Here is a 62,551-nt window from a genome sequence, read left to right as displayed (position 1 = left end):
ATTTATAAGGATAATATCAAGGCATACCATGATCAAAAGATAACCCATAAACAATTTATGGTAGGACAGAAAGTATTACTTTATGACCCTACACTAAGAATCTTTGCAGGTAAGCTCCGAACTAAATGATTAGGGCCTCTTCTTATCACTCACGTATTTCTGCATGGTGCAGTCGAAGTCAAAAGTGAAGAATCCGGAAAAATTTTCAAGGTCAATGGACAATGATTTAAGCCCTTTTACGAAAATTTTCAAGTCTACATGGTCAAGGAATTAGTCCTCAAAGAGCTGGTTGAATAAATTCCCAAGTCGTCGAGCTAACGACGTTAAATAAAAACGCTATTTGGGAGGCAACCCAAATTTATTTTAATTTTTGAATTTAAATTTAATTTAGAATGATAATAAAATAAATAATAACAAGATTATTATTTAATCTATTTACTGTATTATTTCCCAAAGAATGTGAATGATGGATTCAATTTTTTGAAAATTGGATACCGATCATGGCATGGACACATTGTGCTAAGTGCTACTATTTATTTTCTGCACAAACCAACACCAAAAACCCAAACCCAAACAAAAAAAAAAAAAACACAAACCTAACCCGAATACATTTTTCCTAAAAATAAACCAAACATACCTAACCCAAACAAAACTTAATTCTCCACAACCCAAACAAGCCTAATAAAACCCAAAAAGAAAAAGAAAGGTAAACATTGGGCCAAATAGGCCCGACAAGAAGAAAAAAAGGGGACCATTTGGAGAGGTGTCGAACTAAGTGACCGGGGTAAGGTGCTTGGTTTGTCATCCTAGTTCATGTAAAAAGGTTTGACTACTCCCAAAAATTTACTGCATGATTAATTGAGAATAATACCTTGCAAATTTTGGTTCAAACTCAATTTAGTGAAATGATTTAATTTACATGTTTTAATTTTATGGACACTTGTTGATCAAACTAGGTATTTTGAACACTTATTCATTTTTTGCCTACATTGTTTGCATTGATCATGGATGTGGAAAAGAGGCTTGATTTCTAATAAGTTATTGAATAATTTCTAATGTATGAAAGTACAATATGCTTGAGGGCAAGCATGAGTTAAGTAGGGGGATTTGATAGCTTGTTTATTTTGCATAATTTACTTGTTTAACTCGACTTATTATCGAATTAATCTTTGCTAATTAGTGCATTTTGTGTTTAAATGTTGTCAAGTATGAAATTCAGACACTTTAAATCAAAGACAAGCAAATAAGGGGATAAATTAAAGTATGGGAAATAGAAGAGTGACTGAATTGTAAATTTGGGTCATTTGAGAGGCTAGTTAGATTTTGACATTGTAAAAGCTGAAATTAGTAAATTAAATATGAAATTATTTTGTGTAGATAGTGGTAGGTGGAAAAAGCCTAAAATTAGTATGTGGATTTTATATAAATAGGTAGGGTGGTGCACTTGAAAAAACACACCTGATTTGCTTATGCAATTGAATAGGAAAAGAAATTTCTTTCTTTCTTATTGTCAGTGAAAGTGCGCAGACATTCTGCCAACTTTTGTTTCCAATTCAACTTTTGGCATAATTGTTTCCCAAGCCCTTCCCCTTCCATCTTTCTCCATTATCATAAAATCCACTTTCATAATCCACAAAATGTGATTAGTTTCATGCTTCACTAAATTCTAACTTAACTTTACGTCGATATTCTTTTCGGTCAGGAATCGTGAGATACGTATCCGTACTAAAAATCCTTTCAATCGGTATTCATTATTTTTCTAAAATATCAGGATTGACAAATTTATCCCTTAAAGTTAACTCGATTTCAAATCAAAAAGCGCGTTAGGTTGGAGTTGTGTTTGTAGACAGTTGGGGAAACAAGTCGGCTGTACTGTATTTGGATCTCTAAGAACAAATCAAGGGAGATAGTGATAGGGTTTAAACGTCCCACGCGGTTGAGGCCGTTAACCCGAGTTGGGTTCTTCAGAACGCAAGGTTGCCTGAATCTTGAATCATGAACTTATGTATCACGATTAGATAATAGGCAAGGGTTGGTTCGCAGGTCGTACTAGGGTCAACTACAAGAGGAAGAATCGGCGGTTACTACATTCTTAGTTGCTGTAACCAGCTTATTGTTTGAGGGAGAAGACTAATTTTCGAGGATCGGTTCAGAGATTGGAATTTACTGTGTCTAGGGTAAAGACTTATTATTTCTTTTATCAAAATTTAAATTTTATTTCTAATTTAATTTTTAATTCCAGTTTACTCAAGTATTTATTATTTTTGGCTCCATTATTTCGTTTCTAAATGTTTCAAAACTCCACTAATTTATTTTTTCTATTTTTGGCAGGTCATTTGGAGTTGTGGGCATGGCTTTCGCCATAACAAAAATTCTGTCCATGAGAAGAACATGAAATTTGATCTTAATCACCAATCCATGTGGACTCGACCCTACTACTCTTTACTATTTTTAGAGTACTTTTATTGTAGGAATTATTTTTATTTGGCGGTTTCGACGCCTATCAAATTTTCGGTATTGTTCGTTCGATGTTGCTGCGAGTTGGCATATAATTTGCTCGGCCATCTCGTTTGGTTTGTTGAATGAAAAAATATCCACGGTGTAAGATATGATTTCGAACTCGGGATTTGGTCGTTTACTGAGTCAAATGGCTTCACTTAGCAGTTGTTCAGCCAACTTCTCTATTTCTTGTACAAAATTTAGAGATCTCGGTTCTGATCCGGTCATAAGGTAAACAAGAAAATTAGAAAAATATCTCCAATCTCTGAAAACGGTGCCAAAATTTGATGGGCGTCGAAACCACTAAATAAAAATAATTCCTACAATAAAAGTACTCTAAACAGTAGTAAGGAGTAGTAGAGTCGAGTCCACAGGGATTGTCAATTAAGATCAAATTTCATGTTCTTCTCGTGGATAGAATTTTTGTCGTGGCGATAGTCGTGCCCACAACTCCAAATGACCTGCCAAAAAATAGATAAAATAAATTAGTGAAGTTTTGAAACGTTTAGAAATGAAATAATGAAGACAACAATAATAAATACTTAAGTAAATCAAAATTAAAAATTAAATTAGAAATAAAATTTAAATTTTGATAAGAGAAATAATAAGCCTTAGCCTTAGACACAGTGAATTTCAATCTCTGAACCGATCCTTAAAAATTAGTTTTCTCCCCTAAACAATAAATTGGTTATAGCGGCTAAGAACGTCATAACCGTCAATTCTTCCTCTCGTAGTTGACCCTGGTACGACGTGCGAACCAACCCTTTCTGATTATCTAATCGCGATACACGCGTTTGCGATTCAAGATTCTGGCAGCCTTGCGTTCTGAAGAACCCAACTCAGATTAATAGCTTCAACCGCGCGGGACATTTAAACCCGATCACTATCTCCCTTGATTTGTTCTCGGAGATCTGAATATAGCATGGCCGACTCGTTTTCCAGCTGTCTGCAAATACTACTCCAATCCAATGCACTTTTTGATTTGAAACCGAGTTAACTTTTAGGGATGAATTTGTAAATCTCAATATTTCAAAAAAATAGTGAATATTGATTGAAAGGATTTTTAGTACGGATACGTATCTCACGATTCCTGACCGAAAACAATACCGGCCTAAAGCTAAGTTAGAATTTAGTGAAACATGAAATTAATCATACTTTGTGGATTATGAAAGTGGATTTTATGATAATGGAGAAAGATAGAAGGGGAAGGGCTTGCGAAACAATTATGCCAAAACTTGAATTGGAAACAAAAGTTGGCAGAATGCTTGTACACTTTCATGCAAAATAAGAAAGAAAGAAATTTCTTTTCCTATTCAATTGCTTAAGCAAATCAGGTGTGTTTTTCAAGTGCACTACCCTACCTATTTATACAAAATCCACATACTAATTTTAGGCTTTTTTCCAGCTACCAAAATAATTTCAGATTTAATTTACTAATTTTGACTTTTACAAGGTCAAAATCTGGCTAGCCCCTCAAATGACCCAAATTTACAATTTGGTACCTCTTCTCTTTCCCATGCTTCAATTTTGCCCCTTGTTTGCTTGTCTTTAATTTAGAGTGCACAAATTTTGTTCCTAACAATATTTAAACACAAAATGCTCCAATTAGCAGGGATTAATTCGAGAATAAGTTGAGTTGAACACGTAAATTATGCAAAATGAACAAATTACCAATTTTGGATCATTTCATAATCTTTCTTCAACTAGTATTCACTAAGGGAGGGTTTGGATGGGTGGTGGTGTGGGGTGTGGGGTGCGGGGCATTTATCTTACTTTTTGTCTCACACTACAGTAACGCTACAGTATCTAATCTCACCGCCACTATTGTTTTTACACTAACTGCAGGTAAATGCACCATCCATCTAAACTCATCCTAAATTAAATTTACTACATATGTTCAAATCATTTTAATTAATATAAATGATTGCGCAAACATACTGAGCACTGATTTCTTTATATGATTTTCTTTAGAAATAAAAGCTTCATTGTTTATCATGTTACATAAAAGCTTACAAATAAGGTTATAATAACTTACGTTATCAAATAAAACTCATATTACTATAAACAATAACAATTTTTTAAAAATCCAAATTATTTTTAAAATAAATCTTTTAGATTTGTTAGGGACCCAACCACATTAAACAAAACAAAAGTTTGGAGATTTATATTATGAATTTTAGTTACACTTAGCCAATTTCTCTAAAATAAATATCATAATTAGATTCAATGGGTTGTTCAATTAAATTCATATGATAAAATTAATTGTAATAAAATGAATTTCTTAAGCTATTATAATTTTATAAATAATTTATGGCTGAAAATGTTCAACTTATAAAAGCAAAAATTCTATAACAAGGACAATTTAGTAAAATTTGTTTTAAGTAATATTTTACTAGCTCGTTTTTCAGTTGTGTCAAAAATAGTGGTTTCGGGCACAAACCGATGAGTAAGTTCAGAATATTATTATTTAATATTTACGAGTTAAATATGACTTTCAAAAGGTTTTTGATTTGGTAATTTATGTTATATAAATGATTTATTAAGTTTAAGTGGTAAGACCCTGAAGTCAAGTGGTTTTAGAAAATGAGGTATCGGGACCTCATTTCTATAAAACAAGCCGTAAATATTTTGGAGTGTTATTAGGGTTGTATTAAAGTTTCGTTAAGAAATTTTAATGTTTTGATAGTTAATTAATTAAAAGAACTAGATTGTAAAGGATGTAAAATTTGATCTATTTGAATTGAGTGATTAAATGACTTTTTGAATTAAAAAAAAGGGACTTAAATGGTAATTAAACCATTTAAGGATTTAGTGTACGGTTTTGGACAACTAAAAGCATGAAATTTGGATGATTTTTAAATAGACAAAATGGTAATTTTATAATTAAATTAAATTAAATTAAAAGAAACAAAATGCTAAATTATCATCATCTTTTTGGTTTCTTCTTCAACAATCAAATGTCCATGGAAACATTAAGCTAGGTTCGACTATAGTGATTTCCTCATGCATGATCATGATCGAGTGGAAAATCGAGGAAAATAGAAAATTACTAAATAGCCCCTATACTTTAACATTTCTACAAATTTAGCTAGGTAAGTTCGTATGAATTATAATCACTTAAATGTTGATTAGATTGAATGTTTAATTTGTTGTTCTAATGTAAATGATTAAATATATATACTGTTATTATGCAATTTATCATGTAAAGAAACGATGGAAATCCAACGACATACGATGACTATCGAGCCCTGTTTGAACCTTAGGAATATATGGGATACAAATGACATGTTATTAAGATTACCATGTTTCGGGTGCTAGCCTTGAATGCCCTACCAATGGCTGAGTTCCAGCATTTGTTGTGGATACTCATCAGCTTGTGTGAGTGGCATCGTGTAGCTATATTTTGACCGACAACTTGTGTGAGCAGACCTAGGTTACCATGTTTAGGGTGCTGGCCCTAAATGTCCTACCGATGGTTGAGGTCCGGCATTAATTACAGATATTCATCAGCTTGTGTAAACAATATCGTGTAGCTTACATTCTGACCGCCAGCTTCTATGAGCAGACCTATTTTACAGCTCGTATGAGCTACGACTATATGTTTAGCACATTTTTTGTGAGCTTTCTCGCGTATCCGATGTTATTCTAAGTGGTTCAACGGGCATGGAAAAGGAAGGAACGGTAAGCATTCAAATAACTTATATCACGAAAACTATTCAAAGGAATAAAAAGGAAATCTTGAATGAAAGTACGTCTATGTTCATGAAATTGATGATTTCAAGTGAGATTATTCATGTTTAATGACTTACCTTTTGTTAATTCAAGTGAATTATGAACTGATGCACTACCATGTGTTATTGATGATGATTAGGCTTGTGCCAAGCTATTGGTTGGATTGTATTATGTTAGTTTTAAAAATATGCATTGAAATGGTGAGTGTCCAAATGGAAATATGCTTATGTTCATGAAAGGGTGGTAAGAATCAAAGTACGTAATTTCTTTTGAATGGTTTATCATGTAGTTGATTTCAAAAGAGTTATGTTTAAATGCACTAGCTTGTGGCTATGGTTGATATTCATACTTATGTCTTACGTGTTATGCAAATGAAATAGGTGAGAATAGGTAATGAAGTGGTAAGTTCATACTAGAGATGTTATATGATGAAATAAAATGATTATTGAGTTAAAAGACTTACTTGTAAGAAAGAAATTTACTTATGTTATATGTGAGTTTACTTATGTCATGAATAAGTACACTAATTCGTGAATTGATAACGTAATTAAGCTTATGCTAAGTAATGAAATAGTAAGTAAGTAAGTAAATGAGATGGTTCATTGTTTTAAGAAAAGGTTAATGATTATGTAATTCAACTTTTAAGACCTTATTATGTTAAACAGAATGTATTCAGGATGTTAATGAACCTATTCATTTGTGAGATGATAGTTATGTAGTTTGATAAATCTTGAGGCATTGGTATAGGTTTATTCATGACTTATAAAGTCCATATTTGGAATGGAATGTTATGTTTAAAGTTTTTACAGGCTTACTAAGCATTCATTGCTTACGTAGTTATTTTCCTTAACTTTACAAATTATCGGTAGCTCGATTGGTTTAGAAGCTCGTCAGAGATCTATCACACTATCCAACAATTATATTGGTAGATTTTAATGTTTTGATCAAGGTTATAATGACATGTATAGGTGAAGTTGTGGTTCATATTAGTTGATGAGTTTGACAATTATAATTGATTGTCGTTGGTGTAACATTGGTACTTTTGATGCCTTATTAATGTGTGTCATTTTGATAATGTATTAATGTATGTTTCAATGGCTAAAATGGCAGGTGATGGATTAACCGCAACATGTTCAAGTTATGGTTTTCTTTGGAAATGTTTTGAATAGATGTGCATGAGTCAAATTTGGTATGTATACATGTTGGTTGTTGGAACCATTTCGAAATGGCTAGTTTGGTGTTGATCATCACTTATTCAATCAATAGAATAGATATAATAAATAAAAATACAAAGAAAAGAAAGGTTTGTCCTTTGATCAAAATAAGCATAAACTAAATGAGAGTTTGAAAGAATAAAAAATCTTTCGATTTATAAATAATATAACTCTTTCTTTGAATTTTTTTTTGAAGTGGTCCAAATTGTAAAGTTATTTTGATATGGCATGAATCTAATATGGTATAGTTGATGTATGTCAATTTTGATATGTTTTGGTATGTAAACTAGTTAGTTGATAAATGGTTAAATATGCACATGTTTAGATATGTTTGATGAATGTGATTGAGGTGCCTTATGGCATATTGGTTGAATGGATAATTGACCTATTGAATTGGTCTTAATATGCATGAGTTAGGTATGTTTTAAGGGTTAATTGTATGTACAAATGGCTTGTAAGGGTGTGTTTGAATTGGGTGAAAGAAATGACTTTAATTTGGCTTATTTCTATTCTACATGGCCTAAGACACGGGTGTGTGTCTCAACCGTGTGTGACACACGGCCATGCGACACACGACCATGCGACACGGCCGTGTGTCCCCTGTAGGTTTTAATGGTTTCTTTTTTAAGATTACATGGTCTGGCACACGAGCATGTGCCTTGGCAGTGTGACCCAAGTTAGAGAGTTACACGGGCACAGACACGGGCTAGATTATGGTCGTGTGTTCCTATTGCGAATGTTACACGGCCTGAGACACAGGCATGTGTCTCAGCCACATGTGAGTTACACAGCCTGGCCATACGGCCGTATGAACCCTACAGTGTGAATTTTTCTAACTTTTTTTCAAAGTTTTAAATGTTTTTGATTTAGTCCTGAATCATTTCTAAAGTGTTTCTAAGGCCTCAAGGGCTCGAATAAGGGACAATATGCATGTGTTTGAGTGGATTATGTTCTGATTTAAGAAATGATTGGAAATGAATAATTTGAGTTTTGTTTTTACGGTAATGTTTCATAACCCTATTTTGGCGACAGATACGGGTTAAGGGTGTTACAAATATTACATTCTATCAACCAAACACACGAATCTTACATTCCATCCAAATAAACCAAACAAGGTAATCTTATATTCTACCCATAATTTTACATTATTATAATCCCATTACTAAACATAATCTAAGATTTGGCGAACCAAATGCACCGTAATAGTGTTAAGATGTCATAATATAAGGTGTAATCTCATTACGATCAATTCCTTAAGTTATCTTAGATTGCAAGCGCATTCTTAAATTCTGGATAAGTTTGCCCTTTATTGTTACTATTTTAATCAATTTAGTTTTTATTCTCTAATAAAATGTAAGACTAATTAAAAACAAAAACATTTTTATAGTAAAACAATAGATGCCATACTTTCAATCATTATGTTTTGTACTCTAATAGTTTATTTATTAGTATATTAATTATTATTATAATTTTAATTATTATTATAATTATAATTATGGTTAATGATGCAATCATTTTTCATAAATTATTATGAGTATGATTTATAAATTTATTTTAGCATAATATTTTACATATTAATATATAAATGGTTGTAAAAAGTAAGAATTGTAATAATTTATCATAATTTTATGAAAATAAAGATCAAAAAATTAAAAGAACTAAACTTGTTTAAAAATAAATTCTATAATAAAGAAAATTTAGTAAGATGTGTTTATAGGTAATCTTACATTCCTTGAACCAAATGAGGTAAAGTAACAGACCACTTATAACCTTACATTTCTTGAACCAAATGGCCCTTTAATGTAAGTATCTTCATGTAAGTTCGTTAGTTCTTAAAATTATAAAGAAGCAAATTAAAATTATACCATTTAATTTTTAATCAGTGTTTAACTTTTATGATTAATATAGAAATTTTTTTGTTACCGTTAATGTTAGGCCCGAAAATATGAAGGGGTGAATTGATATTTTAAAAATCTTTGCAATTTTTTCTAAATGATGAGGAAAGGGAAGAAAAATTTAGACAATTCGATTTATAGTAGTTCGGCCCCAATTACCTACCTCCACCACCTTGGTATACCTCAACCAAGAATTTTCCAATTCTCTATACTTGAATTGTTACCTTTCAAAGAAAATATATAAGCTTTACAATCTCTATCTTTTTAATAAGGCTAAGATAGAACCTCCTTCCTAGTTTTTATGGCTTAACTAGAATCCATCTTAGTTTTTATAGCTCAACTAAAACCCTTTACAAGTTACTTACGATTTTATACCTCAAAAACATTAAGTAGTCTTTTTTAGGTACAAGAAAATATGTAAACAATAAAAGACTTTCAAAGGGGTGTGTATGTTTATAAGTGTTTATCTCTCTTAAAGAATTTAAGTAAGAATAATGAAAAGATCTAACAATAAGCAGCTAAGAGTATGTACAAGAGACAATAAAAAAAAATAAAGAATTTGATGCTTTTCTCTTGATTTCTATGCTTGGATGTTCATCTCTTTTGTCTTCAAAGTGTTCTTGACTTGAATATATACCCTTTAACTGATTTTTAGAGGTTTAGAGCTATTGAAGGGAGTTTATAGTCGTTGAGAGCATTTATTTCGTGCATTTAATAAAGCCTGCGGCAGTGTCTCAAGACACAAACCCTTTATCTTGAGATAGGAAGAACAAAAATATGGTTGTTGGAGCTAGAGGTCTCGAGACACCAATGGCTTGTCTCAAGACAATTTGCTCTTTGTCTCGAGACAATCTATCATATGTCTCGAGATGAAGCTCCCTGAAAGCTTACATTTGCTTCGATGTTGATTGATCTCAAGAGAAAAAAATATTTTGTCTCGAGACAAGGTTCCTTTGAAGCATATTTAGCTTCGATGTTGGTTTGTCTCGAGACAAACATGCTTGTGTTCAAGACAAGACTAGGAACCAAATGTGTCTTATAAACATTTTAAAGGACTTTGGGGTTCTCAAAAACTTTTGTAGAAAGTTTAAATCATTTAAAAACTCTGTTTTTGATATTGTAACACTTGAAAATATATTCAGATAAGATTGAAATAATTTATGCAAATTTAATTAAGAGATCTTATAATAAAGTTTGTTATATCAAAATAATTGAAAATCAAAGCTAATAATTAATTAAAGGAAAAGGAAAAACTCAATATTCTAAATCCATACCTAGTTTTGATATTAGGAAAAAAGATTTAGTTGCTCAACTTTCTCAAACCAATTCTTTGCTTTGTTGGCTGTGAAACTGGCATTTGGTTTGGTTATTGGTCACAGTTTCTTCATAGTATTAACTAATTTTGTTTAGTTTTTTTTATCTATGCTTTCATAGTTTTTGTTTTGTCCACTCTATTTACTTTTAAAGCAGTAATGGTTTTATTTTTAGTTTTGAGTTTTCAATCATGTTTAGTTATATATATGAGATTTACCAAGGTAAGGGTACCGCCAGATCCATTGAGAACTGCGCTCGAAGGGCCTCATCATGATAGAGCACTGTAATGTTGTTTGTAAAATTAAAACCCAAGATGATGAGGAGGAAGATAAGCCATTTAGACTTGACCTTCTGTGTGTAATTGATGTTGTGGGTTTTTTGGGACTCTCGACAGTGGTTTCTTGGTTGATATTAACTCATTATCAGGTTGGTCTAATGGTGGAAGGGCTATGATGTAATTTTCAACAATTTGATCAAAAGTGATGCATCATTGTTTGTTTTTAAATTCTTCTTTATCTTGTTTTAGGATTATTTTGTAGACGTGACATTTATGCATCAGTTTATAGTGTTTTATTTATTGTTTGCATTATGTGTTATGTCTTTGTATTATTATTCATAGTTTAGTAATTTTTTTAAATGTTATTTTGTTATGTGTAGTTGATAAATGCTAGTATTTATTGTAATACAGAAGCATATATCCGACATGTAAACGTGCAAATTGGATATAACATTTTTCATATACTACGACTATTAGTTGCTTAAGAGGTAAATCTTTGTGATCTCGATGCTTAATTTTTCTTTTAATAATCAAGTCTTAAAATTGAATTAAACATATAAGGGATGCAACGTGTCAATCTTTTTATTTATTTATTTCTAAAGTTTTACTTATTTTAAGAAAAAAGCAATTGGTGTTTATCGAGAATAAGTATGATTAATTTTATCAAATTCCATTTTTCTTAAAATACAAGATAGCTACATTACACGTATGAGTTTTTTTATTGCTTTATCAGTGATTGAATGGATGAGTATTAAGTTCTTGGCAAGTTGGTTAATATAGAAGAAGGGAAAGGTAGCCTGGCAGGAAGCAAATGCAAATGACCACATAGTTTTAAAATCCCTTTCCTTTAACGGGACGCGAGGGATCGTCAGCCAAAACCCAAAGTGCCATCAAGAAGATTAAAAAGAAAAACCAATAAGGCATGGAAGCCACAAAATGAGACAAAAAGGAGAGAATAGGACAATGATGAGTTTGATGTAATAAATGAATGCTACCTCCAAAATGAATATGTGATTGTTATACTTAAATAGACGGAAATGAGTGAGTTGAAGCAGCAACTGCTGTTGGTGCTGCTGTTTTGGGGCCGGGGGGGTTGTAATACTGATGTGGTGAGAGGCAGAGATGAGGTATAGTGTGTTGGTGGGCAATTGCGTGCAGAGGGATTCATCCCATTTATTGTACATACCCTTTTTACCTTTCTCTTTCTCTGCCACTGATTTTGATACAAAACCATATTTTGTTTTTGGAGGTAGGGTGTCGGGTGTATTCAGGGGCGAAGCCAGAATAAATTGTTAAGGGACCCGGATAAAATTTTAATTTTTTATAGTTTATATCTTTATAATTTGTAAAAGATTAAATCAAATTTTTATAATTTTAAGGGGTCAAAGTGCAATTTTACTTTTACTAATTTAAAATTTTTAAAAAATTTTAAGGGACAAAAAAGAAAATTTTCATTTTAGGGGGCGGCGCCCATGCCAACCCCTGGCTTTGCCCTTGGGTGTCTTCCTCTACTCCTTTTCTCTTCATTTATGGTAATATATCATGTCGTATATGTTACTCAAACTTTCACGATCTGAGCCTCTTTTATTTTTTATATATTTTGACTTTTTGAAAAATGTTTAGAATTCTTATTTTATAATCATATCCTAATAATAATAATAACAAGTCTGGTTTTTGTTATTGGAAGCATTATAATTTTTAGGTTTAATTATTCAATGGTCCTTATATTTTTTTTAAAATTTAAAATTTAGTCCCTATACTTTAATTTTGATACATTGCCCTATACTTTTTATTTAAAACTCTTGGTCCCTCCATCTAATTTTACCCTTAAAATTAATAGTGTCAAAGGTAAAATAATTTTCTTAATTCTCAACATTTACAGTTTCTTGTCAATTTCGTCTTTACCCTTTAAAAGCACATATTTTTTAATTAAAAATTAATTTCCTTTCATATTTTAAATAAAAACATAAAAATTAAAATATATTTTAAAAAATAAAACTCTTTAAATTTCAAAAAATAAAAATGATTTTAAAATATAAAAAATTCCAAAATTTAATGTAATCTAAAATGGACTGGACTAGCCAACCAGACCAGGAAACGACCATTGTATTAGTCTGACGAAAGGTAAAAAATGGTTGATCTACAAACTGGTACAATTTGATTGAACCGACAATTTAACTAATTTCGAACTAGTCTAATTAGTTGGTTCCCAGAACAATTGGTCTGACCAGTTCAAAGCAAATAAATTATTAAAACATTAAAAATAGAAATATTAAAACATATAAAAATCGGTCCAACTGTCAGTTCAAGTGTTCAACTAATTTTTTAGCCCGGTTCAATCTGTCTGTAGCAGTTCGTAGGTCTACCAATTTTTTACCTCTCCTTAGACCAATACCTTAGTTGGTTCTTGATTCAATCGGTCCAATTCGGTTTAGATAACATTAAATTCTAGAAATTTTTATTTTTAAAATATTTTTATTTTTGAATTTTGAATTTTAAACATATATATTTTTAAAACATTTATAATTTATAATTTATTTGTTTAAAATAAGAAAGAAAATATTTTTATTAAAAAATTTATGTACTTTTAAAAGGTATTGACCAAATTGACAAAAAATGTAAATGTTGAAGGCTAAAAAAGTTTTAAAATTTTAAAAATCAGTTGACCTGTAAATTAGTACAAACTAGTTGAATGAGGCTAAAAAAATCAGTTGAACCAGCAATTAAATTGGTTTTTATAATTTTTTTTAATAATTTATTTGCTTTGAACCAATCCAATTGGTTGTTCTGAGAACTAATTGGTCAAACCAGTTCGAAATCGATTCAAATGTCAGTTTAACCAATTTTTTAGCTCGATTCAACTAGTTCGTATTGCCTCATGAGTCACCCGATTTTTACCTCTCACTGGACCAAGAATTGATTGAGGTATCCTTAACCAGTTCCCAATTCCACTATCCGGTCCGAGCTAGTTTTGATCACATTGAATTTTGAAATTTTGTTTATATTTTCAAAATCATTTTTATTTTATTTTTAAATTTTAAATATTTTTTCATAATAAGAAATTATAAATTTTTAATTTATATTTTTATTTAAAATAAGAAAAAATCATTTTAAATTTTTTAAAAATATTTATGTAATTTTAAAGGGTAATGACCAAATTGACAAAAAACTGTAAATGTTGAGGGCTAAAAGATTATTTTACCTTTGACATTGTTAATTTTAATGAAAAAATTAAACGAAGGGACCAATATTTTAAATAAAAAAGTAGAGAGACTCAATATCTCAAAATTAAAGTACAGAGACAAAATTTAAATTTTAAAAGAGTACAATCAATTTTACCATATTTAAACTTTTTACCACCATTGTTTTTTTTTCAATCTAATATTATTTAACAGTATTCGTTCAAAAAAAATTACTATTGGGTAAAGTATAAAAATGGTCATTAAATTATTGCCCGTACTCTATTTTGGTCAAAAAACTTTTAATTTTTTTGATTTAGCCACTAAACTATTCAAAATCAATATTTTGGGTCTGAATGTTAACAACCGTTTGAATTTGACAAAAGTGCTAATGTGGGCTTTTTTATTGGTCTAATAAAAAATGTAGCGCTCTAATATTTACATATTCTATCAAATTGGTCCTAATATAAAAAATTTAACAAATTTAGCTTCTAATATTTACAAAATTTTCCATTTAATTTAAATTCTAAAAAAATCAACAAATTTAGTGTGATAACCCGAATTAGGGCCTATCGGAATAGTGGTTTCGGGACCAAAAAATCCGAGATAGAAATAATTATTTTATAATTATTTTGAGGTTTATTATATGATTGCATGATTGTGTGAAAATTTTGTGACGAAATTCTATGCATAAAGTGCTTAAGTTGAAATTAGGGACTAAATCGAATAATTTGCAAAACTTGCATTCTAGAAGTTTTTAGTATGAAATTGCTTTGGAATATTAATGAGGAGGTCTTAAATAGAATTTGACCAATTTCTAAGTTTATGGACAAAAATTGGACATGGATGGAATTTTTGAAAGTTTAGTAAGGAAGGGCATTTTGGTCATTTGGATATTAAATGAAATAAAATGGGAAAAATAACACAAAAATGATCATCTTCTCCATAAGTTGCTGCTAAATTTTGATCTCCACCATAGCTATGGTTTCAACACTTTTAAGCCTTGATTGTAAGTGATTTCTATGCCCGTTTTTAATGATTTTTATGTTTTTGAAATCCTGGTAGCTCGATTTAGCTTATGCTAGCAATAATTCAACGTAGGGTTCATATTTGGAAAAATACCCATAGGTGAAATTTGTGTATTTTGGTGTTTTATGATAGAATATGATGTTTTAAATTATGCTAGACAACTTGTGCTACTCGGTTTTAAGTGAAAACGAGTAAAAGGGCTTAATCGGTAAAAATACCTAATATTCATAAGTACATGTTAGAGTGTGAATTTGATGTTGCTATACAAGGGAAAAATGATCAGCATGTCATAAAACATAAGAATAAGGGATGAAGTTTAATTCCCGAGCCTAGGGGCAAAAGTGTAAATATGCAAAAGTTTAGGGGCAAAATGGCAATTTTTATAAAGTTCGTACTAGGGGCTGTTTTGATGAATGTATGTATTAAATAAATAAAATTTGGTATTATAGATCAAGAGAAACAAGATTCAAGTCGTGATCGAGGGAAAAATAAAGTTTACGAGGAATAGGCTCGATTGCTAATATTTTGTATCGAGGTAAGTTCATGTGTAAATAAGGTAACATAATTTTATTTTAAGTGATTTAATGATATTTTTATGATATATATTTATTATCATGAAATATTGTGCTTTGTGAATTATTATTTGGTAATATGCAAATTATGTGAACAACTTGATAAGTATGAGATGTTAGCAAGTATCGGTTTTTACATTTCGAAGAAGGTGATCAAAATGTAAAATTGAGAAGAATCCCGTTTGAACCTTGGGAATAGATTAGGGTACAAGTGACATGTCACTAGGATGGTTGAGTTCCGAACTCGTTGAGTTGAGTCCGAGTTCGTGAGATGTAACTAAGCATCCGAGCTCGTTGAGTTGAGTCTGAGTTCACTTATGGATGCGAACGCCCGAGCTCGTTGAGTTGAGTCCAAGTTCGTTTATGGGCCGGTTACATGGTAGCTTGGCTTCATAGATTTCAAAAGCTATTGAGCTTGTTCAGTTATGAGTATAGCACTTACGTGCACACTATCCGCGTATCCGAAATTATATTCCGATGTGTTCAACGGGAGAATCCTAAGAGAATATGGAGAAATACTTAAAACGAAAGTGATTCGATGATGAAAGTGTTGAAGAAGTGAAAATGGACAGGTATGAGTTTAATCCTTGGTTGAGAACTTGGTAAGACAAAATTGTGGTAAGATAGTAAGTATTCTTATGATATCAGTGTCTTAATGATGTTTATGTTGGATTGCATGATCATGTTACTTGTTATTTGCATGTGAACTTACTAAGCATTTATGCTTACTCCCTCCTTTTCATTCATTGTAGTTTTGACAAGCCGGCTTGAGAATCGGGATAGGTCGAAGGCTCGTTCACACTATCCGAAGATCTAAATTGGTAAAATGGCTTGTATATTTTGAGTGTGGCATGTATAGCAATATACTCACTTTGTGTAAATGATCATATGATATGGTTATGGTTTGGTAAGAAAAGGGTTTGTAAATGATTAGTTATTGGAATGGCTAATCAAGTTTATATATGATAACATGTATGCTTTATGTCTTAACTAAACCATGAAAATCCTTGGAAAGGTAAAATTGGCCACAAAACAAAATCAGACAGCAGCAGTGACATGAATTTGAAAAATCACTAAAAATAGTAGAAATGGAATTAAAGGATGAATAAGTTATTAAATCGAATCTTGATGAGTCCATTTTCATATGGATGGAACAAAATAGGTAAATGAGTTATATTTTATAAGATATTTAAGTTTTTGTAGAACAGGGTTAGAGTGGTCTCTGAATCCCTATTCTGAATTTAAAAATTCACCATAAATTGTAAAAAAATAATTATAAGTCATATTTTATATGTATAGATTCCTTATTGAGTCTAGTTTTACTAGAAATAAACGACATAATCATTTAAGCTCTGTACAATAGAGATATCTGATTCATAATACACAGGGGTTAGAGTAGTAGAACCCTGAAATAGGGGAGACTTTAATCAATAAACTGTACTAATTAGATTGACAAAAAATTTTATAAAAAAAATTATTAGATAGATATATGAGTCTAGTTTCAGGGAAAATTTATGGATCTTAATTTCGAGTTTCATAACTCGAGATATGAATTTTTAAGCAACTGTGACGCAGTTAGCCAGCTTGTCTAGAAATTCTAAAATAAATTGTTTAAGCTGTTTAATTAATGAATTAAGTTTAGTAACACATCATACTCGACTCCAGCGACGGTCTCGGGTACGGGGGCGTTACATTTAGGCCTTCAAATTTTAAAAAATGAAAAATTTTAATTTTAAAACTTGAAAATTTGGAAACCTCAAACATACATGCCCAAGCGGATATGATGGATCACAGAGAAAAGATCCAACAATGAAGACCTGCATATGGGAATTGTGCTTTAAAATTTAAGCATCAGCTGCAAGAGTAATGATAAACAACTTCATGAATCAATGACAAGAAAAAGAAGAAATATAATTTCCTCACACACACCCTTTTAGGCTTATTAAAGTAACCCTATCTAGAAATAACGTAAGAACCCAAAAGTGAAAGGTATCGAAAACGATGGTTTCAGAATTTCGTTCTCCAATTATTGAGTCAGTAAATATTATTAATTAAAATTTACGAGTTTATTGTAGCATTATATTGAATAATGGTTTAGTAATTTTGTTTAATTGATAGTTGATTAAGGTACAAGTGTAACGACCCTAGAGTCAATGATATCGGAAAATACGGTATCAAGACCTTGTTTCCGTGAACTGAGCCCTTAAGTATTTTATTAAATATTTACAAAGTTATTATATAGGTGAACTAAAATTTGGATAAGTAATTTTACCGAATTAGTGACTAATTATGGTACAGAGACTAAGTCGTAAAAGCGATAAAAATTAATCGTTATAGATTTTTATTTTTTAAAAGGCTAATTTAGTAATTAAATGGTGGTTACTAAACTAACTAAAAATTCGACTAAGGCAAGTGCACCTATCGAACAGTAGTATAATTATGGTGAGACCGGAAATATCGTATCGACAAGGACTAAAAGTACTAGTAATTACTATCTTTTTATTATCTAGACTAAGAATTAAAAGGGTGTTTTTAAACTAAGATTAACTATCTAATTAGCTAAGAACACGACAGAGATTAAAGTTGGAAAATACTTTTGGAAAATCGATGGAGAAGACAATACCCAAGGAAGAATCCGCCTAGACTTCTGAATTAGACGATTTATTTACTTGACTTAATCCGTAGGAATCCTTAGCTTATGTTAATATCTCTCTCGAGACTAAAAACAACTAACTGTAGGTTGATTAATCGAAATTTGTTTCAAATTAAAACCCCTATTGTCGCATTAACTCAATCTATGGACTCCCTTATTAGATTTGACTCTAACCCGGTAGATTTATGTCGTCCTATCTCTAGGATTGCATGCAACTCCGCTTAATTATGGAAGATCTACTCTTAAACAGGGACTTTTGCTCCACTGAATAAGCACATCAAAACCTGAATTAGTATCCTGAAATATTAAAGCAAGGATTAAAACTCATAATTAAGAATAAGAACAAGTATTTATCATATGATTCAAATAGTAATAAGATCTGTCTTAGGTTTCATCTTCCTTAGGTATTTAGGGAGTTTAGTTCATAACAATTAGGAAAAACATCTCAAAATTGGAAAACAGCAAAACATAAAGAAACCCAAAGAACTTCTAAGGAAATTGAATGGAGATCTTTAGGCTTGAAGTAGATCCTTCTTCCGAGCTGATTCCGTTGGCTGTCTTCGAGTATTCTCTACCTTCTACTCTCCGTGTCCCCTTTGGTCCTCTTCTCTTGTGTTTAAATAAACTTTGGAATGCCCTAGATAGCCCATAATTATCCTTTTTGATTAGAATTAAAATAGGCCTCGACAGGGACACGGCCGTGTGGCACGCCTGTGTGGTGGTGCTCAAGCCGTGTGCAATTCTGATATGGTTTAAGTCGACACGACCATTACACACGGGCGTGTGGTCTAACCGTGTGTCTAACACGGGCTTGTGGATTACCCATGTAGAAGTGTTTGGGCCGTGTCAGCATTGAAATAAACCTATTTTGTCTGTTTTTGGCTTTTTTCTCGAACTTTTCGCTTTCCTATGCTCATCTGGATATAAACAATGAAATTAAAGGATTAAGAGCATCAAATTCACTAAATCTCATGATAAATCATCCAAAAATATGCCAAGCATGTGATTAAAATATGTTACTTTCGAGGTTTATCAAATATCCCCACACTTAAGCATTTGCTTGTCCTAAAGCAAAATCCTCATCTCACAATTAAAATAAATTCTTCTCAACTTATAATTCTCATAAAAAATGTTTTAAAGTAATTCACAAGTAATCATACATTGAGAATTCAACTTAAAGAACATTAAAGTTTCAAACGATCCAAATTGAGCATCTTAATCATAAGATTATAGGTATCCCATTTTATCTAAGTGATTACCTTTAATTCCAAATCGACAAGGGTTGACATTTTCACTGAAGATACACTCAAATCACTTAAAGTGTTTAAGGTTCAATAATTAAATACTCAATAGTCAAATATGAAAAGTTATTACCATAAGCTTGAATGAAAATCAAATCTCCACCACTATAAATGAGATGATGCACAAATCAAGAGGTCTTTAATAGGGTTGTAATGGGGCTTGGGTTAAAGGTGTGGATAAAGGCTGAAAAAAAGGGTTAGAATCGAGATTAATTTAATAAATTACCAAACTTAGAAAAATAAAGCTAATTACTGAATTACAAACAAGTGCCAGAATTAAAACTATCCAAAACTAATGGAGTGAGCTTTTTCTCAAAATAATAACTTTAACTTATCCAAGCTCTTTATAACAGTATGTAATTATATGAATATAAATATACGGTTTTTTTTAAAAGAATAAGGACAATAATGGAAAGCACATAATAAGGAATAATTCAGCAACTGAAATGGACAAACATAGTTAGGTAATTAATCAAATCAAATCTCGATAAAAAGGGAGTCAATAAAAAAGGGAGAAATTCTTAACGAGTCAAAAAGGGTTAAGTTGTGGGTTATCATTAAGGGGAAAATCAAGAAACAATGATTAAGGCTCAAAGGGGTTCACTAAGGGTCAATTATATGGGTAGGCTTTTTATAGGGTAAGTGGGTTAAAACCTAAGTGCCTTTATCATCTCAGTATATCAAATCAAAGGTGTGGTCTCGACATGTATAATCGATGCAAGTTCTAGAATAACAAATCAGCATTGACTCATTCATAACCATCAATAAAAGTAAGCAAGAAAGATATATGCTCTAAACAGCTCAAAATCTCACACAAATTATGGGTTTTTGATGTCAATCCTGTAAATTCAAAACTTTAAGATATTACCTCGATTCAGGAAAACAACCTAGCAATTTTAATTCTCAAAATTGCAACTTATCATGCTTGATTCTCTATTGTCCTCAAGTTTAAATAATCAATGCATAATTACCTATGTTTTTAATTCAAAAAATATTAATAAAAATCATAAATCAATTAAAATTTATTCTAATAGTAATATGCGAAAATTATTTGAGAACAAGATATAATTTAGGGATTTTCTGTTAATCATAATATCATAGCCTCCCCACACTTGAGATGTACATCATCCCCAATGTACAAAGATAGATAATAAAAATATAAGCATAATATCATAAAAAAAGGGAAGAAGCGAAACTGCCCTGAATTTGGATGTAGTCCTTGGAATAGTGAAAGTGGGTTTATAGGCATTAGAAATGATGTGCAGTGGAACTAGGTAGAGGTGAAGGTGTTGGTAGAAGTTGGGTTCCACAATCACAGCGCCAAGCGAAGAGCTTATCATGGTAGTCGGTGTCGTGGTGGCTATGGTCGTGGTTGAGCAGGACATGGCAATCATGGATTATCTTTCCCCATAGGATTGTTTGTATATTCCTGAGTAGCACCAATCGACTGAACCTTTTGAAACTGCGATATCACCAGTAATGTTTTAGGGAGTTATATCGAAGGGGTTGTTATGGTTACTCATAAAGAAATAGCCATATAAACATGGAATTCAAAATATACTAATATAAGTCTTTTAGAACATGAAATTAAAATAAAAATAAAAACAAAAGGAAAAGAAAAAAAAAGTAAAATAAATGGACTCAAAAGTCCTTATCGGCATCTGGATGGTGAGGTGGTGGTGCTGCAGGTGAAATGTGGAAATGCTGGTCTGTTGTAGAGTCGCCTCTATACTGTCGAATCGTTGAATGCAATATTGCTCGAATCTAGTCAGGTGGTCAGAAATCTCTGTCAATGAAGCCGCTGTATGAACTAGTCTGTGACTCGGCAGTGGCTGAGAAGGTAGGTCATCATGAAATGAAAGGATATTGTCAGGAATATCCTTGGGGTCATCCTTATCGGTGGCTCGTGCTAGTCGGTATTAAGGAGGACCGAACCCACGATGATGCTTTATCATCTTCATGTGGAGCATACTGGAGATGCCCTGTGGGGACATCTGGCCAATGAGTGTGAGCGATGAGGACTGGGCCGGTGTATTCAGGAGCCCAAAGTGTCGAGCTAGATGAGTCAAGTAAGGGCCGATGCTGATGACTTCCTTTCGGTGTCGTTCGGTCTGATGGGAAAGGTAAGGGGGATGAAGTATGGGAGATCAAAAACATGCCCTTGCCTCATGCTCTATAAGAAATATGCGTCGTGAGTGTTAACGACGCTAGTGCTCTCTCGTCACCCTGTTAAGGTGTGAGCTAAAAGAGCGTGGAGATATCGTAATGCTAGAAATAGAGCCGATGCCTTGGAGCAGCTAGGGTCATGGATGCCCGTAGCAGGAATGAGGGCTACCCAACATGAGGAAGGTGCGTAATGAATGTGATGATGGAGATGGGGAAAATTATCTGCCTCCATAAATTCATCCGTATAAAGTCCCAAGGCAACTCTGAATTCTAGGACACTCAATTGACGCACTAGACCGCCAAGACAGAATTGGACTGTGCCTGGGTCATCGAACTCTGTCATAACCGTCTGTAACTAAAATGCTGAACAAAGTTCCAAAGTGAACTCTAGGTACGTCGGCTCAATAATGTCAAAGAAGCGGTCCCAAGGAGTGATAGTGAGGAGGACCCGAACTGAGTCAACTAGGTGAACCTGCTCTAATGCAGCCCAATCGATGCACCGGCCCACACCAAGGGGTCGGGCACGTGGAATCTGAAACAACTCCTCCTGAGATCCTGGTGGGAATTGGAGAAAAGGATGGCGTATCTTAGTGGTCACACTTGAGGATGTCGCTCCTAAGCCCTTTTGCTTTTTCGAAGCAGGGATGGTAGTTTTCTTGCCTTTTGTGTTTGTCATAGTATCCTGCGAAAGTAATCACATAATTCAATTAGACGAATCAACATAATAGTCAAACGAATAAGAAACAAGTATCAAGTGCAGCTTAATCAGGTAGACGAAATAAGTAGAATCTTAATACTTAGTAGAAAACTAAATAATTGGTTACTAAATAATTATATATAAAAATAAATGAGAACAGAACAAATGACCCTAAAATATATGCAGAACATTGCGAATGTCCAAAACTAACTTAAGCATAAAGTTATCAAGAAAAAGCTATAACTGAGTAAGGACCAACAATATCAGTAAAGAAATAGTAATAATAAGAATATATAAATCTAATAGAAATAAGATAGAATAGTAATAAAGAAATAATAATAATAATAATAATAATAATAATAATAATAATAATAATAGTAATAATAAAACAATTAAAATAATGTAAAGAAATTAGAGGTGCAAAAGAGGAAACCGATAGTGGTGGTCGGTGGTGGTCGTGACGGTTTATGGCTGCTAAACGGTGGGAGTCTAGTTGAGGGGATGGGTGGTTGTGTGAGTGAGGGAGGAGAGGAGGTCGTGGGCTGTGGGGGTGAACAAAGAGGGAGAAAGGGAAAGGAAGAAACAAAGAAGGGGGGAAAGGAGAGTGGGGGTGTCGGTTACAGGTGGCTTGTCGGAAAATGGTGGCCAGAGTAGGAAGGATGAATAGTGAAAGGGGGTGTGATGGGTGAATAGTGGGGTTTAAATAGGGACGGGGGAAAATTAGGGTTAGGATTTCAAATAAAAAGGGGGCTACGGTAGTGCAAGCCCCTTTTTAGACCACACGACTGTGGCCCATGATATTGTGTCTCGCTCCTAGCCCGTGTTTTTCGTGAAACTTTAAGTCATATCATCCACGGCCTGTGGCCGCCCCCATGTGTCCAGGCCGTGTAGCACACATAGCCGCATCGCATGACCATGTGCTCTCTTGTTCACTTCTCCTATGCCCTGTTTTGTAGTTAAGATTGCCCACGGCTTTTGAGCACGACTGTGGGATATGCCTGTTTTCCATTCTGACTTAAAATTTCAAAGTGTGTGCTCAGGTTCCCACATGGCCTCAGGCACGCCCTTATTTCATGACCGTGTGGGTTACACAGCCGCATCGCATGGTCATGGTGATTTATCGCATTTCGTGCCTTTTCTAATTTTTGGGAAATTGAAGTGCAGTTTCACCACGGTCTGAGACACCCCCGTATCCCATAGCCGTGTGGTTCGTACGGCGGTATTGCACGGCTGTGGCTAGTTATCGCAGCCCGTGTGTAATCCTGTCTTGGGAAAATATTTGTCCTATTTTAACATAGCCATGGACATGCCCGTGTGTCCAGGCCGTGTTCGCCACTGTTGAATGCCAATACTAAAGTTGTAATAGTTTACACGGCTCAAAGCATGCCCATGTATCCAACCCGTGGTGAGCTCACGTCCTAGGCCACGCCCGTGTGTCAGGCCTTGTGTGTCAAAAATACCTGTATTTAAACTTTGAAAAATGAATGAAAGAAAAAATAAACTTATTTAGTGGGGTTAGTGCCGGGTTGCCTCCCAAGGAGTGCTTATTTAAAGTCTAAGCTCGACTTTACCTTGTGGTATATTTAGGCAGGTTCGTGGAGTCGTAGCTCCTCTCCATTATCTTTAAAATCCTTACCATTATAAAGTTTAAGACGAAGTCCGTTTACCTTGAAAGTACCTTGGGTTGGATGACTTACCTCTACTGTGCCATATGGAAAAAACGGTTTAGACTACGAAAGGACCTGACCATCGTGATTTTATCTTCCCAGGAAACAATTTGAGCATTGAGTTGTATAGCAGGATAAGATCTCCACCTTCAAATTGCTTGTGTTGCTTTAAACGAGCATCATGGCGGCACTTCGTTGCTTCATTATGTAATCGCGAGTTCTCATACGCATTAGCTCGCCATTCATCTAACTTGTTCAGCTGCATCAATCTCTTCCCACCTACGAGATTGGGATCAAAGTTTAGGAATTTTATAGCCCAAAATGCTTTATGTTCTAGTTCAAATGGTAAATGACAACTTTTCCCATAAACAAGTCTGTAATGAGATGTTCCTATGGGGGTCTTAAAAGCAGTTCTATAGATCTATAAAGCATCATCTACTTTCATTGCCCAATCCTTTCTATTTGACTTTACAGTCTTTTTTAGTATACGTTTAAGCTCCCGGTTTGCGACTTCGACTTGTCCACTAGTTTGAGGATGGTAAGGGGTACCTGTTCTGTGGTAAATTCCATATTTCTTAAGGGTTTTATCAAATTGAGCATTACAGAAATGAGTAGCCCTATCACTGATAATTGCTCTAGGTGTTCCAAATCGAGGGAAAAGCTTCTTAAGGAACCTTACCACCACTCTAGCATTATTGGTAGGTAAAGCTTGGGCTTCCACCCATTTGGACATATAATCAACGGCTACTAAGATGTATTTATTCCCAAATGAGTTAGGGAATGGACCCATAAAATCAATACCCCATACATCAAATATTTCACATGAAAGTATGTACGTTTGAGGCATTTCGTTATGTTTAGAGATATTACCTGTTCGTTGGCATTTATCACAAGAAGTAACATACCTGTTGGCGTATTTGAATAGTGTAGGCCAATAAAAACCTAATTCGAGTATTTTATGTATGGTCCTAGTCCCACTGTAATGTCCTTCAGTCGATCCTGAGTGGCAATGTTTCAAGATTTTAATTGCTTCTGACTTTGTAACGCATCTTCTGTTGACTTGATCTTCACATATACGGAAAAGAAAAGGATCCTCCCAAAAATAGTTTTTAACATCAGTAAAGAATCGCTTCTAATCGCAGTGATTTGTAACAAGTAATAAATATTTATATTGAAAATCAAACCTAGACTAGCTATTATCACGACGAAAAAGAAAGCGCACCTATCGAACAATAGTATAGTAATGGCAAGACCGAGATGTCGTACCCAAGGGAACCAAAAGTACTAGTAATAACTATCTTTTTATTATCTAACCTAAGAATAAAAGGGTTTGTTTATTAAACTAATTATCTAAACTAATTAACTAATTTAATCAAAGTAAAGAGAAAGTTTGGAAAAAGACTTGAAGAAAAACAATTGATAAAGACGACACCCAAGGAGGAATCCACCTAGATTTCACTTGTTATTTGACTCTGAACCGGACGATTTATTCACTTGACTTGATCCGTGAGACTCCCTAACCTATGTTATTATCCTTATTCAAGACTAATATCGTCTAACCCTTAGATTGAAAAACCGAGACTTTTCTCTAATTAACACTCTAGGGTTGTATTTGCTCGATCTATGGACTCCCATATTAGGTTTCACCCTAATCCGGCAAAATCTCGTAACCCTATTTCTAGGCGCCCGATCAACTCTGCTTAATTATGCCAAATCTACTCTTAGGTAGGGTCTATTCCTCCTCTGCATAAGCACATCAAATTATGAATTAATACCCGAAATATTAACTCAAGCATTAAGAATACATAATTAAGAACAAATCAAGAACAAATCAAGTATTTATCATACAGTTTAGATAATAATAACAAGATCCATCATAAGTTTTATCCCCCTTAGGTATCTAAGGGGCTTAGTTCATAATAAAATAAAAGTACATCTCAAAAGTATAAAAATAGCAAAACATAAAGAAAACTCTAAAACCCCTGAAGGAATTCTAAGAGAGATCTTCAGTCTTGGAGTAGCTCCGGCTTTTGAGATGGATCGTCTGGCTTCCTTCAAGTAATTCCCGGCGTGTGGTTCTGTGTTCCAGAAAAGTTCTGGAGAGAGAGGCTGGCTTCTAGGTCATACTTAGGGTGTTTATGTAGGCTTTTGATTGGCTTTCTTACCCCCTAAGTATCCTTTTTCCGTGTAAAATACAACTCCTTGAAAAAGGGACAAGCCCGTATGCCACGGCCGTGTGACGTGGTTGCCAGGCCGTGTTTGATCCGTTAAATTTCCACGACCGTGTGGGCTCAATAGCCAGGCCGTGTGAGTCGTGTAAACCTTGGTCGACACCCTCGAAAGGCACGGGCGTGTGAGCTGCTCATGTGGCAAGGCTTAGGCCGTGTGGTCTTCTCGATTTGGTCTAATTTGTCCCTTTTTAGCTCATTTTTGGCTCCTTTTGACCCTTGGTGCTCTCCTGAGTACAAAACATGAAATAATCGGATTAAGAGCACCAAAATCCACAAATCTAATAGTAAACATCCATAAATATGCTAAGTAGTTGGGGTAAAAACATGTATAATTTGGCGTTTATCATCTTATTTTGCTGATATGTCAACCCTTTTGGTGTAACATTGTAGCTAAATAAATCGCAATGTCTGCAAACCAAGGTTCCTCAGAGTCAGATATAGCAAATAGTTGTTCTTCAAGGAATGAGTCATTTATCTCATGTTCATCAAGCTCCTTAAGATGTGGGTTTTCTAATCTGGATAGATGATCTGCTGCAAGATTTTTCGCTCCCTTCTTATCTTGAATTTCTAAATCGAATTCCTGCAACAATAATATCCATCTTATTAGTCGAGGTTTTGCATATGTTTTAGTAAGGAGGTATCGAAGAGCTGAATGGTCAGTGTAAACGACAACTTTAGATAATATTAAATATGGTCTAAATTTATCAAATGCAAAAACCACAGCCAACAATTCTTTCTCAGTCGTCATGTAATTTTCTTGTGCGGCTGTCAATGTCTTGCTAGCATAATAGATCGGTTGAAAATGCTTGTCTTTTCGCTGTCCAAGAACCGCACCTACTGCAAAATCACTCGCATCACATATTAGTTCAAAGGGTAAATTCCAATAAGGTGCAACTACAATTGGAGCACTAATTAATTAATCCTTAAGAGTATTAAATGCTTCTAAACATTCCTAATTGAAATGAAAAGGCATATCTTTTTCTAGTAAATTCGTTAAAGGCTTAGCAATTTTAGAAAAATCCTTGATATATCTTCTATAAAATCCAGCATGGCCTAAAAAACTTTGAATAGCCTTAACTGAACTAGGGAGAGATAATTTCTTAATAGTTTTAACTTTTGCTTTGTCAACCTCGATCCCTTTGCTAGAAATTTTGTGGTCTAACACAATCCCTTCACGAACCATGAACTTACATTTTTCCCAATTCAGTACAAGGTTCGTTTCCTCACATCTTATTAGAACTTGTTTTAAATTTTTAAGGCAAAGATGGAAGGAGTTATCGAATACCGAGAATTCATCCATCAATACCTCCATAATGTCTTCTACGAGTTCAGCAAAAATAGCCAACATGCATTGCTGAAAAGTAGCAAGGGCATTACATAATCCAAAAGGCATCCGTTGATAAGCAAACATACTGTATGGACATGTAAATGTAGTTTTATCTTGGTCCTCAGGAGCTATTGGGATTTGGAAGTAACCAGAGAGTCCATCTAGAAAACAATAATACATATGCCTAGATAATCTTTAAAACATCTGATCAATGAATGGTAAGGGAAAGTGATCTTCTCTTGTGGCATCGTTTAATTTACTATAGTCAATGCAAACTCTTCATCCCGTGACTGTTCGTGTTGGGATCAATTCATTCTTCTCATTATCCACAACAGCCATGCCTCCTTTCTTAGGGACAACCTGCGTAGGACTCACCTAAGAACTGTCAGAAATTGGATAAATAATTCCTGCATCTAGAAGTTTAATTACATCAGCTTTTACGACTTCTTTCATGTTAGGATTCAGTCGTCTTTGAGTTTGCACGCAAGGTTTATATTCATCTTCCATTAAAATTTTATGTGTGCAGAAAGAAGGACTGATCCCTCTAATGTCAAAAATCTTCCAGGCTATAGCTCTTTTATGCTCCTTCAACACTTGAAGTAACTCTTCCTTTTCGGTTGGATGTAAATTTGAAGCAATAATTACTGGTAATGTGGAGTTATTTCCAAGAAACACATATTTTAGATGATTTGGTAATTGCTTCAATTCCAATTTAGGAGGTTCTTCAACAGAGGGTTTTAATTTTAATTCCTTGTTTACCTCAATACCCTTATAGCTCTTCTATCTTAGTGAAGACTCATTAGAATTCAATTCGGCTTTTTCCTTACCTAACACAGAATCGTCGTCTTTTACCTCCTCTCCTCGAGCAATACATAGTTCTAAAGTGTCCTTATGAATGATTTCCTGTAAAGAATCTTGATTAGCATGATCAATAGAATCAATAAAATAACAGGAGTAATCTTGTTCTCTAGAAAGTCTCATGGCATCATAAATTTTAAAAATAATCTCTTCATCACCTACCTTAAGCACAAGTTTACCATCACCCACATCAATAACAACCCTAACAGTGGTTAAAAATGGGCGACCTAAAATTAAAGGCACCTCAACATCCTCATCCATGTCAAGCACAACAAAATCAACAGGGAATATTAACTTATCTACTTTTATGAGTACATCAATTCAATAGATCTATTAGCTAGTTGAATACTCATCCTAGTAGGTTTTGGTTCCCCAAGGCCAAGTTGCTTGAACATTTTGTAAGGCATCAAATTAATGCTAGCGCCTAAATCAACTAGTGCCTTTTCAACATTTAAACTACCAATTAAGCAGGGAATAGTAAAACTTCCAGGATCTTTCAGTTTGATTGGTAGTTTATTTTAGAGTATGGCCGAGCACTCCTCGTTGAGTTCTACTGTAGACAACTCTTCAAACTTTCTTTTATTTATTAAAAGCTCCTTCAAGAATTTTGCATATGTAGGCATCTGCGAGATAGCCTCAACAAAAGGTAAGTTAATATGCAAATGTTTAAAAGTTCAAGAAATTTACCAAATTGTGCATCCATGCGGACTTTCTTCAACTTTTCTGGATACGAGATTGGTGGTTTATATTCCCTCAGCACAGGTTTTTCACTTATTTCAGGTTTTGCCTCCTCATCCTCTTCCTATCAGCTTCTTGTGGCAACTTCTTTTTAGATTCAGCTAACACTTTCCCACTTCTTAGTGTAACTGCTTTCACATGCTCTTTTGGATTGGGTTCGGTGTTACTAGGCAGACTCTCTGGTGGTCTTTCTGAAATCATCTTAGCCAGCTGTCCTATTTGATTCTCGAGCCCTTGAATCGATGCTTGTTGATTTTTAAGTGTTGTTTCAGTGTTTTGAAAACTAGTTTTCGCTACTAAAATAAACTTTGTCATCATTTCTTCAAGGTTCGATTTTTTCTCTTGCTGGTAAGGTTCTTGTTGGAAGCCATGAGGGGGTGGTGGTCTCTGATTCCCTTGGCCTCCCCATGAGAAATTTGGGTGGTTCCTCCACCCTGTGTTGTAAGTGTTACTGTAAGGGTTATTTTGAGGACGAGGATTATTACTCATATAATTTATTTGCTCATTCTCCATGTTGGGGCCGTAGGGTAGGTATTCTGAATTGCTCGTTCCACCTCCACTTACATCGCACTGCATTACTAGATGTACCTGCATAGTACCAAATAAACCATCAATCTTTCTATTCAAAAGTTCTACCTGATTTGAAAGCATAGTAACCGAGTCAATGTTAAAAATGTCTGCTGCTTTTGTCGGCTTTGTCCTCATGACTTGCCACTGATAATTATTCAGTGACATCTCTTCTATGAACTCATAAGCCTCTTTAAGTGTCTTATTATTGATGGTTCCACCAGTAGCTGTATCGATCATTTGTCTAGGTGAGGGATTCAAACCGTTGTGGAAAGTTTGAACCTGTAGCCAAAGAGGTAACCCATGGTGAAGGCACCTTCTCAATAAATCCTTGTATCTCTCCTATGCATCATAAAGTGTTTCTAAATCCATCTGCACAAAAGAAGAAATATCATTCTTCAACTTTGTCATTTTAACCGGCGAAAAATATTTAAGCAAATTTTTTTTGGTCATTTGTTCCCAAATAGTGATTGACCCTCGTGGTAATGAATTCAACCACAATTTAACCTTATTCCATAATGAAAAGGGAAATAACTGAAGAAGAATGGCATCGTCAAAAATTCCATTGATCTTAAAGGTGTCGCAGAATTCCAGAAAATTTGCTAAATGAGTGTTTGGATCCTCGTCCTGCAAACCATCAAACTGAATAAACTGTTGTATCATTTGAATCGTGTTAGGTTTCAGTTCAAAATTATTTGCAGCAACAATAGGTCTAACTATACTCAATTCAGTTCCTGCTATATTGGGCTTAGCATAGTCGTACATAGCACGAGGAGTAGGATTCTGATTTACTGGATTTGCGGCAACCACAGGAGGCAGCAGATTATTTTAATTTTCAGCCATCTCCTCGGTGTTATTGGTATCGTCCTCGTGCTCTTCCTCTATATGTCGTAGACTTCGCCTTATCTCTCTATGATTTCTATGAGTTGTGCTTTCAATTTCGCTGTCAAAAAGTAAAGGTCCTAACGGGTTTCTTCTAGTCATAAACTATAAAAACATGCTACAAACAAATAAAAGAAAAATTAGTAATTAAAATAAAAACAAAATTAAATTGTAATAAAAATAAAAATAGCTAAAGTAATAAAAATTAAGTGCTCCCAATATCTTAGTCCCTGGCAACGGTGCCAAAAACTTGATGGTCGCTAAACTAACTAAAAATTCGACTAAGGCAAACGCACCTATCGAACAGTAGTATAGTTATGGTGAGACCGGAAATATCGTATCCACAAGGACTAAAAGTACTAGTAATTACTATCTTTTTATTATCAAGCCTAAGAATTAAAAGGATGTTTTTAAGCTAAGGTTAACTATCTAATTAGCTAAGAACACGACAGAGATTAAAGTTGGAAAATATTTTTGGAAAATCGATGGAGAAGACAATACCTAAGGAAGAATCCGCCTAGACTTCACTTATTACTTCTGAATTAGATGATTTATTCGCTTGACTTAATCCGTAAGAATCCTTAGCTTATGTTAATATCTCTCTCGAGATTAAAAATAACTGACTCTAGGTTGATTAATCGAAATCTGTTTCTAATTAAAACCTCTATTGTCGCATTAACTCGATCTATGGACTCCCTTATTAGATTTGACTCTAACCGGGCAGATTTATGTCATCCTATCTCTAGGATTGCATGCAACTCCACTTAATTATGGAAGACCTACTCTTAAACAGGGACTTTTGCTCCATTGAATAAGCACATCAAAACTTGAATTAATATCCTGGAATATTAAAGCAAGGATTAAAACTCATAATTAAGAATAAGAACAAGTATTTATCATATAATTAAAATAGTAATAAGATCTATCTTAGGTTTCATCTCCCTTAGGTATTTAGGGAGTATAGTTCATAACAATTAGGAAAAAAATCTCAAAATTGGGAAAACAGCAAAATATAAAGAAACCTAAAAAACTTTTAAGGGAATTGAATGGAGATCTTCAGGCTTGAAGTAGATCTTGCTTCTGAGCTGATTCCATTGGCTGTCTTCGAGTATTCTCTGCCTTTGACTCTCCGTGTCCCCTTTGATCCTCTTCTCTTGTGTTTAAATAGACTTTGGAATGCCCAAGATAGCCCAAAATTAGCCTTTTTCGAGTAGAATTAAAATAGGCCTCGACAGGGACAAGGCCGTGTGGCACGTCCGTGTGGTGGTGCTCAAGCCGTGTGCAATTCTAATATGGTTTTAAGTCGACATAGCCATTACACACGGGCGTGTGGTCTGACCGTGTGTCTAACACGGACGTGTGGATTACTCGTGTGGAAGTGTCTGGGCCGTGTGCAGTACTAAATTAAACCTATTTTTTCCGTTTTTGGCCTTTTTCTCGCACTTTTCTCTTTCCTATGCTCATCCGGATATAAAACATGAAATTAAAGGAGTAGGAGCATCAAATTCACTAAATCTTATGATAAATCATCCAAAAATATGCCAAGCATGGGATTAAAATATGTTACTGTCGAAACCATTTTCAAATCGAGTTTTGGAAAATGGGAATCGATTTAAAAAAACGAAAACGGGAGTCGCCACCAATCTTTTTAGGTGTGATTGGATCACCTTTAAAACATTTTGTTTTAAAATCATTAGTTTTGGTCCACGAAATAAAAGAACGGGTTCGAGAGTCGGTTATGTACGAGGAAGGATTAGCACCCTCGTAACGGCAAAAAATTGGTACCTAATTGATTATCAAATGTCTTTAATGTCGAAAATTTAAAAATTTTAAGATGTAATCCTTTTTTAAAATATTTTGATTTTTGAAAATTTGGGTTCACTTGTATCAAAGTATTGATACTAAGTTAGCCTTTTTAGAAATCCATATCTCGAAACGACAAAATGCTACATCCAGTAAGTTAGGACATATCGCTTTGCAGTTCCAAGACAGTCGCTTACATTTTGAAAACCTTTAAAAACTTAGAAGGGTACTTGACTATTCAAACTTAACGAGAAAAGTCGCAACCCAGTAAGTTAGGGTACTACTTTTTCGAAATTTCCAAACACCAAGCATTGCCTTTATTTTTTTTTTTGAAAACTTTGGGGCCTTATTTTTTTTAAAAAGATGCGTGAGGAATTGTATTGCACTATAAATCATACATAGTAACATATTATTGTAGTAAATAAATAATACGTGCATTTAAACAAAATGATGGCAAAGATATAAAGAATGTGCATTAGATTCATACATATAAAATAGTAAATATTAATAATATGCATACAAAGATATATATAGCATGTATTGAGAATGAATAAACAAAATATACAAACATACAAGGTAATAATTAAATAATGCACGATATATATAAGAAAGCAATAATTAAATAATGTATGACATACAAAAGAGCAATATAATATCATTGTATATGTTCATGAAATGTAATATCAAATAATAAATATAAAATAACGCATGATATATGCAATATTAAAAATGGAATAAATTATTGTCAACAAAGTATACACATAACACAAATAAAGACCTAAATTTTAATAATAATTTTAAAATAGTATTTGCTATATAATATATAAAATATAATAACAAAATATTTATAAGAGAATAATAATTATATAAAAATATATAAAATAAAAGTAGGTGAAAGGATTTATAAAATAATACATAACATAAAACATCATTTTAAAATAAAATAATACATAATTAATAATTTAATATATATAATATGAGTTTAAAATGTAATTTAATAATAATTTACAAATTTTAAATAATATATATACAATATAAACATAAATAATATAATTGGTAATATGTAATATACATAACATATATATAAAAATAATAAGTAATATAAAAATAATACATAATAAATATTGTATAATAAAATATATGGGAAATAATATAATAACTATAGCATAAAATAATGAAAGTTTATATGTAAAAATAATATGTAAAAATAAATATATAATATATGAAAAATATAATAATACATATAAAAATAATAATTTTGAGAAAATTAATATATAAATTATAATACATATAAAATAACACTTATAAAATAATCTTATAGAAGTAAAATTAAAATAAAACAAATAATAAAATATATATAGAGAGAGTAATAAAATAAATATAGGACTAAATTTGGAGTTTAGCAAAATTACGGGCAAATTTTGAAAGGAATAAAAACTGAAATAAGGCCCTACTTAAAACGCGCGCAAAATGAGAGGGACTCACTGAGCAAATTGCCCTATTTTCCAAAACGACGACGTTTTCCAGAATACAATTTAATAGCCATCGGGACTAAATTAAAATTAAAATAAAATAATAGGCCAAATCATAAATAGAGTAAAGCTTAATTGTAAACACAAAAAGGGAAGAAGGATCGATTGGGTAATTAACCCAATTCTCAAAAATGCGCGGATCCTTCCCGGGTAATCGGGTCAACGCGCGGATCCTACTTGTTTAAAACGACACCGTATGATCTAGGCTATATAAGCTACTTTTAAAGCTTAAAAACCATTTTTGTTACTCTGTTTTAAAAAACTAAAAAAAACTCTGCAAAGAGGAAGGGAAAGGTTCTCCGGCTTTGGCCTCCGGCCACCGGGCCGTATTCGTCCACGCGCCTCACGTGCTGCTATTCGCGGTGGTCTGAAGGTTTAAAAACCTTCGTCCTTCCACAGGTAACCTTTTTCCCTTTAGCTCCTTACTTGTATATGTTGGAATAATTCATATATGTTTAAAATAAAGCATGAGATGCGATTAAATCACCTGTTGAGACTGTTGGTAGTTTGGATAACTGTGGGTATTTTTTATTCCGTAAAAAAGAAGGGCCTTTACACTGTTTTGATTCGGGCTTTTATAGCGACTGTTACCATTACAAATTTGGTATGAAAATCTGTCCTGTTTCTTGCCTTGTTTTGCTGTCTTTGTTTCCTTTTGTTTGCAGGTAATCCACGAGAATCTCGCTCAATCACTGGAGTCTGCGCGCTGATGGAGCCAACGCCGGATTTTGGCATGTCTTGCGCGTTGATGGTGCCAACGCCGGATTTTGGCGTGTCTTGCGCGTCGATGGTGGCGCGATGTAACACCCCAAACCCGAGACCATTGCCGGTGTCGGACCCGAGGGGTTAACAAGCCAAGTTCACATGTTTTGCCCACCAATTTGACATTTCCTGTCAGGCTGGAAAACTGCGTCACTGTCACCTTAAAAATCATATCTCGAGTTTCAAAACTCGGAAACTGGTTTCGTAAATTTTCCCTAAATTTAGACTCATATATCCATCCATGGATTTATTTCTAGGATTTTTGGTCGGGCCAATTGGTACATTTTATTAGTTAAAGTTACCCATGTTACAGGGATCGACTGCTCTGACCTTCGCGCGGTATAACTTGAATATCTCTCTGTACAGGGCTTTAATGCTGGTGTCGTTTGTTTCTAATGAAACTAGACTCAAAATGGAATCTGTACATATAAGGTATATCTCCTAATTCTTTTTGTATAATTTATAGTGAATTTTTAAAGTTGCGACAGGGAACCCAGAAACCATTCTGGCCCTGTCTCACAATAGCTTTAATATCTCTTAACCTGTAACTCCTATGACCATTTCGTTTCTTCCATATGAAAATAGACTCATCAAGGTTCATTTACATAGCTTATTCACTATTTAATTCCATTCCTATGAATTTTGGTGATTTTTCACATTCATGCCACTGCAGCTGGCAGCATCTGTTTTAAGATAGGACTTACCTATTTGGTAGTCTCCATGAATCAACTAGTCTTGCCATACATAGGTTCATATATGATCATTTTAACCATGCAAATGGCTGATCATATGACCAACATTCCCATTTCCAAGCCATAGCCACATCATGACACCAAATATATACATACAACCCACAATTTGTCTAAGTTCATGCTTCCTTTTCGAGCCATTTTCGCATGGCCGTACATACTTACATTACAACATATTTAACAAACAAGAGGTAGTCCTATACATGCCATCTCAAGTTCAATCAAAAATTTATACCAAAATGGAGGCTTGATAGTGTGAATGACTTGACTTCAACGATCCCAAATCCAATTGCTTGACGAAATCTAAAAAAAGCGAGAGCCAAAGCAACGGGTAAGCATTCTTATGCTTAGTAAGTCTCAAGGAATATAATCAACTCTAATTACAGCAATACATTCACATAGCCAAATGCATCATTTCATTAATACACATTCTTACTTCACACTTCATCATTATATGATTTCACAAAATATCAATCAATTCAATAACTGAAATTTATTAGTCGATTGAGCGAATGTTGCTCAAACATGTCGACTTTCCAATGCACATATAACGTACCTTATCCTTTGGGCTTTTCGAGTGTACTAATTGAATTCATTACAGCAACCAACACTCACCTCCAGCCCAAGATTCTTGAATATAACCGGATATAATCACGTGCATAAATGCCTTGGTCTTAGCCCGGATAGAATGTTTCATACGAATGCCTTGGTCTTAGCCGGATGTAGCCACTAGCACAATTGCCTTCGGTCTTAACCCGGATATAATCTCCAGCATAATTGTCTTCGGATTTAGCCGGATATCATTCAATTTCCATGAACACATACATCAATTATCATTGGACATACATAATTCATTTTCGTTACTAAGGCTCAAACGCAATTATAGTCGCAAGCATATTCGCCTTCGGGACTTAGCCGGGTAGAATTCAAATACTCATGCATACATAATCAATAATCAATACACATCCATACTTTATTTCACACAATTCAAGTAGGGTCACTTCTTGAGGACTTACCTCGGATGTTGTCGAACGGCTTTTTCGGCTATTCGATCACTTTCTCCTTCCCTTGTCCGATTGTGGCCTCTAAGCTCTTGAGCTAATTCAAACAAATTCAATTTATTAAAACCTCATTGTGCTAGCTTTTGGCCGAATATGACAAGGAGTTTAAATGGTCATATGGCCACCCTTTAGCTTGAATACACAATGGTCATGCACATTTTATACTACATCAAGCAATTCAATACAATTTATTCGAGCATCAAGGAAATGCTAAGGCCTTCAATAGGCTACCCAAGGCCAAATATTCATGTACATGTTGAGGTCAATTTTGCACTTAATACCTCACAAAAACAGCATGCAATTTACTAATTAATGCTTTGCACATTGTGGCCCAAAACTTATAATATAGCATCAAGCACCTACATGTGTGCTAGGTCAATTGTGCTTGCAATTTCACAAGCATTCTTCCACATCTTCTTCTTTAAACCAATATATTCATCACTTAGTTCATAACCAAAACATAATGTGCAATCATATATATGCATATATGAGCATGGCCGAATTTTCAAGGTGTCCATAGCCATCCAAAACACAAATTTTAACTAACATGCAAGAAGCATGAATCATGCTCAAGAATGCATCATGGCGAATATGACAATCATGCTCCTTTTCAACTTCAATCATGATAAAACAAAGAGAAAACTCAAAATCTTACTCATGAGTAGAAAATCCATCATTGCATGCATCATCATCAAGCTTCACACTTAGCATGCAATGGCTTTATCACCATAACAACTTTGGCCAAATACCATTTCCATGGCATAACAAAGATTTGAGCCATGGCTAACATGCACATCAAGTTAGCAACCAAGACATGCATGAAACTCCTAACACAACCTCATACATACCTTAATCTTGATGCAAACTTAGCCAAATCTCCTTCTAGATCTCTTCCAAACCAAGCATGAAGCAAAAATCCTCCCCCTTTTTCCTTAGCATTTTCGGCCAAGAAGTGAAAATGGATGAGCAAAATTTTTCTTTTCTTTCCTTAGGACATTCGGCCAAGAGCTATGGTGAAAGATGAACATTTTTTTTCCTTTTTTTTCCATACTCTTATTTTATTATTTCTAACATGCACCACTAGCAAAACATGTTTAAGACATGTTTTCTTTTGCCCATATTCATCACCATGGCCGCCACTATAGTCAAATTTGGGGAATTTGACATGCAAGGACAACATTTCTAGTGTGCATCAATAGGCCACTTCCACATTTGCCTATCTCAATTCTAAATTTTCTCACACAAGTCCTTTCTAGTGAAATTCACCTTTATAACACTAAATCAATCATCAAAAAATGTCATACATGAATACTCACATATAATAGGCATCGAAATAAATTTTAAATTATTGTTATGCCTCGGTTTTGTGGTCCCGAAACCACATTCCGGCTAGGGTCTATTTTGGGCTGTCACACGCGATGTATGCTTGGTGGCGACGATTGAGATGGCCACATCGTTTGAAGTGCCCGAAGCCTCTAGAAACTCCTTGCGGCGCGAGGAGAGGGCTAGGGTTTCTAACCCTAGCTGAATGCTTCTAATTTTTGGGCCTCTGAGAATTTGGGTCAATTGGGCCATTTTAATTTTGGGCTAGGTAGTTTAATTGAGTCTTGGTCTGTAATGTAACGGGTTGGGTTGTAACAGTAGGCTTGCTAGTTTTTAACATTTGTAAAAGGACTATAAAGACTTTTGTTTTATTATTTTGGATATATTGGACTATGCCTTGGCTTCCAATGGGCCAGGCAAAATTGAGGTATTACAGCTGCCCCTCTTTGCTCATTGCTGTATAACAAGAATAGAGTAAAGATATAAAAGAACCAATTTTGCCCGGGCTCGCCAAGTTTTTGATTTCTTCGATCTGCTCATCGCCGGTTATAGAGATGCAAAATCTGCTTCTTCAATTCGTTTCTTGATAATACAAAGATGCTAAGTTAATCTTAGATTTGCTTCAGTGCGAATACGTGAAAGCCAAATATACTTATGTCTTCGATTTGTTCCTTGTGAGTATGAGGATGCCAAACCATTTTGAGTTTGCTCCCTGTTGAAGTGGAGATGCCTGACTTCGATTTGTTCTCTGACAATACAGAGACGACAAATCATCTTAGATTTGCTTTCGTAAACATGTGAAAGCCAAATCAGCTATGTCTTTGATTTGCTCCTTGTAAGCACAAGGATGGTAAACCATCTGGAGTCTGTTGGAGAACATCTGAGAGTCAAATCTACTATGTGCTTGACTTGTTTCTTGTAAACACAAGAATGTCAAATCATCTTGGATCTGGCTTCAGTATAAACATCTGAAGGTTAGATCTGCCATGTGTCTGAGAACATCTGAGAGTCAAATCTGCTATGTCCTCGATTTGTTCCTTGTAAACACAAGAATACCAAATCATCTTGGATCTGCTTCAATATAAACATCTGAAGTTTAGATCTGCTATATCTGAGAACGTCTGAGAGTCAAATCTGTTATGTCCTCGATTTGTTCCTTGTAAACATAAGAATACCAAATCATCTTGGATCTGCTTCAGTATAATCATCTAAAGTTTGGATCTGCTATATTTGAGAACATCTGAGAGTTAGATCTGCTATGTCCTCGATTTGTTTCTTGTAAACACAAGAATACCAAATCATCTTGGATTTGTTTCAGTATAAACATTTGAAAGCTAGATCTGCTATATTGCGGCTTATTACCCTGCTGTTTAGAGGACTAAAGCACGCTGTCTTTGATAACCTATAGAATGATTATGCCTGATCGAAGTGAGTCGAATGTTCCTAATTAAATGTGTTATGATGCAAAATGCTGTGAATATGACCCCTATCCTAAGCGTCACCATTCAAAATTTCATTCTTGCTCAGCCCGTAGATCTTCTTCCAATACTATAATCTACTGAGGATGTTTGTAAGAATTGAATCATTGGCTTTGTCTATTTTCCTTTTGGACTGGAAAAAAGGAATTCCTCAAGTTCTTTCATCCCTTACTTACGTGAATTTCTCGAACAATTGTCCTGTTTTAGTTTCTGGTGTTATTTAGAACTTTCAGAGTAATACGCAAAACTTCATTTGTGAACATATTTAGTTCATCTATCATTATTTCAATGCAACATACTTAAAGAATAGTGAAAGACGAATAAATTTTAAGAATAAATAGATTTGAATGAATTATCAAAAGGATACAAAAGGGAAATTAGCCATGAAAGCTTATCTTTAAGAAGAAATAGAATCTAAAGATAGCACATGAAAGAGAAGTTAGATGCCTTAGATGTCACTGCTTGAGTCCTTATACATCAACTTCATGAAGGCATGTGTTTAGAAGATTCAAAGTATTCTGTCGATGCCCCAGTATGCGACATTCTTCGCTCTTCGTTGAATAGCAAGATTACCGTATACCTTTCAATATTTGAGCTGCCCTTTCGGGTTTTCAACTAAAAACCCCTTTGGTCACAAGGCGCCCTTTGCGGGTTTTCACCTTAGCCTCTCCATTTTTTTTTGAAACATCTCAAGGCGCCCTTTGCGGGTTTTCACCTTGGACTCTCCCTTCTTAGACAAAGTATCTTTTAACTGAGTCTGAATTCACTGGATTGGGTAAACTTTTCCCATCCATTTCCATTAAGATCAATGCACCACCGAAGAAAGCTTTCTTCACGACATACGGCCCTTCCCAATTCGGCATCCATTTTCCCCTAAGGAAGAATCTTTTTCAGCACAAGGTCTCCCTCATGAAACTCCCTTGGTCGAACTTTCTTGTCATAAGCCCGCATCATTCGCTTCTGATACATCGACCATGACGAATGGCTCTTAGCCTTTTTCTTCAATCAAGTTCAATGATCATATCGGATCGAACCCATTCAGCTTCATCTAACTTTTCCTCCATCAAAATTCGAAGAGAAGGTATTTCTACTTCAATAGGTAACACTGCTTCCATCCTATAAACTAGCGAGAACGGAGTTGCCCCAGTAGAAGTTCTGACAAATGTCCGATAGGCGAGGAGTGCAAACGGTAATTTCTCATGCCAGTCCTTATAAGTCTCAGTCATCTTTCCCACTATTTTCTTAATGTTCTTATTGGCATCTTCCACTGCCCCATTCATTTTTGGACGATAGGGTGAAGAGTTGTGATGCTTGATCTTGAACTGGTCACAAACCTCTGCTATCATTTTGTTGTTCAAATTCAATGCATTATCGGATATGATCCTCTCAGGCATTCCATACCGACAAATGATCTCCTTATACAAAAATTGGCTTACAGCTGACTTAATAACATTTGCGTAAGAAGCAACCTCTACCCATTTTGTAAAGTAGTCAATCACCACGAAGATGAACTGATGTCCATTTGAAGCTTTCAGTGAGATTGGTCCGATGACATCCATGCCCTACATGGAAAATGGCCATGGAGAAGTCATGACATGTAAAGGTGAAGGCGGTACATGAATTGTGTCCCTATAAATCTGACACTTATGGCATTTTTTGGCATAGTTGATGCAGTCTCCTTCCATAGTGGCCCAGTAATAACCAAACCTCATGATTTGCCTTGCCATCGTGAACCCGTTTGCATGGGTACTACATATACCTTCATGAACCTCTTCTAGAATTAGCCTGGCTTCCACAACATTGACACATCTCAAAAGTATTTGGCCTTTCCTTCTCTTGTACAGGACATTCCCCTCCAAGACTTAGTCACAAGCTATCCTTCTCAAAGTTCGTTTATCATTTTCGGTTGTCTGTTCTAGATATTTACGATATCTTACATATCGCAATATATCCTGATACCAAGGATTATCATCCTTTTCTTCCTCTTGAAGGTTACAACAGCTAGCTGGAGTTTTATAGACACTCATTTGAATTGGTCTCATCTCTTCCTCTTTATTTGCCTTAATCATTGAGGCCAAAGTTGCTAGAGCATCTGCCATCTGATTTTCGTCTCGCGGGAGATAATTAAAGGTGATATTCTCAAACTCCTCAAGCAACCCCAAAACTACCTTTCGATAATTGATCAATTCAGGGTCACTTGTCTCCCATTTACCTCTAAGCTGATGAATTACCAACGCCGGATCTCCATATACTTCTAGGGCTCTTATACCTCGCTCTATGGCTGCTTGAAGTCCCATGATGCATGCTTCATACTCAGCCATATTATTTGTGCAATCAAAGTCTAACCTACACGTGAATGGGTAATGATCGCCATTAGGGGATACCAAGACTGCCCCAATTCCATTCCCAACTGTATTAGAAGCCCCATCAAAATTGAGCTTCCGTAGAGAATTTTCAGTCATTGCTATACACATTAATTCCTCATTTTTGAAAATCAAAGTTCAATGGCTCATAATCCTCTAGAGCTCGACTAGCCAAGAAATCAGCTACCGCACTTCCTTTTATAGCCTTCTGACTTACGTAGACTATATCAAACTCTGAAAGCAAAATTTGCCATCTCGCCAATCTTCCATTTAAAGCCGTTGACTCATCATGTATTTCAATGGATCCAATTTTGAGATGAGCCAAGTGGTATGGTATAACATGTATTGTCTTAATATTCGGGTGGTCCAGATTAGCGCACAACGCAACTTTTCAATTGGTGAATATCTCATTTCATAGTCAGTGAATTTTTTACTGAGATAATAAATTGCCTTCTCCCTTTTCCCCGACTCGTCATGTTGGCCAAGCACACATCCCATAGAGTTACTGAACACTGATAAATACAGTATTAATGGTTTATCCGGGCTAGGTGGAGATAACACTGGAGCATTCAACAAATACTGCTTGACTTTCTCAAAAGCATTCTGGCATTCTTCATCCCAAGTACCTTAATTGTGCTTTCTGAAGAGGTGAAAAATAGGATCACATTTCTCAGTCAATTGTGAAATGAACCGAGCGATGTAATTTAACCTTCCTAGGAATCCTTGAACTTCCTTCTGAGTACGTGGCAGAGGCAACTCTTGTATGGTTTTGACCTTGTTTGAGTCAACTTTAATTCCTTTTTTACTGACTACAAAGCCTAATAACTTTCCCGATCTGACCCCAAAGGCGCATTTTGCTGGATTGAGCTTTAACTGAAATTTTCTCAATCTTAAAAACAATATTCTTAAGACCTTAATGTGTTCTTTTTCTTTTCGCGACTTGGCGATCATATCATCAACGTATACCTCGATATCCTTATGCATTATGTCGTGGAATAAGTTTACCATAGCTCGTTGGTATGTTGCCCCTGCGTTCTTTAATCCAAATGGCATTACTTTGTAGTAAAAGGTGCCCCATAAGGTTATGAAGGTAGTCTTATCCATGTCTTCTGGATGCATCTTTATCTGATTGTATCCTGAGAAACCATCCATGAAAGAGAACAACAAATATCCTGCTGTGTTGTCTACTAAAGTGTCAATGTGTAGCAAAGGAAAATTATCCTTTGGGCTTGCTTTGTTCAGATCTCTGTAATCAACACACATTCGTACCTTCCCATCCTTTTTAGGAACGGGCACAATGTTAGCTACCCATTCGGAGTACTTCACTTCTTGCAAGAATCCTGCGTCAAACTGCTTCTTGACTTCATCCTTTATTTTCAGAACAATATCTGGACGCATTCTCCGTAACTTCTGTTGGACTGGTTTGCAATCTTGTCTTATCGGAAGACGATGTACTACAATGTCAGTACTCAATCCAGGCATATCTTGATATGACCAGGCGAAGATATCCTTGAACTCTCTAAGCAACTCAACCAGACCATGCCTTGTGTCCTGGCCAATTAGGGTTCCGATTTTCAACTCCTTCCCTTCCTCTAGGGCTATATTCTCTATTGCCTCTTTCTCATGTGGCATGATTTGTTTCTCCTCCTACTTAACTATTATTAACAGATCGAGAGATACATCACAATCTTGAGCATTTTCAAAATCCTGAGGTTCCTCTAAACACATGTCCTGCTCGCTAGAGAAATTAGGAGCTGTAGTATCAGCGCTCATATCATTGATATCTAGGGACCTGTGGGGGTATGAAAGAATATACAAAGAATGAATGATTCGAAGAATGATTGTTTATGTGCTATGAATAAAAGAATAAGAATTGCTAGAATCTGAAGGAATATTGGTTGATAAAAATGAAACCATACTCGTTTAAATTGATAAAAGTTATGTTTTATTTAAATAATTATTTATGAACATAAGCCTATTTCACAAATATAATCTTACTACTCCTAGGCCCTAGAGTAACAGACATGTTTTGGGAATTACTCTGAAAAATTCCTAAAGACTACAGGAAGGTCTTCCACAGTCTAATTATTCAGAGAGCTCCCCGACTCGTAAGGGCGAATACCCTCGAGGCTTCCTTGCTCCGATCCCTCATTGTGTACAGCATTAACTTGATGACTTTCCTTTATCAGTAGTCCTCCTGATTTAAAGGATTTGGATATAGGTGGGAATGTCATCGGTTCCTACTCGACATCTCTTCCATTCAAACGCGCCTTTCTTCTCGCTTGGTGCTTCTCTATTTCCTGTCTCTTGTGCTTGTGGTCTGGCTTGAAGCCCAAGCCAAAGCGGTCTTTTTTCTCAATCAGTTTTGGGATTTGAACCCCTCCTTGCAACTGTCTTCCTAGCCCTTTTCCCAGCAATGCTCCTTTCCCCATCATCATTTGTAGGGCTATCCTCGTGGCTCCAGACATTTTGGGTACCTGTACTTCGCTTCCTTCCAAAATGAAGGTGGCATTAATGAATTCTAAAGAGTGGAAAGAACATTCAATGGTCTCTTCATTTGCCTCAACATAAGGGGCCTTGCTGGTAACCGCCGCTATGATGTCCTCTTCCGCATTGATGGTTATTAAGCGACCATCTTTCACTAACTTCAATTTTTGGTGCAATGAAGAGGGCACCGCTCCTGCCGAGTGTATCCATGGTCTCCCCAATAAACAATTGTAGGAGGGCTTAATATCCATCACTAGGAAATCAACTTTATACGTATTCGGCCCAATCTCCAGAGGGATGTCAATTCTTCCCATTACTTTTCTTTCAGTTCCATCAAAGGCTCTTACCAAATTATGACACGTTTTCATATGCGAACTGTCAATGGGCAATCTGTTCAAGGTGGATAGTGGCGGGACGTTCAAAACAGACCCATTATCCACGAGTACACTTGGAAGTGTATATCTTTTGCACCGAGTAGTGATGTGTAGGGCTTTGGTTGACCCTATGCCCCCAGGTGGAATTTCATCATCATTAAAATAAATGAAATTGTCAGCACTGATGTTGTTTACCAACCGGTCCAACTTATTGACAAATATGTCGTGGGTGACATATGTCTCGTTAGGTACCTTCAACAATGCCTCCCGATGCACCTCAAAACTTAGAAGCAAGGCTAATACTGATATGCGCGCTGGTTACTTACGCAACTGCTCGACCATACTATATTCACTATGCTTAAGGAACTTCAGAAATTCCTTAGCTTCTTCCTCTCTTACCAGTTCATTGATGGGTATTTCAGTCTTGTTCTCTGATATCCCCCTCATCATAATATTTCCCACTTCTTGTAAAGGAACCTTCATTCTGCACATCCTTAGATGCACTGGCTATACTCTCTTCTTTGGGTACTGTTACACTACAGTCGTAACTCCATGGCACCCTCTTGTCATCTTTGTAGGGGAAAGGCGTGGGTTTATGGATGACCACTTTGGGTCTGTTTTGCGCCCCCACTTCATTATTCCCTGGAAAGGAAATAATAATTCTTGGCAGATCTTCTAATGCACTTATTTCTCTTTCATAAGAGCTACATTCAAAATTTTGTAGCTCTTTATTATCAATGAGCCTTGTACCAAGGCTTTGAATTCCTCACAATTTTGGGTTTCATGACCCTCCCTTCCATGGAACTCACAGTAGTCCCCCACTTCTTCTATTCCTTCCTCAGAGGTTATTATCCCTCTCTTCGCCATCACATTCCAAATTATTCTCAAAGGCATCTTTACTTCAGCGACACTTTCCTTCATCCTTTTTTCACTAGCCTCACTAATGTCATTCACTCCTTGATGGTTATGGTTTAGCAAAGGGTTCTCAGTATTTGGGGTACTCTCAAATTTCAAAACCCCATTCTTGATCAACCTCTCTACAGCTTTCTTGAATCCAATAAAATTCTCAATTGAGTGCCCCGATATTCCAGCATGATACTCACATCTGGCATTCGCATCGTACCATTTAGGATATGGAGGCTGTAATGGTTTCAAGTGGAAAGGGGCTATAGCATACGCATCATATAAGTTTTGATAAAGCTCCCGATATGTCACAGGTATAGATGTAAATTGCATCCTCTCATGCCTAGTGCTAGATTCCTGCTTTTGAGAGCCCTGTTGCCCAACTGGGGCTACTTTGGGCTGACTAACCGTGACTGCTTTCAAATTGAAACTGCTTGTATTGTTCACCTCATTGTCTTTTCTTCTTGGGGCCGATCTTTTGGCCACTTCCCCCTCAATTTTACCGCCCCTTATGGCATTCTCAATCATCTCCTTTGCCATAACAATATCCGCGAAAATTTTCGTGGTGCTTCTAATCATGTGAGTGATGAACGACGCTTTCAAAGTGTTGATAAATAACATGGTAGTCTCCTTTTCTAACAAGGGTGGTTGTACTTGCATTGCCACCTCCCTCCATCGTTGTACATGTTGCCTAAAACTTTTATTATGCTTTTTCTCCATATTCTGAAGTGTGATCCTGTCCGGCGTTATATCAGTCACATGGTTGTACTGTTGCATGAAGGCTTGTGCAAGATCCCTCCACAAATTTATGCTAGCCTGGCTCAGCTGATTGTACCACCTGGCTGCTACTCCCACTAAACTATCTTGAAAACAATGGATCAACAGCTGATCATTGTTTACATACCCTGTCATTCTTCTGCAGAACATTGTGACGTGAGCCTCCGGGTAGGTAGTACCATTGTACTTCTCAAACTCCGGCATTTTGAATTTGTGAGGCAGCACTAGGTTTGGGACTAGACTTAAATCTTTGGCATCAATCCCATGATGATTTCCAGTACCTTCTAAAGACTTGAATTTTTCTTCTAGCCATCTGCAGCGATCTTCCAATTGTTTCGCGGATTCAGTGGCCATTCTTTCCTTCTCCATCAAATCTAAATCAGGAGTGATAGGGTTGATCGAGCTATCAGCCAAATTTTTTTCCATCCCAGATGGGAAATTTACAGGGATTCCAGCATCCATTGGCCCATGTTGAGGCCTCACGGTGACAGATGGCCTTCTAAGAGGTGCCTCAGTTTGCAATGGCACATGAGGCGGAGTAAAACCTGGAGGAGGACCCTCATTTTCCTCTTCAGCGATGGCCATAAGAGCATTTCCCTTATCAGTGGCCCTCAATAGCTGAGCCATTTCGGCCATCATGTTCCTCTGAGCTTCCAACATTTGCTCCCTCATCTCATTCTGCATTTTGGCCAACTGCTCTTGCAACTGGTCTTGCATATCCTTTTGCAATTGTTCAAACCTTTGATCCATGTTCTTAGTTTTAGTGCGAGTGCCGTAAGGATGTGTGATTTCCAGATTTTCTTTTCTACCTTTATAAAGAAACTTTAACTAATTAGGGTCTTTCTATAACCTTGAATGCATATAATATGATGTAATGCTATGAGATGCAAATGCATGAATGCAATAAGAGTATCGATTCTGGTTCAACTTCATTTAGAAAGCTTTATTTAGAAAAAGAATGTCTTTACATATAAGAGGATTACAAATACGCTTTTTCCCTAATGCCCAAAGTTTTAACTCTATCTAACAAAAGGGCTAACTCTCGTCCTATGTCTGACGACGATTCATACATCAAACTCAATACATCAGCTCGTATTGCTAAGTCTCGTACATATTCAGCAACCTCTCGAATCTGGGCTATGGCTTCACCAATGACATAATCCCTCTCTCTGACCTGCCCTCTAGACTGATGAAACTCTTCCTTTAGATAATCTTCTTGTGCCTCGAGCTGCTCGATCTGAAGTTCACCATCATGTAACGCCACTTCCAAATCTTCCACCTTATTTTTTAATTCCCGTAACTCGACCGTAGAATCATGGTTTTGATGCCAACGGAGAGATCTTCCAAGCTCAGCTACCTTGGACTTCAACCCTTTATTTTCTTCCTCCAATGCCAAATTCTACGACTGCATCTCCTGATACTTCCTTTCCCAATACTAAGCTCTAACTTTTTCTTCTTGGATCTCTTTCTGCAGCTGGTCTGAAGCCCTTCCTACTCTTGCTCTCTTCAAGGATATTTGTGCCTTTTTGTAATGTTCCTTCAAATTATCTCGATCTTCCTCTTTTCTTTTCTCTCTTTCTCGATCTCCATCTTTTGAACATCAACATCTAGGCTCAAATACATCTTTTCCTCTTCGATCTTCTCTATTCTCTTCTCGAGCTCCAAATTCTTTCTCTCGAACTCTTGTTTCACAATTTCCAACTCCGAGGGCATCACTTGCAAATATTCCTCCATCGGTCGAACTTCTTCTCCACTTGGCTTGGGGATGTTATCGTCAATCCTTCTACTTCTCCATTCAATATATTCTGGAGTCGTAGCAGGGCTAATAGCTACTCCCTTCAGCCGACAAGTCTTGTTCCAAGCACTAGAGATCTCACTGACTTTCTTCTTGTAGTCGGCTCCTCTATACATGAACTCACTTTGAGCCAACCCATGGGTTGCTGGCATGAACTGCCTCAAACTGAATTGCCTCAACACAAGCAAAGGGGCATAACCAATAGCTCCCCAAACTCCCAACAGAGAGACCCAATGAAACTGTCGCATCGGTAAAAAATCTCACCAGGAATCATCCACGGAGCCCTCCACTCAACATCCTTTGACTGAAGATTCTGAAGCAGCGCCATCCAATTCTCCTTTGGAACCTCAACTCTCTTTGTTGAAGCTACTATGTCCTTCAAGGGCGAGTAATCTTCAAAGAAAACCCGACAGACAACCTTATCTATCAATCTAAAATGACTGTAGAACCAAGCTAAAAGCAACTGAGCATAACCAACAAACCTGTCTGCACCAGCCTTCCTACATGCACCTAAAGACCTAAACGTCTCCGCTAGAATCGCAGGAACGGGAGTAACTCTCTTACTGAGTCGATGAAAAAGATCCGTGGTTGCCTCATCCACATATCCCAAAGCCTTAGGGAAAATCATCAATCCATACAAACTTAGAGCAAAAACATCTACATTCTTCGTCTCATCAGGGTGTGACAAAATCAGAGCTTTCAAAGCGTCCCGTGAAATGCATTTGTACTCACCCTTTTCTTTGATTCTGGCCATGATCCACTGCTCGCTCATCCCCGTAATAGTCATTAATTTCTTCCAAAAGGCAGGGACACAAGCAGCTCGAGAATAGATCCTATCACTCTGAAACTTAGGGAAACGAAGTAAAGCCGTGTACTCCTCCACGGTAGGTACCAGGTCTACTTCCCCAAAAGTGAAACAACAATATGCTGGGTTCCAAAACTGTGCAAGGGCTCGGAAAAAATGCTCGTCTACCTGAACATCAAGCAAGTAAGGTAAGTCTCTGTAATTACCGTAGAATAAATGTTCAGTCTCGTTGTCCCACTAATCCCAAATCTCCTTAAGCTCTTGGAGATTATTCTGCGTGATGCTGATGCGAGTGTAATCTGGTAGCTCCGACACATATCCAACAGCTACACTATCTCCCTTTTCTAGTTGAGTTTGTTCAGACCATCTATGGACATTGGCGTTGCCCTCCACTCTATCAAGAAGTCCGTTCTCCATAATAAAACTCTCTATATTAGAAACTGACCGTGAATCGATACCTTTGTAATGCAAAATGACATGCAAACAAAAGAAAAAGAAAAGTCAGTACCGCATGATATCAATAAATCTCAATAGTAACTTATAAGGTAATATCTAAAGTTTAATATCTAACTAAACTGGGTTCTTACGGTTTTCTATATGAGGCCAGTTCTAAAGTTTGAGGTACCCGAACCAGCAGATTCCTCGATTCTCACCCATTATAGGCTCATTTGAAACGAGTTCAGTTCGGGGGAATACATTTCCCTATGGCTGCATGGAGATGAAAATCTCACGAAACCATAGGTACAGATGTATCCCGAAAGTGATCCACTATCCTACACGGAGGCGAAAACTTCACGAAGGCATAGTTTCTCACTCCCACTTAAGGGTGTGACCACAACGGTCATGCAAATGCTATGCGTATCAGAATATAACAACACATGCAATAATACAAACACATGTAATGCAAAGAGGATTAAATTTTAAATTTTTAAATTTTTGACATTAAGACAAGAGATGATCAATTACACGGCTTAACTCTCTTATTGGTCCCCAGCAGAGTCCCCAAGCTGTCGAAACCATTTTCAAATCAAGTTTTGGAAAATAGGAATCGATTTAAAAAAACGAAAACGGGAGTCGCCACCAATCTTTTTAGGTGTGATTAGATCACCTTTAAAAAATTTTATTTTAAAATCATTAGTTTTGGTCCACGAAATAAAAGAACGGGTTTGGGAGTCGGTTACGTACGAGGAAGGATTAGCACCCTCGTAACGCCCAAAAATTGGTACCTAATTGATTATCAAATGTCTTTAATGTCGGAAATTTAAAAATTTTAAGATGTAATCCTTTTTAAAATATTTTATTTTTGAAAATTTGGGTTCACTTGTATCAAAGTATTGACACTAAGTTAGCCTTTTTATCTCGAAACGACAAAATGCTACATCCAGTAAGTTAGGACATATCGCTTTGCAGTTCCAAGACAGTCACTTACATTTTGAAAACCTTTAAAAACTTAGAAGGGTACTTGACTATTCGAACTTAACGAGAAAAATCGCAACCCAGTAAGTTAGGGCACTACTTTTTCGAAATTTCCAAACACCAAGCATTGCCTTTATTTTTATTTTTTTGAAAACTTTGGGGCCTTATTTTTTTAAAAGATGCGTGAGGAATTGTATTGCACTATAAATCATACATAGTAACATATTATTGTAGTAAATAAATAATACGTGCATTTAAACAAAATGATGGCAAAGATATAAAGAACATGAATTAGATTCATACATATAAAATAGCAAATATTAATAATATGCATACAAAGATATATATAGCATGTATTGAGAATGAATAAACAAAATATACAAACATACAAGGTAATAATAAAATAATGCACGATATATATAAGAAAGCAATAATTAAATAATGTATGACATACAAAAGAGCAATATAATATCATTGTATATGTTCATGAAATGTAATATCAAATAATAAATATAAAATAACGCATGATATATGCAATATAAAAAAATGGAATAAATTATTGTCAACAAAGTATACACATAACACAAATAAAGACCTAAATTTTAATAATAATTTTAAAATAGTATTTGCTATATAATATATAAAATATAATAACAAAATATTTATAAGAGAATAATAATTATATAAAAATATATAAAATAAAAGTAGGTAAAAGGATTTATAAAATAATACATAACATAAAACATCATTTTAAAATAAAATAATACATAATTAATAATTTAATATATATAATATGAGTTTAAAATGTAATTTAATAATAATTTACAAATTTTAAATAATATATATATACAATATAAACATAAATAATATAATTGGTAATATGTAATATACATAACATATATATAAAAATAATAAGTAATATAAAAATAATACATAATAAATATTGTATAATAAAAATATATGGGAAATAATATAATAAATATAGCATAAGATAATGAAAGTTTATATGTAAAAATAATATGTATAAATAAATATATAATATATGAAAAATATAATAATACATATAAAAATAATAATTTTGAGAAAATTAATATATAAATTATAATACATATAAAAATAACACTTATAAAATAATCTTATAGAAGTAAAATTAAAATAAAACAAATAATAAAATATATATAGAGAGAGTAATAAAATAAATATAGGACTAAATTTGGAGTTTAGCAAAATTACTGGGCAAATTTTGAAAGGAATAAAAATTGAAATCAGGCCCTACTTAAAACGTGCGCAAAATTAGAGGGACTCACTGAGCAAATTGCACTATTTTCTAAAACGGCGACGTTTTCCAGAATACAATTTAATAGCCATCGAGACTAAATTAAAATTAAAATAAAATAATAGGCCAAATCATAAATAGAGTAAAGCTTAATTGTAAACACAAAAAGGGAAGAAGGATCGATTGGGTAATTAACCCAATTCTCAAAAATGCGCGGATCCTTCCCGGGTAATCGGGTCAACGCGCGGATCCTACTTGTTTAAAACGACACCGTATGATCTAGGCTATATAAGCTACTTTTAAAGCTTAAAAATCATTTTTGTTACTCTGTTTTAAAAAACTAAAAAAAACTCTGCAAAGAGGAAGGGAAAGGTTCTCCGGCTTTGGCCTCCGGCCACCGGGCGCAGATTCGCCCACGCTACTCACGTCTTGCTATTCGCGGTGGTCTGAAGGTTTAAAAACCTTCGTCCTTCCACAGGTAACCTTTTTCCCTTTAGCTCCTTACTTGTATATGTTGGAATAATTCATATATGTTTAAAATAAAGCATGAGATGCGATTAAATCACCTGTTGAGACTGTTGGTAGTTTGGATAACTGTGGGTATTTTTTATTCCGTAAAAAGAAGGGCCTTTACAATCGCTTTTGATTCGGGCTTTTATAGCGATCGTTACCATTACAAATTTGGTATGAAAATCATCTGTTTCTTGCCTTGTTTTGTCTGTCTTTGTTTCCTTTTGTTTGCAGGTAATCCACGAGAATCTCGCTCAATCACTGGAGTCTGCGCGCTGATGGAGCCAACGCCGGATTTTGGCATGTCTTGCGCGTTGATGGTGCCAACGCCGGATTTTGGCGTGTCTTGCGTGTTGATGGTGGCGCAATGTATGCTTGGTGGCGACGATTGAGATGGCAACGTCGTTTGAAGTGCCCGAAGCCTCTAAAAACTCCTTGCGGCAAGAGGAGAGGGCTAGGGTTTCTAACCCTGGCTGAATGCTTCTAATTTTTGGGCCTCTGAGATTTTGGGTCAATTGGGCCATTTTAATTCTGGACTAGGTAGTTTAATTGAGTCTTGGTCTGTAATGTAACGGGTTGGGTTGTAACAGTGGGCCTGCTGGTTTTTAACATTTGTAAAAGGACTGTAAAGACTTTTTTTTTATTATTTTGGATATATTGGACTATGCCTTGGCTTCCAATGGGCTGGGAAAAATTGAGGTATTACAGTTACTTTTGAGGTTTATCATTAAACCAAAAAAATTCAAAGTGGAAATTAGCCCTTTTGAAAGCCTAGTGGACTGGGGCATGATGGTATTTTTAAAAATAATGTTATGTTATAATTAAATTATTATGTTTTATATCTTAAAATAATTAAAAGAAACAAAGCCACTATTTTTGTTTCTATTCAACATCTCTTTCACGAAACTAAGGCTCCATTTGTTTTCCAGTAAAATATTTTTCAGAAAATAATTTCTGGAAAATGATTTACTTTTCTGAAAATGATTTACTTTTCTGCTGTTTGGATGAATCTGTGTAAAATATTTTCGTTGTTTGGCATATTTCTGAAAATATTTCATAAAAGTCGCTTTTAAATTAAACAAATATATATTTAAGAATTTATTATCTTTTCATTGTTTAATTGAGTTTATTATATATATATATATATATATATTAATAATAATAAATTTATATTTTAAATTGTTTTTACATATATTGCAATAATTTATTAGATGTATATAATAAGACTGTTTTGTTTGTTTCACTTGAAAACCCAAATATGATATAACACACTCATTTGATATGAATATGTTTGGATCATACAAGAATTTCTATACACTATCAATCAATTAATTACAACTTGTTTAACATCCAGCCATAAAATGTTTGGAAATTTCTTTTCTTGATTACATATAATAAGCTTAACCTTCTTTAAAATGGTTGTGAACTCAAAAGGACAAAATTGAAGATTATGGAAGACGCAAAGCACACCGACTACAAAAACCAACCAAGTAACTTTAACCATTGATTTTCTAACACACTTGGACAAGGTTTTGTTACCCAAGGACGTAAGGTTCAAAAAGTGTTATCCAAGGATTTGGATCATACTGCATTACATCAGCCGCTTGTTCAAACTCTTCTCTTAGAACTTTAATGCTGAACTTGTCCACCACTCAACCAAGGTCATGAGATACCACAAATGGATCCTCTATGCAGATTAAATGACGATTATTGCCAATTCTTCTTGTCCAGACTTTTTCTCCCTTACTGCACAAATGGAGTCATCAAATTAAAAACGTTTTGGTTTTGTAGAATTCATTTAGTTTATCCCCACCTACAACTATTTAGTCCTCGGTTTATGCAAAACCAAATATAGCATCTATTGATCATTTGTAAATTACAAGACATTTTAAAAGAGTGCACTCATATTTCTCCCTGCTAATAACTTACTACAGTAAATGGGATCTGTTAATAAAATAATTCATTCACAACAAGATGCAACTAATACCCAAAGAAGGTATTTAAAACGAAGCCAGATACATGCATCTTAACTTGTACTTATAAGTTTAGAAACCATGAAAAAAACATTTTATATTTTCACCTCAAACTTTATTAGCATTCCTCAAAGATAATAGTTTGCATCTCACCTGATCAAGCTTCTTGTGCGTACATATATTACTAAATTTGCATAATCATGAGTATATGCCCAATAGTTAAAGAATGCCCACACCAACAATGTCGTAGCAAAGGTAGGGAAAAATCCAAATACTAATTAAAAACAAAAATTGATATGGGAAGCAAAAAGCATACACACCTACAAGCATGGAAGGATAGCAGGTCTACGTTGCTGTAAGAAATGAATGCACATCAAAACATACCTGCAAAAAAAATACTAGTTAAAATAATAATTAATAAAAATAAATATTAATAAAAATAAATAAATAACTAACAAGAACAGGTGACTTTATAGCTGCAAGTTAAATTAAGCAATACCTGAAATGTGTCCTACCCTATCTCTAGATACATGAATCCTACCTAAATTGGCATCATCACAGCTTATACTTTTATCTATGTTTTTATTCATTTCAAAGCAAACCAAATAGACTAACCACAAACACCATTGAAATATGCTGCTCAGGAATGATGTTGCTAGCTATAGGAATAGCATTATAGTTGCAAACAACTCACGCACAGCTAGATAGAGTTCTTTGGTAAGTTGCATTCACTCCGCTGGACTTGGCCCAGTGTTTCATAATAAAAGCCAACTGTCGTAATCTTACATCGATCTTTGCATAATCTCGTAGAAGCCTTGTATTTACTATAGCAAAAACATTGTTTACGCATATGTCACAGGAAATTCCAATCACTGGATTCATAAGCTTTACTATGGGGATCTTAGCACGAGTCAGTGCCTGTACATGAGGCCAACAACAAGTTATACTCAATTTTATTGTAAAGTTTAACCATAAACAGTCTAAGCTTCAATTGCAATATTCTCCATACATATTATGAGTCTAAACTTCAAGTGCAAATTCTCTATACAGATTATGAAAGCATATCAGCTGGAAGTGACAACAAAAAGTAAGAAAGTTCAATGGAAACAGAAGGAGGGGGGCTCAAAACCCGCAACTTCTCAAACTAATATAAATCAGATGATGTATCTTAAGGGTTGTAAAATAGAGACTACTTAAGGGGAATGTACTAATCAAATTTCGGCAGAAGATTTTCGCATATTAAATTATCATCCACAAAGGCAAACAAAAAAGAATGCATTTATTGCCACTTGTAATCAACCTATCAAGATTACAAACCTGCAGAGTGCACAAATTGTAATCATGGCTCATTAACATTGGCCTATTTAAAAGTAAAAAAATAAAAAACCAAAGTCCTAAGAAGCAGCTATGAATAAATAGAACAAATCACTTGAAACAAAGCGAATTCAGAAAATTGCCATCTAAAATAAAAAAAAAAAACTAAAAATTTAAGCAAACATTATATATCAATTTCAAAGAAAAAAATTATCGCTACACCACATATGTAGTTTATTACAATGAATTAGAACCCAATTAAACCTTCTCTTTACCCCTATTTCATTGATCAGCCAACTGACAACGAAAAGAATAATAGTAATCATCAATTGAATGCCAAAATAAGGGAACTTCCCAACCAAATAAAAAGAAAAGAAAAATACCTGCGTGAGTGATTTGGTTTTAGAAAATTGATGGAGGTGGGAGAATAAGAGAGTCATGGTGAGGCTCTCACAATTGCAATAATCCTTCCACTCGTTGCATAATTACTGTCCAAATCAAATACCCATAATCAATACTTTATCACTCTGTCCTTAACATTAACAAAATATAAACAGATAAAAGAGTACCGAAGAAGAGAGAAAGAGGTGAAAGCAGCCATAGATTTTTGGGCTGATATAATTTTCTGCTTCTCCCAAGTTAATGATGGATATCATTTTTCGGAAATCATCTAATAAAATTCTAGGGAACTGCCCAAATTATCGGTTAAAATGAGCATAAAGAAGATACCATACCTTAAGCCAAGATCCTGCGAAGAGGAAGATTTGAGCGAAATGAAACAGCAGCCCTGAGAAGAGAAGATTTACGACGGACACAACTTAGGAAAAACGAAAATAAAAGATGAAGAACAGAAGAAGTAGAAGAAGAAAAGTTACCTGGATGAAGAAGAAGGAAGATGAAGAACTGTTAGGAAAGATCGGTAAGAGTTGGAAAATGTCTTACAGAAAAAAATCGGTAAGACATTTTCCTTAAAAGCATAGACATTTTACCCGTGTTTTTGAAAACATTTTCCATATGTAAAATGTTTTCAGTCAAACAAGCAGCGTAAAACTAGTAAAATATTTTCCGAAAATTGTTTTCCTGGTAAACAAACGGACCCTAAGTGAAGGAAAAAAAAGATTTGGAAGCTTCAACTTTAATCTTTTGCATGGTAAGCATTTCAAAGCCCGTATTTCATAAATTTTATGTTTTTGAGATCGTTGTAGTTCGATTTAGCTAATCTGAGTGTTATTTTTCAAAACTATTATAAAATGTTGTCATTGATGAATGCTTAAAGTTTTGGTGTTAAAATGTTAGGTTTTAAGCTTAAAAATGAAAATGATTAGTTTGTAAAGTTTAAATGTTAGTTTTTGAATATATGGCCTAATTAGTTTTTGAATATATGGACTAAAGTATGAAAAATTCAAAATTGATATTAAATTTTGTAATTATAGATGATAGAGGACTAAGGAATGATGTAATTGAAATTAGATTGTAAATTGAAGCTTTAATTTGAAAGATATAGCTATTTTGGTTTTAGGGACTAAATTGAATAGATATATAATATCAAATGGATGTGAAATTGTTATACAAATGGATGATATGTACATGATGATGTTAGACTATTTAAAAGGTATAAAGATTTCTATTGAAATATAAAATGTGTATACAATTATAGAGATTTAAATTGTACAAGTACAGAATAAGTCCCACAAGAATTTAGTAACCAATTAAAATACGAAATGGCAAGCCAATAAGGTTCAAAAAGAAATCAGTTGTTTGATTACTAATCATTCTTTATCGATGGATGAGATCCAATATATGTTGCGGATTCTCAACAGCTTGATTGAACAACATCAAATTATTCTTTATCGATGGTTGAGATCCAACATATATTGCAGATGCTCGAAAGCTTGAGTGAGCAGCATCGAATAAAACTTGTATAGCTAAACCAACTCTATAGCTTGTGAAAATAGACCCAAATGATACAGATCGAGCACTGATCAGGGATTTATTTATCAATGGTTGAGATCTCATATATGTTGTGAATTCTCTACAGATTGAATGAGCAGCATCGAATAACACTTATATGAACAACCCTAACCTACAACTTGTGTGAGCAAATTAGTCTCGTATATTCGAGTTCAATATATTTTAGTTCTCCGAGAAAAAATAGAAAGTGAAATGGAAAATGAAATGGATGAAATGGTGGTACATGAATGAAAATAAATATACATGTAAGTGTTTGCAAATGAGTTATGAAAGGGCTATTACATGTTATGAAATGATTTATTAAACATGTATTTGATTATGTTATAAATTCATGTTATGTAAATGAACCAACCTTTCAATGTACTTGTTAATGTACATGTGAAAGTAACAGGATGCCAAAGGATTCCCATGTTAATCTCATTATGTCTTAATTATTTTAAACTGTTAATTGATCAAGGTAAGTTAAGTAAAATTTTATCTAAACTTACTAAGCATTTGAAATGCTTACTGAAATTTTCCTTCTCTTTTATATAGTTGACTTGTGGAGCATGTAAATCGGATCTCCTAAGAGTTCACACTATCCCTCTATCAACTCGGTAGACTTTTTCTCGATTAAGCTCGGTATTGTGGCATATACATAGGTGATTATATATGTGACATTTTGTGAATGGATGGTTTTGGTTTAAACTTCAGTTAAAGTTTATTTGGGATACTGATGTTTATTTTGCATAAATGTATGTGTTTGCTATATGATAAGCCTTATATGTAAGTCATTATAAATGACAATTTTGAATATAGAAATTAATGTTGTGTATAAGTATGTAATGTATTTGTTTTGGTAAGGCAACAAATTAGATATATGACCATTGTATTACTAAGATGAATGTGAAATGGCAAGGTTAACTATTGGTTGGGATAGTTTAAAAGCATGTGAAGTTGTTTTGGTTTGATTTGGTACCAACTTATGGCATATTAGTTTGAATGATGCAGAAATGGTTAATTGTATTGTTTTGGGATGATTTTTGGTCAGCTTTGTGCAGGTATGGATGTGCAATTATGCACCAAATGGGTTAATGATATAGCTGGCTTAAAATAGGTACCAAATGGCTTAATTTTCACCGAAAACAAAGTTCTCGTCCCAACAACCACATCTCCTCATCGCAACGTCGAATGGACAATATGTGACGCTGTGACATCAGGTGGTTTGACGTCATAACATTGGCTTTGTAATTTTCAAAACTTTACAATTTGGTCTTATTTTATGTATATGTCAATAAAAGAGCTTTCATAAACTTGATTAATACTCAAAATAAATTTTATATAATAATATTTGAGTGGTTATGGCATGATTGAATATTTGAAAGATTCATTTATGATATGTTTAATTTGAAATTTTGAAAATGTTGCAAATTAGTTATAACACCCGATTTTCAATTAACTCGAAAACTTGGAATAATTTGATGACTAAATTGTAATAGACCACAGGTTGGCGGCCTCTATTGGAAGAAATATGAAAGTTAGAAATGGAATTGGACATGGTTAAGATCCATGATTTGGTTAAAAAATAATTAGTTGGTTCTTTTGCCGGAGGGGGGGACAAAATGGTTGTGAATGCATGGTTCTCATGAGGTTGGTAATAGAGCAGGAATAACTATAAATAGTTGGGAAATGGCTTCCCAAGGATGATTTTCTTCCCAAATCTATTTCATTTTCTTTTGTTGTTCATCTTCTTCGGTAGCTTGAAGATGGAATAATAATGGAAGGTTTTGTAGGGAGGAGACTTCATGAAGATGATGATAGAAAAGTAGGAAAACTAGCAAGCTGGTAAGATTCTTAGCCTTTCTGTGTGTGTAAAAATAGGTAAATATGGTTACGGACCTTCAAATCCATTTTAGGGGTTTTGCATGCTTATGAAAGTTTAAGATTTTAAGATGAAGTGCAAGTTTAACCAGTAGATATTTTGTTGTAATGCTTAGCTTTCAGAAGAATGGAAGCTCTGGTGTTCGAGAAAGCTAAATTTTGGAAACGATGAAGCTTCAGGTGAGTTTCTAAACTCCAACCATGGTTGTTCTGATTGATGTTTTCTAAGTATGCCATGCAAAGTATATTCACATGAGTATTCACAGTTTGAATGAAAATATACATGAAGTAGATGTGTACATGATTACATGATAACCATGGGAAAAACCTCTATGGGATAGATAAAGTTAGGAAAAGAAATGGGGAGTGATCCTGTTAGATACTGTCATGGGCGAAGCTCTAGGCCTTATGGAGGGGACACTACGGTGATCAAGCATCAAAGTTAGGTTGTGTAAATGAGGTAATGGGAGGAGGATTAGGGAAATAAGTACCATGGAAAGGTATTTACTGTGACGGCGATATCAATTGGTCTTTTGGGGCAACAACGTGAGTGTAACACCCTAATCCCGAATACGGAGTACTCGAATACTAAGGTGCTACATTAGGTCACCAGAGTAACCCAACAAAATTTTCAAATAATTTTAAACATTGAAATACATTTTATATAAGAGAAAAATACCAATAAAAGTAGTTATACAAAATATGTGGAGCTCCAATATCATCGTATAGCAAAATAGTCAAAATAACAAAAATGATAAATGCGTTACAGACCTACAAAAAAATACAAGTAAGGCCTTAGGAATACAATGCCCACTAATAGATAAGGTATTGTACTCTAAATACGTGATACTAGGAGTCTCTCGTCAATGATGTTCTTTGGACATGAACAAAAGTCTACAAATCTGAACATTAAGACAATTTGAAGGCTGAGCTTTATAGGCTCAGTGGTACACAAGAAATCTACCATACTTCAAGCAATTCATAAATATAAGCATGCAAATCAAATTTATACATAGAAAATGACATTAGTATCGAATAATTAAATCACGAGTCATTAAATCTACATAACCAAATCACTTGCATATCAAACTTGTTAAACTTGTTAGATTGTACATACTACTCAAATAATCTTGTATCCGAATATTCTCGCATCACTCATGGCTGCTAGTCAAATAATCTCAGGTGTCCGTAGGGTTATCTCGAACGCCACTCATGGCCGCTAGTTAGGTTAGAACCCGAAGGCTGAGCGCAAACAAAGCATTAAACATATAATCAAAAAAATACAACCATGACATTTGAGTCTCATACTCGTTTCAACATGTAACGCTCCGATTTTTGGGCCTGGAAGTAATGGGCCTTAAGTTTGGGTTCGGGTAGAAGACGGCCCGAATAATTTGGATGTTATTGTTATTATTATTTTTATTATTACTATTATGTAGGTTTAATGTAGCAATTAAATAAATTACGAAGAGTTATAGTGTGGGAAAAAGGTTCAAGGCTCAGCCTATAGCTTTAGCAAAATTCTTAAATTTTGCCTCTTAAGGGAATCTGGACAGTAGGCTTTATTAATAAATTGGGCTGAGTTTTAGCACAAGCAGGCATCTGGCCAGTGGCTAAGGACGCTAGAAGGGCGTGGGAGGTGCCTGGGTTCAAGGCACGGCGTGCGCAAATGGTTGTTTTTTTTTACAACCAAGGATTGCCGCAAGGAGGCCTTATAAATATCTCGGGAGGGAAGGTGACACAAAAGAGGCACGTGGTCAAGTGGTAAGGAGGTGTTAAGAGTGTGCATGTGGTTAGGGGTTCGAGTCTGGTAAGTAGCGATATTTTGTTTTATTTTTAAACGAACCGGGACTGCTGCAGATAAGTCCTAAAGTTAATTGTGAGTAGATTATATCATGAGAAGAGCTTCAATGTAGTGGCAGCAGCGTGCTAGGCCTACCGAGAGGTTATGAGTTCGATTCCAGGGGAAGGCGAATTCTGTTTTTAAACAGGCCAAAACTGAAGTGGGTTAAAGGTTAAATTTAATTGTGACCATCTATTAGAAAGGAAAAAGTGTGGTGCAGTAGCCAGCAGCTCGAGCGAAGGCGCAAGGGTGCAGGGCGGACGAAGGTCTGGGGTTCAAGCCTCATCTCGCGCACGTAAGGTTGGGATTTTTTTCTGCACGTGTGGGGAAAGAGTTGGGGTCTGATCAGGTCTCTTGGCAGCATGCTGAAGCGGTGCAAGCGGTGGGCTGATCGGTTAGGAGTTTGAATGAAATTCAAACATTGAAGTTGGCCAAAAATCAAGGAGCAATTCGGGGAATTGAAATTTAGGAAGAATTCCTATGCCGATATACATTCATTCGGCCATAGCTAATAAATTCCATATATCTTTGGCTTTTAGGATTTATTTTTTCTTTTTTTCTTTTTAGGTAGGGCGTGCCGTTTTTGACAATTCTTTTCTCTTCTTCTTTTTTCCTCTCTTCATCTATTTTCTCTTCTTCTTCTTTTCCTCTATAGCCGAATCTTTCTACTATTCTACCCAACTCCACTTCCTTACCATTTGTTTCTAAGCCTTATACCCGATTGCCATAAAAGCCAAAATCTCGAAAGCCTGTTTTTTCTTCTGTGCCGATTTCTCCTAGCCAAACACTCTGATTCTTCTTCATCTTTTTGGCCGATTCTATCATCATCTGAACCCCAAAGTCCTATCGACAAAACCACTGCAACTCTCATATTTCATCCTTCTCTTCACTATTTCAAAAAAAAGCCGAAAACCTCATAGTCTTAGGGGCATAGCCGAATCTTTGGACCTTTAAAGATTGGATTTCTGCTAACATTTGAGGGGTTAGATCTGTATCAGAATCGAATAGGAACTAAATTGGAATTGTTGACTAAAGGAACCGATGGTATGTTTTCGAACCTATTCTTTATTTCGGGTTTTAGAAAAGTCGAAACCCCTAAAGGCTTAGGGAGGCTATCAATTGGGCCCTATGGCTCTTAGGGTTGTGACAATTTTTTTATTGTGATGATAGTGTGATCTAGAGGCTGCTAATTGGAGGCTTGGACAAGTGGAACGACTAGATCTAAACCTAGTCGCTAGATTCGGGAAAAGGTAGGATCTCTAGTGCCTAAAGTGTTGATGGTCGACTTTTGGGTAAGGAGTTTTGTATACAAGTTGTTATGGATTCATAGTTAACGTATTGGTAACTGACTATAGGCAACTGGTGTGTGTGGAACTCA

General features: G+C 34.8%; 1 non-coding gene and 1 pseudogene across 1 annotated transcript; one reads left to right on the top strand and one right to left on the bottom strand.

The window, feature by feature from the left end:
• Nucleotides 1–30,214: 30,214 nt before the first annotated feature.
• LOC128283020 (small nucleolar RNA R71) lies at nucleotides 30,215–30,321 on the top strand. The gene has a single exon (XR_008273365.1). It is a non-coding gene; the product is annotated as a small nucleolar RNA R71 (small nucleolar RNA).
• Nucleotides 30,322–53,441: 23,120 nt separating this feature from the next.
• LOC128281371 (UTP:RNA uridylyltransferase 1-like) lies at nucleotides 53,442–56,492 on the bottom strand (annotated as a pseudogene).
• Between the last annotated feature and the right edge of the window lie 6,059 nt (nucleotides 56,493–62,551).

The sequence above is a fragment of the Gossypium arboreum genome, chromosome 10, assembly GCF_025698485.1.
Source record: "Gossypium arboreum isolate Shixiya-1 chromosome 10, ASM2569848v2, whole genome shotgun sequence".
Classification (NCBI taxonomy): domain Eukaryota; kingdom Viridiplantae; phylum Streptophyta; class Magnoliopsida; order Malvales; family Malvaceae; genus Gossypium; species Gossypium arboreum.
The sequence above is the reverse complement of the archived record's forward strand: the minus strand, read 5'-3'. Positions and strand labels throughout refer to the sequence as shown.